This window comes from Dreissena polymorpha, chromosome 14 (genome assembly GCF_020536995.1).
Source record: "Dreissena polymorpha isolate Duluth1 chromosome 14, UMN_Dpol_1.0, whole genome shotgun sequence".
In the NCBI taxonomy this organism is placed as follows: Eukaryota; Metazoa; Mollusca; class Bivalvia; order Myida; family Dreissenidae; genus Dreissena; species Dreissena polymorpha.
Genome location: NC_068368.1, coordinates 3345077 through 3408071, shown reverse-complemented (window position 1 = coordinate 3408071; position 62995 = coordinate 3345077). Strand labels below are relative to the sequence as shown.

The 62995-nt window shown below is 35.0% G+C and overlaps 1 protein-coding gene across 2 annotated transcripts; it reads right to left on the bottom strand.

Annotated features, from left to right (window-relative positions):
* Positions 1 to 3473: 3473 nt before the first annotated feature.
* Positions 3474 to 23988, bottom strand: LOC127858357 (uncharacterized). Of its 2 annotated transcripts, XM_052395420.1 has the most exons (9): positions 23488 to 23988; positions 10177 to 11309; positions 7872 to 8229; positions 5920 to 7330; positions 5392 to 5557; positions 4938 to 5067; positions 4498 to 4533; positions 3870 to 3935; positions 3474 to 3569 (listed from the first exon to the last, which is right to left on the bottom strand). In XM_052395420.1, exons 1-3 carry the CDS (start codon positions 23799 to 23801, stop codon positions 7949 to 7951), a joined length of 1728 nt encoding a protein of 575 aa, XP_052251380.1. In that variant the 5' UTR covers positions 23802 to 23988; the 3' UTR covers positions 3474 to 3569; positions 3870 to 3935; positions 4498 to 4533; positions 4938 to 5067; positions 5392 to 5557; positions 5920 to 7330; positions 7872 to 7948. The 2 variants fall into 2 exon arrangements, with proteins under 2 accessions (XP_052251380.1, XP_052251379.1); XM_052395419.1 differs by having other exon boundaries at positions 5392 to 7330.
* Between the last annotated feature and the right edge of the window lie 39007 nt (positions 23989 to 62995).

Genomic DNA, 62995 nt, shown 5'->3' with positions numbered 1-62995 from the left:
CCGTCTGTCTGTCTGTCCGTCCTGGCCACTATCTCCACCTACACTTTAAGCACTAGAACCTTGAAACTTACACACATGGCAAGCTATGAGCATATGTGCGACCCTGCACTATTCGGATTTTGATCTGACCTGGGTTTAAAAAGTTATTCCCCAACTGTGAGAAAAGGATAAAATACACATGAAGCACAGAGTCACTAAATTTTAGCTCTACTAATCAAATCATTCATTTAACATCAGTATCGCTGCACAATCATTTTTAACTAAATGTACATGCACAACCATTGTCTCAATAACCACTGTTTAATCATATTTATGTTATACCATATTTGATCTCATCTGGAGCCGTATCCACAAAGATCCTGAGAGAGATTTTTGCCTTAGTTAAAATATTTTCCTTTAATTTCGCTAGTTTCCCTTAGTTTTTAAGATATTCCTCAAGTATTATCAATAAAACAAATTGCCCTTATGTTTTGCATTAAGTCGGCATTTTCGTCTTAACTTTTGAGGAACCTCCGGAGGACCCTTAAATATTAAGGAAAAAACGTAGAGTCGATTTTAACGCGGAATCCTGTTTTTAAAGCAGAGAAGTTAGAAAATCATCACAATCGGGTGGGTGGTTCTTATTTCCTTCGATAAATATAGTGCAGTTGATTTAAAAAGTAATTTTTTTACCCGTTTATATTTGCAAGCGAGACAGGAAGTTGCCATGTTTACTTCCGTATGTGAGAAAAATTAAGGAATTGATAACATTTATATTAAGGAAGTTTTCGCACGTTGGTGTCAAGCTGTTATTTCTTTTACAAATTTATACACTGATATAAAAGCATGATGTGAACCCCTGGGTAAAAGTTATGGGGGTTGGGTGGGGGCCAGGTCAGAGATTTCACTTATTTTTATGCCCCCGGTATGGTGCATTGGCCATAACTTTGCAATATTAAAGATAGCAATTTGATATTTGGCATTCATGTGTATCTCATGGAGCTGCACATTTTGAGTGGCTAAAGGTTAAGGTCAAGGTCATCCTTGAAGGTCAAAGGTAAAAAAAACAAATCTAAGGGAAGTAATAAGCTTTAAAGGGAGGTAAGTAAATTACCTGCCAAATGATATAAAAAAAAAATAAATCAAAGTGTGCATAGAGTTACACAGTAGTGGCGCAGAGATGTATATAGTATTCAATTGTTTGTTTTAACTCATCTGTGAAATGTTTTTAGCTCATCCATCTAATGTTATACAAGGGATTATAAAATATTGGCGCAAAGGGACACCTGTATATGACAGAAGAGATAGAATGCAGTCAAGCATAAAAAGCATGATAAACTCATGGGTTAGAGCCTCAAAAATCTATAACAGGGCTGAAACTTCTTTGTTCAATTACAATTTAGACTCATTACTGAAAATCTGTCAAAATGTCAGCGTTATAGATAATTTTTTACCCATGGGGGTAAATACCCCCACTTTTCAAAGCATGGGGTAAATGGTCAATTTTTTCTTGCTTGAAGGGTAATTTGCTAAAAGTAAAACAAGAATATAGCCGCGGTACAAACACACCACTTATATCATGTTAAACACAATAAACCTAACTATGTGTATTCCTTCAAAGTAGTAGTTTTCGTAAAGTGTTTTTTTTTAATTTCCTTTGTTTATAGGCTTCCACCACCGTGAGCTACGGAAATTTTTTTTTCCAACTTTCAACAGTTGTTTATAAGCGTTTAAGTGTGTCCTTTTTTATTTGAAAACAGAGGAAATTAAATCATTCAGTATTGGCAGTACAATGTTTTTAAAACTTTTGCCGTATAAAAAGAATCAATTTTACTTGGAAAGTAATTTCTTTTGGCTTTGAAGAAGCCATGCTGACCTCTTTATGTAATTTAATAAAGACATAGCGCTTGACTGTCTGTTAAAAAATCAATGCTAAATTTACCATGCGTCTAGATGAAACAGAGTATACATACCGACTGGCTAACTATTTCTTCAATCCAGAGCACAAATTAGATCTAATTTTTACGATACCCAGTCTCATAATTTGGCGAAAGACAATCAGCTATTTATATTTTTTGTTTACGCTAGTCGCAGAGAAATTTACATTTCATTTGCGTAAGTCCAGATGGCTTGCTTAAATGTACGCATGGAAATGATAAATTGAGCGTATATTGATATTTCTAATGCGTATATTACGCTGATACGCAGCTTATCTAGAACGCTGAAAATGTTCAAGTGGGGAAAAAATGTGAGAAACAATTTAAAGCAAGATGGACTTTGAACAGGCACATCAAAGACAGACATGAAATTCAACATAAGTGACAGGGTGATCATTGCATGTTCAGTTTTTGCACAACATCTGCCAAGCTGCATGGTGTACCGATGTTGATGATCTGCCAGAAAGATCCTGTTCGCAATGACGGAATTCATGTGGTCCAGAAGATGGACTTCGCTTCCGTAATATTATATGTGAACAGTATTTAGATTGTAAATTACAAATTTAAATGAACAAAAATAAGCCACATCCCCTTCCCATTCTTGTTGACATACCCTTCCATTTTTTGTTAATTACATCTGATACAGATAAGGATAAAACAAGTCCATAAAATGTGTGCTAAATGAGACATAGTTGATTATATAGGCTACAGGGCCGGGGGACATTGACAAAACAAGTCTTAAAAATGTGTGTTCATTTACATCTAAAAAAGACAAAACAAGTCTAAAAAATGTGTGCTGAATGAGACATAGCTGATTATATAGATTTGGTGGCTGGGGTGACATAGCTGATATTATTGGTTTCAGGGCCAGGGAGCATAGCTTATGTTATAGGTTTTGTGGCCAGAAAACATAGCTCCATGAAATACACATGCATTCAAATATCAAGTTGCTATGTTCAATATTGCAAAAGTTATGACCAAGGTCAAAAGTTTGGGACAGAATGACAGAGTGACAGAATGACAGACAGGCCCAAAACAATATATCCCCGATCATTCGATCCGGGGGCATAAAAACTGTTGCAAAAATGTTAATTGAAAAACTAACGAAGAAACACTAACTAATGGGTCATTTACAATTTAAGCTGTCTCTCATAAAATTGTATCTACATATCAAGTTTCCTCTTCTTAAAGGCTCTCATTTCAAAGCCATTACAGCAGCAACAGTGCGCTTGATTTGGGCTGAAAAAAGTTAATGCATACCTTATTCATGTATGCTTTAAATCTCAGGACATTTCGATTTAAAGTTTTCAATTTAATCAAAGTTGTTTGTTTACACAAAGTCATGGAATTTTCTTATTGAGTTACAATATTTTGTCATGCATTTACTGACAGGAATGTGTAATGTAAGGTGTATTGTGTAAATGACTTCAATAGATATTGAAAATGAAAAAGCCGGTCACGTGGACGGATTATACAATCAAAGTGCAGCAGCATTCAAATGAAAGTGACAGAATATGTAATTATAATAATTTAATAAATAATTTAATAAATAGTGATCATTGCTTATGGCTTGAAAACAATATAAATCGATTATTAAGGTTATAATAATACCTTGGCATTGTACTGGTTGTTGTTGTTGAACATGATTGGACTCTGAAATAAAAGTTCTGTCCATAGATTTTGCAACAAAATGTGATAGTTACACAATATGTTGTAAATTGTAAAAATAACTGTATAAACTGTGTAAACGTGTCATTTTATAATGAGATTACTTAAAATAAATAAAATCAGTGAGCTTTAATACAATTATGTGCATGTATCACTGATGCAAACTGTAATGATAGTTTTAATGCATTGATTAACTGTTTATATGTCATTTACCTTCTTTAAAACACTGACGTGATCAGCTTTATGCAATATGTTTTACGTTCTTGTATTGAAATTGTATCATACCTTTGAGAAGGTGCTACTGGCATAAGATCCATTACATTGAAGATTGGACCATCCGAGTTTGATGTTCTGAAGCAACAATCAAATAAAAAATGCATTTGAGTGGTAGATGGGAATTTGTATTGATAAGACATATATGCACTGACGCGAAAATTTTGCAGTATTAGTTACATATTATTTACATTGTTGGTAACTAATTTATACTTAATTAACATGGGCAGTAAATAAACTATTTAATAGCAAATAAATAGGAACAACTACTGTATGGGTTAGGCTTAGCTATTTAATTGGATGTGATTTGCATGTATTGGATGTGATTTGCATGTATTGGGTGTGAATTGTGTGTTTAAAGTAAATGAGCTGTTTGTTGCCACTAACTAACCCACAAGAAAATGATTTTTTATTTGAATTAATTTTAAAAAATTTATAAAAATCTTAATTTTCTATTTAGTTTTTTTAAACTTGGTATTTAATATGTAATAGTCGAGCTATAAAAGGCTTAATGGATACAAATTTTCTTCGGCCTACCTATCCTTATTTAGTTTGGCCATTTTAGCGGAAAAGCATGTTTTTGCCGTTTAATTATAATAAATGAATTTTTAACATAAAAATTCCAAGAAGAAATATCCACCGTTCTTCAGTGTCATACAGGTCGGACTGTTCAGGACTGAAAAAAAAACAGAACATATATCAACACTTACCTAGTACTCTATTTATTCCGTCATTTTCTCTTTTTTGTATAACAATTATAATAAAACACAAACAATCTTTTAAAGCAGGTGTTTGCTTTATTGAAAAATGTGGGTATAAAGAAGTTTTTTTTCCATTGGTGCTAATTCTAGGCTGCTGTGAAGATGGGATAAAGTGTTATTTTTAATTATACAGGTACAATTTTTTATAGGGAAATACTGTCTATATGACCCTTTAAGTGTAGGAGCAAAACATAGCGATATACTTATGCAAACAAATGTTTTGTCTTATATATGAGCATTCGTTTTTAATTGTCCATATTGATCTGTACATTGAGAATCAGGGAAGTGATTTATTTTAAACATTTTTCTTGAATCTTACTGGATAAGCGAGACCATTGTCGAGTCATATGCAGCACCTGCCGCACCGACAACTGCTTCGCTCTGCTTCCCAATGACATCTATTACTGCCTCTGTCAACACTGACAGGGTCTTTCCAATCGGACCACGTCCTATTGATTACAGTTCAGCATATATATGTGTATACATTAATACATTATTTTATGAAAATAAACACATCTTTCAGCTGAAATAATTTCAAAATATTACTGAATGTAAGTACTATAAATGCTCTATGACATTTAATAATTTCATCACTGTAAATGTGCTTAGAACACTTAAATTACACAAGCTTAAAACTGTTTTGCACCAGTCCTGTTACCAGTAAAATAGTTAATATTCATAATCACACAATCAAAATGAATTGTTAAATAAAAAGTTTATATTGTCTGGTTGGAATTAGTAAACAATGAGTTTAACATTTAAGTTATTAGAACCTGTCAATGAGATTTCGCTTTGGTAGTCCATGTATGCATTCCGGCAATCTCGTTGAAGATTTTCCATTTTTTTCCAAAATGGCTGGGTCCCGTTTGAACCGGGCACTGGCATTAAAGAAATCCGCAACTGTCACCCTAAGTGCCCTCTTGGTTGCTTTACTGATTCCTGTTATCATACAAACATGATACATATTCATCTTTTTTATTTATTATATACAATGAATTATGCTCAAGTTGCTGTGATTCACGGATTTATTAATAATATTTGTAAACGATGGTTCTATTCATGACATTTTATTTAACATTAAGCATCAAATGTCAGATAGATCCATTAGAACAATTACTTATTTTTAAACATTCATTTATATGTTTTGTCTTTTTTATTTGATTGTTCATTTCAATTTTGTAACATAATGCAATGGCTCTATTCACATATTATTACCATTCAGCTCTCTGAAATTGTAAAACAAATTATTATGTCGTTTGTGTCTAAAACTACATTAAAAAATTAAATAATTTTACACGTACGGTTGCTAAATCTCGCCTTGTGCACCTTGTGGAATGGCACTCCCAAGTCTATAAAACGGGATGCGTTTCTCCCATAACTTGAGCCAATAACATGGCATCTTGGAGAGAAAAATTAGGTTTTCGCTTCTTTTTCTCTTCCATTTTGACAGTCTTGACAGTTGCCGTCTGCTGTAAACATCCGGTTTCGCGTCAGTGCTATTTTAAGATCCACCAAAAAACCCAATTCGCCGACAGAAGGGAATGACAAATAAAACATTGCATTCATGCTAATTAAATTCACGAGCATTGTATGCATGTTATAAAAGTTACTCCCTTTATTCACTTCATTAAAAATCCGTTTGAAACGCACAGTGTGTTAAAAAGCAAAATATAAATCAACCGATGTTCTGTGGATATCGACAACCGCCATTTTTTTGTGTGCCGTGAAATCTCGTGGTATGTGATATGACGTCATCGTGATGCTATTTATATGTCAGGGAAACCGGGGATGTCCCTGACAACAAACTTGAGTCACTACTTAGGCGATTTATGTTTCACTGAGGAAAAAATAAGCACGAGACAAAAACTTACCTTATCTTTTTCCTAAGGAATTTTGAGGTTGAATATTTAAGGGAAAATCTTGCCTTAGGTGATTTATCGAACTTAAGTAAATAACTTAGTAAATACCTAAGGATCTGTGTGGATACGGCCCCAGAAGTAATAAATACCACTCTTAAACAGACTTAAAGTTAACTTGAGCCTTGCTCTGGGATAACTTGGCTTAATGAATGTGTATAGTGTCATCCCACAATAACCTATGCAGTCCTCACAGGCTAACTTGAGACGACACTTTCCACCAAGACTTGATTTTTGTTAAGAAGAAATTTCCTTTAAACCAAACATTCCTCAAAAGCAGAAAGTATCATCCCTGATTACACTGTGTGCACTCCACACAGGCTAATTTGTGGATGGCACTTTGAATGCATTAAGCCCCCTTTTCCCAGATCGAAACTCACCTTGTATCACGTTCCGAAACAGTGTAACAGAGTGCAGGCGGACTTATTTTGAACCTCATTCTGAAAAAACAGGGCTTTATAAATGTTGCACTACGTGTTGTCCCTGATTAGCCTGTACAGCCATAAAAAAACTTTCACGCACACAACACGGACAACACCTCCCGAATAGACAGATTTTTTTAAAAGAGACTTCCATAGCACAGGCTTATCTGGGAAAACACTTTACACAAACAATTCCATCCCATTTTCCAGAGCAAGGCACATATGTATTTTGAAAAACACTCAATAACAGACTGGAAGCAGACTTACCTTGGGTAGAATGTTGCTGGATGTCTTAGCCTTTGCCTCGTTCTTGTCAACCTCTACTGACTTTGACGACTGAGTTGACGGGACGGCCTCCTGTGTTGGTCGAGCACCTGACAAGAACAAGGGAGAAAAATTGGGCTTACAGGCTTGCGAAATATGAGTGTGTTAACTTTCTGTACACATTACTCAAAACATCAAAATATATTCCTCCAAAGATGACTAAAAGATTACTAAAACTATTTCATATCTGATAAAAAAGGATTCATCAATATACATTTATAACATGCCATGGTATATATAGAAATGAATGTCTAAACTTAGAATTTAATGCTATGTACATGTGCATCTATCTACAAACATTAAATGTGTAGTTGAAATTCTGTGTGTTTGCATGCAAACTTAACAACAACTTCTGAATTAAAAGACAATAATGACACAAATGTTATGACAAAATAACATAATATGTTTTTGATCTAATCTAAAAAATACTTCATATTGTACAAGCAAATTAAAATATATGTAAATAAATTATTTGCATCTTCAAGTTCACATACACTTTTGTATTGTAACATAATACACTACAATTTTCCTATGCTCAACAACAAAATGTCATTGAAATATGAATCACTAATTACAACAACTAATACATACATGAACACCCTGTTCCACTTCGAACACCAGGATGTTGTCCCCAACTTGTCCCAAAAGGATGGAAGATGTTGTGCTGCTTAGCAGACTGACGCTGGTATCCACACTTCATCCATCTCTGTAGCCAGAGTGGCCAGCTTACTCCTCCCCTCCGAGTCCACCTGCACTAAAGTGTTGGACAGCAATCCACAGACCAGCACCTGGCCTGCAGGAGTCACATGAAGACCATATGGGTGCTCTAGTTCTGTGTCTGTGTATGCAGCCAGGGGTGTTCCATCCCTGGCCAGGGTGAGGAGCTTGTCAGGGTTCCAGCTGGTGATGTACAGCTTGTCCCCTGTGGGACTCACAGCACATCTGTGTACTGCAAAACAGAGTAACATCAATATACTGAATTACTGTACATTTTAAATAATCTTATTATAAAACATACTGCAGTGATATTGTATTACGGATATGTTGCTATAAATAGGCATTTACACATCTAAAATATATACATACATTCCAATAATGTAATAGTTAAGTGTGACATTAAACTTCAGTAGCAGTGTTATTATGTAGAAGTTTGACAAGCTGAAATGTGACTGGTGAGTTAGAAATGAAGTGTAGCACAATTAAACAGATTGAAACAATTACACAGTTCAATCAACACGTATATATATATATTATGTTACTATGCAGCATGAATAGATTTCCCACACATGTATACATGTGATATCTATGTACTGACATGAGTGAAATTTACAAAAAAGCAGACATAATTCGTGCATGTGCCGTGTTACGACGTGATTTGTGTTTTTCAAGTGTTTATAACAAAAAAAATATTTTAAACAGCAGTTATTGACAATTTTCTAGCTACATTCTTACCGAACCAATTACAACAGCAAAATGTTTAAATTAATATAATAATTTAATTAATTAATACATACTTTTGAACACTTCATAAAACAATACAACCACAATGGTACATATTTTATGTGGTGTTATGAAATTGTTCAAATTATTAAACATATTGTACATGTACAATAATTTAACAACCACAAAAATGAAGACAAGGTCATAACGTGTGTCTTTCCAATGAACTCAATTTCTATTTTTAGACATGTCATGTAACGACAGTCAAAATACTTCATTACTCATGTTTATAAATCAATATTTCTGAAACTTCGTTTGGCTACTGTAGCAATTAAATTAATGAACAATTACTTTATAAATCATGGGGTTTTCTGCTATGTAAAAAAGGCCTTAAAACGGTACCAATCCCAAACCAATATTGTAAAAATATTCCCAATTTCAAAACAAAAATATGTGTTGAATTAGAAAAGAAGTATCTAATGATTCTTAGTCCCCAACCAGTGAAACCGGAGAGGGACTTATGGTTTGCGCTATGTGTGTCTGTCATTCTGTCACACCTTTCTGGATCCTGCGATAACTTAAAGAGTTAATATTTGTACATGAAACTTGAAACATGGACAGATGGCAATATGGAGATTATGCATGTCATTTTATTTTGTTCCTATGTCAAGAATTATGGTTGCTATGGTAGCAAATAGACTAGAAATATTGCTGAAAATGGTTGATCCTGCGATAACTTAAATAGGTCTTCATATCTTTTCATGAACATTGAAAAATGGATAAATGGCAATATGAAGATTATGCACGTCATTTTATTGTGTTCCTATGTCAAAAATTATGGTTGCTAAGGCAACAAATAAACTACATATATTGCTAAAAATGGTGGATCCTGCGTAGGTAGGGGACTTTCAATGCTTGGCAATAGCCTTGTTATATCTTATTGTATTTAAAAGTCATCTAACAAAGTATATAACTATAATTTATTTGATTTTATTTTCCAAAATGGCAAAGTACTGGCCTAATGTGACAATATTTGTTGATAACAAAAATCCTGTCAGTCCATTTAATTGATAAACAATTCCAAATTTGCCGTTTTATCGATCTAAAAAATCCCGATATCTCAACATTCCTTTTTACAAAATTGCTATGCAAGTATTTATATTGACCTTGCAATCAAGGATAACCCACGAAAGTGCAAGCACTTATTTCCATTGGGGTCCTTTGATTTTGCTGAAGAGACATCAAGCAGAAGAGACCGTATTGAGACACAAGGAATCCGGGTGCGAAACCCTAGCTCTTTGCGAATAGATCCCTTGGTTCTTTTACGTGATCAGTGTATAGCACCGATACACGCGAGAATTACCTAGGTTTCATACCAGTACATCTCTAGTACATCTGCTAGAAAACCCCTGTAATAATAAGAATGTTATCAGGATGAATCCACGGTTATTCTTACCTGTCCATTCATTTGATCTGTCCTCATAGAGTATGCAGACTTGTTTGCCACTCAATGCGTACTTGAACAGTGCAGATCCAGAGCAGATAAACAGTTCACCCTGGTGGTGGGCAATATCACTACATCCATGTTGTAATTGAAACTTCCTGCTCAAAGCAAGCTGGCTCTGGGTGACTGTGATAAACTGGACCTCATGTGTGTTACGTTCATTATCCACAGCCACTGCAACCTCACTGAGTGTGATTAAACACATACTCCATGGTTCAGCCGTCATATCCCAGTGACTCACCACCTGGTACTGGTCGCTCAGAAGCTTGACTTTATTATTACTCCAGTCTGCAACTAGGACCTGTCCACCTGGGAGGACACAGATGGCTGTGATAGTGCATGTGGCATTATCACTTGGTATTGCCACAGTGTGCTCAGACTTCCCCTGGGCAGTGAACACATGGTTATGCCATAAAACTCTCACAAGACTTGACAGTTTATACAAGTATTGTTCAATGTCAGTGTAAGCTGGCATACCCTCTACAAGCCCCCCCAGACAAGACAATTTTAAGAAATAATGCCCGGTTTCTTGTATGGTATGGTTTAATACCGAACATTCAAGTTTTAGACTGTTTTCATCCAGGTATGTTTCTACTTGTTGTATTTTGTCCATGCATTTCCGGCTCGCTATAAAGCAGAGTTTCTTCTTGGTGTATAGTTGACAGCTGTATAGAAGGAGTTCATGGACTGCTTTTAATTCATGATGATAACGAATGCATGTTTCAACACCAGTCTTCAGTGAAGCTTCAATACTTATTAGTTTATTTTTTGCTTCATTCAAAGTAATATTCTCTATATCAAACAATGTGGAATGTATTAATTTGTGGATTTTATTTTGCTCAACTTTAGGCGTTTTCTTTAAAGTGCTCCTCACGATTGTGTCCATAGTGGATTTAATTTTGTTGTTCATTTTCTGTACCATGAGTTCTTGCCCCTTGTATGAACTCTTCAGATCCTGGATTCCAGATTCACAGCAACTCTGCATATTCCTCAGTTTTCTCATATTGATCAGAAGCTTCTCAAACAATTCTTGTACCTCTGCTGGCTGTTTCTTGGATGATCTAAGTTTCATTTTTTGGCATTTTCTGAAAGAAAATATTGACTGCATTATAATTTAACAAGAAGGCACTCACCATAGACTAAACTGTTCTAAGAAGGAAGTGTTCAAAAGGTCTCACAATGGACTGACACGGAAAACTGCCCAACAACTGCCATCCATGTTTAAAAACAAATCACACTCATTTTCAAAATCAACTCAGATATCATAACAAGTTTGAAATGTTCACAACAAGTTGCAAGATACGTGGGTCAAACAGGTGAGTTGTCCTGTTTACAGATTAGTTTATTATAGCCATATAAGTTAAACTGCTTAACCCCATGGCAAGTATGTATTTCAATGGACCTAACTCGTATCTTGACGCTACAGGACCCTGTTTCCAACTTCTCCAAGATATATTTGGGACATATCTACTCACTATCTTACATACAGATTATATCTAGAATGTTCACAAACTGTTTCTTAAATGTGTTATGATTACACATTGTTTAACTACACATGACTCCGTTTTGAACTCACACTAAATTAAAATGGCCTAATTTCTGACAAATTTATTCGAAAAATAGTACAAGGAATGTTTAAGCTTCTTCTTAAATTTGACATTGTAACTAAGTCTTTGATCCCACATAACCCAGTTTTAAATATGGCAAAATATCATTCTAACACACATTCTGACTAATTTTAATGAACATTGAACTGTAATAAATGTGGCATCTTAAGTGTTGACAAGATTTTTTCTTTAATATGATCTAGTGGCCTAGTGTATAAACCCACGTGACCCAGTTTCAAAGTCAGCAAAAATAGTATTTGGACAAAGCGAGGGCTGAACGGAAACAATGTGTAACTCATTTAGTATTGCCATATTCTTTGAATAAATACCTTAAACATGGTTTTTGCAAAAGTTTTGTAACTTAGATGGCCTAATTCAGTGAATGGAAAACTATTGTAACATGAGTTACATACATTAATCCATTATCTTTTTTCCTACGAAGTAGATACTTGTTAATGGAAAACTGTACTCACTTAGCACTGCACATTCATTGTGTTTATGAATTGAATGATGTAATAGCATTATGATGATGTCATTCAACTTAACATTGCTTAACCTTGAAAGGCAGTAAAGCATTTTCCAACCAAATAAATCAGAATCTGATGTGCATAGCTCCTTTAAATATCCAAACAGCTTAGATGCAACCCTTTTAGCTTGGAACATACATTTTATACTCTCCAAAAGGCGTTTAAAAATTTACTTGAAGGGGATCAATCCATGTTATCTTTACTATGGGAAACGGAGAACCATTTTACACTTCTCTTGCAATTAAAGACAGCAGTGGTCTATTTTTATTCGACGCCACAACCGTTTACATGAATGGCATGCCAACATCAAATGAGGCAGGTGTATTGTCATCTCACCACACTATTAAACATTTAAATAAATATATTAAACAATTGCTAGTGACACGGATGATCATGACCATCCTATTAGTGACTCTGATGCTCATATCCATTTTATTAATGGCTTTGATTATCATAACCAAACTGCTAGTGACACTGATGATCATTATCATTATATGTGTGACACTGATGATCATGACCATCCTGCTAGTGACACAGATGATCAGAACAGTCATATTCGTGACACAGATAATCATGATTATCATATTAGTGACACTGATGGGCATGATGATAATCACCATACTGCTTGTGACCCTAATAATCATTGCAATTAACATGATTTTGATAAACACAATACTGATCATTATGATCATGATGATGAAGAATTTGATCTAGATTGTCATCAGCACAATCGGGCTCATTTCCAATATAATGATGAGTGTATGCAGCAGGATGACCTGAAATATGTTTTAAAAAATCATAAATGATAGTGAAGAGTTATTATAATTCATTGATGAAAGTGCATTCAATGAATTTACTGATACAAATGATGAGCAAATTAGTGACAGTACCTGTATTGACACTAAAGTGAATGTAATCAATAATGCAAACACTAATGTTGATAATGCTCTCTTAAAGGATGTTGATGAGGATGATCTTCCATTAAGTCATTTAATTAATAAACATAACACAGTAGTGTCTAACAATGAAGCACTAACTATAAATACATCTGTGCTATCGGCCGCAACTATAGGGGATAATTCATTGGTAGGGAGGGAGGGAAGAAGAAATTGGAATAATTTTCTGAAAAGGAGACGAAATCAGGGGCTTGAATACACTACTGAGATGGAAAAACACGTAAAGGCTAGGGAAATAAAGTCAGGCTGTGATACTAGATGCTGGTATCAATGTCATCAAAACTTTTAAGAGACATAAACAATTTCACGGATTCTAGCAACTTTCTGATGTCAATAAGTAGAGAAATTTTATTTCAAAATTTGCAACCCAAAAATTACACAAAAAATTGCTTCAGAAACCAAAAAGAAAAATATTGTTCATACAATCTTCCACACAAAAATCATGTCAAAGAAAGTGTGAAAATCATTTTTTCTTGCCACCCTTTCAATTTCCGACCATTTCATATAAACAACTCTTAAGAAAAATGAACATGGGTATTGTTGCTGAAGGCAGCAGTGGAAAACATCACAACAGACCACACGTAAGAAGTCGATCACAACTTATATTATTAAGTAAATTTAAAGAATCTTTCCCCAAAGTCGAATGTCATTATTGTCGTAAAGACTCTAAAATATAATACATCAGTCCTGAAGTTAATGTTACAAAAATGTATTCCTTATACAAATAATTTTACCCTGAACACATTGTGACTTCTGTAACTTTGCCAATTTATCGAAATTCCATTATATAGACACAACCATGCAGTTCACACACACGCACGCACGCACGCACACACACACACACACACACACACACACACGCACGCACGCACACGCACGCACGCACACACACACACACACACGCACGCACATACACACGCACACACACACAGATGTATAATCAAATGCCATGTTATGACACAAAAAAGAAAGAAATATGTTTGGACTTCAATTATATACTTAAATAAAACGTTTGAACAATTATAAACATTAATCAAACGGCCATGGTATTAACTATTTTAAGCAAACAACAGTAAGATTATTTTATTTATCTATAAAAAGTTGTACAATTAACCAGTTTAGTATTTTCTTTTCTTGATATTTTGTTTTCGATTGAATTTCCCATGCTACGCAAAGATAATTATTTAGCACCATTATTGAAGGTAATAGACCCTTTCTCTTGCATACAAATATATAATTTTTAATTTCTAGGATAAGAACATTAATATTAGTCATGTTAATACTTGTACACCCAAATAACATTGTTTGACATGTAATCTCAGTAGGTTTTTGCACATAATGTGACCTTAAAAATTCTACAATATAATTTACAATTATCTTTGTAAAAAAGCAGTCCCAGCATCTATGTAATACGGTTTCTTCATGTTCATAACAGAAGGAACATAAATTGTCATGAACAATGTTCAGTTTAAATAACAACGATTTGGTGCCTATTATTTTGTGAACAATTATTGTCTGGAACCACTGCGTGCATGTGTCTCTTAGATATAATACAAGCAGGACATGCACTTTTGTCCATTAAACGTTATTAAAAAGTGTATTTCATTTTGAATGGCAAGTGTGTACATCTGTATTATAGCTAAAACATTTAAAACAAGTTTGTTTTGATTGTACCCAGATACTATGCTATGCAAGTAAAATGATATATATGCACATTGTATTTGAGACTTTTTTATAAATGGATGTCCTGATAATCTGATAACTTCCTTCACAGTTCTGATTAAACTTCAAAAAATAGGTTGTTAATTTTAACACCAATGAGATTTTCTCATACAGATTGTTTAAAAAATTATCCAGAAGTGCACAGTATATCCCTTACATATCTCATTCCCCTATCATAAATATTTTTATTATACATAATATTCATACCTTTCTTACAATTGTGAGTATAAAAAAGGCATATCAAGGATATCTTCACATTCACTGACGTTGTGTTTATTAATATACTCAATGTTACATGTAGGAACATCTTTCCAAAAACAATTTTGTTAACTTATCATATTTTGTCTTTGTATTTTTTTCCTAAATTAAACATTTTTTTCACATCAAACATATAATATACTAGTCGGAAACATTTTCCATTACTTGAAACAATTTTCCTTATCCATGTCATTTTCATAGTTTTTTGAAAAGCATATATCTGTCATGGCAACTCCTCCATCATCATATGATTTACTAGCAATAGTTTGTTTAATTTTAGCATACAAAATTTGAAAACATGCTATTTGTTTGTTTGAAAACTGTTTCTCCTGGACTAGTAAGAGCTATTAACAGGTGTGTTAAAAGGGGAAGTAATAGTGAGTTAATAACAGTTATCTTTCCTAGGGGTGTTAACGTTCTTCTTTTCCAAACAAATATGATAATATGCAGCTTTTCAAGTTTATTCGAGACGTTAAATTCTATCATTTTCTTTAAATCAACATCAAATAATATTCCAAAAACTTATTTAGTTTGTATTGATTGCATGCTAAACTTTTATCCATATAAGATTTGTGTTGTCATTATTGATTTTCAATCCAGAACATAAGGTAAAGTGATTTAATAGATCTAGGGTAGCATGGATGGAAACATCGGTACCATCTAGTAAGAGAGATGCATTGTCAGCATATTCAATATTTTATATCACTACACCTTTAATTGCATTACTATTTGTGATTGTAATTGCCAAACCTTCAGCACTAAGAATACAAATACAGTCAAACTAACTTAACGGCGATCTGAACATAACGGTTGCCTGCAGCCAACGGTCACTCTATTTTATTCTTGAGAATAACGGTCACTTGTCCGTAACGGCCAACGGCCACTATATTCCACTCCGAAATTCATGTTTGAACTGAAAACAACGGTCACGCGTCAGTCGTCTCGAGTTGCGAAAATAAAAAACACAGCACAGGATGCGTCCGTCTATTTTGCGGGTAAATCATCTGATAGCGGTTATTCTTTGTGATAGTTCTATGACCGGAGGTCATGTTTGAACTTAAAACAACGATCACGCGTCAGTGGTTTCGAGTCGCGATAACTATGAACATAAACGAAACAGGTGCACGTGACAATGAAAATGTGTATAAGTAGCAATTATCGGCTGTATTCACAACGACAAAGCATGAGCGCGTGACGAAGTCAATAAATCTCTATAGCTGATTAGGTGTTAAAAACAACACTTAGCTGGCGAGTGGTGTTATAAGGCGATAAAAGTATTAGTGATCGTCTATTCAGGACAAGTGTACACTGAATTGGAACTTTTATAACAAACAAAATATTTTAACATGATATTTGCTTCTAATTCTTTGAATTAGAACGATACGGTTATACCATACTGTCGGTTTATGACAATGAATCAGCTTTTATAATTGTTAGGACGTGACGTTAATGACACGCGACAATCTTTATTTAAAGAAAACACATTCAAATGAATGTTATACGAACTCTCGGATTTACTGAATGAACGTACTATCGGTTTATGACAGCGAATCCGCTTTTTAGACTTGTTTGGTCGTGACGTTACTGGCGTCAAACGAGATGCATGAGTAAACAATTATACTAGCGTTGATAAAGTCATTTATTTAGTTTAACAATATGAAATTAAATCAATTGATAAGATATTATTCTGTATTATTCAATGTAAGTTAATTATGTTATTATGATTCGTTATCGGCAATGAGCTTTTGTTTCACACTGTATGCAAACGACTGGGTGGGGTAACTACGTAGTAATACTACCAACTAATCAACCGTCTAAAAAATTTTATCCGAAATCAACGGTCACCTTTGGACAACGGCAACTTTGGTCATTTCCCTTGACTGACCGCTGTTCTCAGGTTTGATAGTATAGGAACTTATTTGATCTCCTTGTCGGCAGCCTCTTTCAATGGTAATAAACTCTGATAAAATTGATTTGAATTGCCGTCAAGGTTTTATGTAGGAATAGTGCAATCCATTTGTTCAATGTTGTACCAAAATTAAAATAATCTAGTGTTTTTTTCTATAAAATCAAACTCAAGGGTATCGAATGCTTTTTCAAAGTCGATGGTAATCAAGAGTCCAGAGATATTGTTATCTTCTGAATATTGCATAATGTCATATAAAAGTATGGTTTTCTTACTAATATATCTGCCTTTAATAAATCCTGTCTGATCTTTAGAAATAAGACTATCAAGGATTGTTTTTATCTGTAAGCAATAGTCCCAGCTGCAAGCTTGTAAATGACATTTAAAAGTGTTAATGGGTTTTTGGTTTTTCAGAAAATGTCTGGGTTTATTATCTTTAGGTATATATGTAATTACACGTATACTTTGTTTTTGAGTAACTGACATGGTTCCAGAGGTAAAACACTAGTTGAGGCTTCTCACTATAAAGTGGCCTAAATATTTCCAAAAAAAAAATGATGCTGTAAAGCCATCTGATCCTGGGCTTCATATTTTTTTAATAAATTGATATTTCCTTAAGAGTTAGAAAGCCTTCTAAGGATTGAGATTGTGCAGTACTTAATTTAATTGTGTTTATGCCTTTAAGGTCATCATGTACAGTGTACGAGTCGTTGAACATTTTTGTATATAATGTTTTGTGAAATTGGGCAGTTTCTTTTAAATTGCCATTATTGTCAAATAACCGTTGACCTTCAAAGTTTTCAATAAAATGGATGTTTTTACTAGATGCATATTGTGTTTCTAAGTTACAAAAATATTTTGATGTTTTTTCGCCGTCATCAATCCTCTTTGCCTTAGCTCTAATGAAAGCGCCTTTCATTTTCAAATTCCGTATGCCTTAGAGTTTTTGGTGCAAAAGATTGAGCTCTTCAATGTTTTCATTTGTTAATTTGTGTTCAATGTCTTAATTTTTTTTTAAATATAATATTATATTTCTTTTCTGCTTTAAGATTTGAAGCTCGAATATGATATGGTTTTAGCTCTGATTTCCATTAATTTCCATTTATGGTTGCCATAAGTCATTTTCTATAATATTAAGATAGTTAATGTTATACATAATTAAGACATATTGCTGCTTAATTTCTTCATTTTTTGTTTAATGAATTGAATATATGCAAGGTCATAAAGTAACGAAGTATTAACTTTCCACAGGCCATGTCCGTGTTCTATATTGCTAAAATTCAACTCCCAAGTAATAGGGAAGTGATCTGATTTGTATCTTGCGTGTTATTCCGATTTCCTGATATTCTGACTAAAATCATTAGTTATTCAAAAGAAGTCTAATCTGGCTTGTTGGATAGTGTTAGGCTCTCACAAGATGAATTATTTAACATCACCGTTTATTACTCTAAAAGTGTCTATTAGGTTTTTATCATTGATTACAGAAGATAACAATTCCATCGACTTCTTCTTATTATTAATTGTTTTATTCATACATAGTCCTCTTGAATTGGAAGAGCCAAAACTAAAAGCATTCACCATTCTTATGTGAGTAAATTAGTTTTTCCATTAAAGAAGTGAAATGAAAATCCTGTAAGCAATATATATGGGCATTTAGACTTTTTTAATATGTAAAAACATCAGCTCTTTTCGAAACATCATTTAAACCTCGACAGTTGTATGATACAATATTTAACTTGTCCATTCTCAATACACAATATTACATTTAAGTTAACATAACATATACAAATAAAACAATTATCCATTACAGCAGTCCATGCACAATGCACCATTATAGTAAATAAACTTTAGAATGTATGTTCATCCAAACAAACAAAAAGGCAATACAAACACGCTAAAGTTCTCAATACTTTCGTTAACTTAGCACACATCATGGCAAACAAAAACAGATAAACGTAAAAAAGAGACAAGGGGCAAAATAGTCACAAAACCAGGTTTTCAATTTGAAAAAAAAAGTCTGATAAAGGGAGACAATTCAACATGTGCATTGTAACTGTACGTTCCTAGTTACCCCCCTTGTTTTAAATTCAATCTATTTTTAGTCGTGGCGACTTTGATTTCGACCGAATCATAAAATCCCGTCAATATGCGTCAGGGCACTTGGTTACAATCATTTTGTGAAAGTTTCATTGAAATTCTTTGAGAAATGAAGGAGGAGTTGCGCTTGGAAGAATTGTTCCGTCCGCCCGCCCGCCCGCCGACAATCACCAATCTAATTACCAGTTGTTTACTTCGGAAAACCTGGTCAAAAATGACAACACACGTGAGAAATAAAGCATATGCAGTATACAAACTGTGCGCGACAAATTGCCATAATTATAAGACATTAATATTCGGTATCTCAGGTTTTCAACATTTATTTTAGAGATGTATTTATATTCATAAAAGTGGTGCTCCATATAGTTTAAACAAAGAGTATATTATCCATGTGATTATTATGTTTAGTAAATAATTTCACTCCATTAGGACAAGCACAATTCATTTAAATTGGCTTTTGTAGTCCATTATAACTATACCAATTAATCTGAAAGTTTTAAACACCGAATATAACATTGCGTTATAGAGCCCAATTAAAGACCAGTTTGACATACACACAATGTATGCGTGCCATACAAAAGTGTCTTTAGAACAAAGGGAAAGCATTGAGTTAAATTGCAAAAATTATATAGAAAAAAAATATATCTCGTGCTAATTAAAAAAAAGATAGAAAAGGATGCACAATCCAACCAATCACTTGCTTGTGATTCTTTTGACCTTCAGCAAATACTTATAACTCCTACAAGTTTTGAAAGTTGCATATACTACATGCGCAGACTTAATACATTTATATTTTCAATGCATGATTTAGACACCAGAGATGGTTTTTGTTATGTATGAAATGAGATTGTTTCAATAAGGGGGGGGGGGCATGTGAGGTAAGCTCATGTGTGCTTTGTTCAATAATACCATGCTTAATTATATTTTCTTATAAAGTGTCATGTTTTTAAACATTAACACTGATCTAGTTGTGTAAACATTTGAAAACATATACACACAATAAAACAATATGGCTCTACAATAGCATTTAATTTGTATAATTATCATACATAATGTAATAATTTTAAGTATAACTTTGTTGTTATAAGGTATGTATTGGGTTTATACATTAATAACAAATCAGTTATATATATAACTATATATCAATTTTCAGTTTCATATCCAGTAGGGATATGTAGGACTATGAAAGTATATATCAATAACATGAATTTTATGTAGCTGTTTTTTTTGTTTTCTGTATTTTGTATGTTGTAATAGTTGAAGTTAATAAACATACAACATGTTTTCTAGACATTGTTGATAATCCTCCAATAAACAATGTCTCATTATTTAGTTTCAGTGAAACACATTTAAATGTAAAGCTGCACATACAAAAAAAATCATTAATATTTATATTGTAGTTTGAACAGATTACAGCGGAAAAGTGTTGTAAGTTGATTTACAACATTTTACCATTAATTTATATACTGAAATTTGAACAGTTTTCAGTGGAAAACTTCTGTAATTTAAAATCTATCAAATATAATTTCTAATATTATCTTTTAATCATTTGAAATAGTTCCAATAGTAAAACAGTTTTTTTTTACCGATTTGGGAATAGGACCGGGTCCCTATGGATTGGGAAAATTCGCGGCGTTTTAACTAAAGTTGGGAAATTTGTTTTGTTGTTGCTGTTTTGCTAAAACATGCTTCGAAATTGTGGAAATTGTTTGTCCAGTATTATATTTACTTAAATTGAACTTATATGGTTGGGAAATGAAACAAATATTGAGATCTAAAAAAACTATTTGTTTTTGTTTTGAAATCTTCCATTGGGAATTTTTAGCTCCCATTTGTGAAATATATATACTCTTTTCCATTGGGAATTGGTCCGGTTACCGGACCCGATTTTTAAAGAAAAAAAAAACACAAACTGTTAAACAATGCAAAATTACCACTTACTGGATAAACACTTTATTAAAAATAGACTTAACTAGAGCTCTGTCACAGACGTGATGAAAACCCCCACATGCCGCATTGACACAGACTATTTTGCATGTCGTCTACACAAAAGCAGCAGACACCATGCTCAATGTTTAAAACGCACTAATTGACCCCGTGACCTAGTTTTTGACCCGGCATGGCCCATATCCGAACTTGACCTACACATCATCTAGAAACAACTTCTGACCAAGTGTGGTGAAGATCGGATGAAAACTACTTGAATTAGAGAGCGGACACAATGCTTAATGTGTAAAAGGTACTAAGTGACCCCGTTACCTAGTTTTTTATATGGCATGGCCCATGTTTGAACTTGGCCTAAAGATCATCTAGATAAAACTTCTGACCAAGTTTTTTGAAGATCAGATGACAACTACTTTAATTAGAGAGCAGACACCATGCTCAATGTTTAAAACGCACTAATTGACCCCGTGACCAAGTGTTTGAACCGGCATGACCCATATTCCAACTTCAACTAGACATATCTAGATACAACTTCTGACCAAGTTTGGTGAAGATGGGATGAACGCTACCTGAATTAGAGAGCAGGCACCATGCTCAATGTTTAAAACGCACTAAGTGACCCCGTAACCTACTTTTTTACCTGCCATGACCCATGTTTGAACTTGACCTAGACATCATCTAGATACAACTTCTGACCAAGTTTGGTGAAGCTCCGATGAAAACTACTTGAATTAGAGAGCGGACATCATGCTCATTGTTTAAAACGCACTAAGTGACCCCGTGACCTAGTTTTTGACCCGGCATGATCCATATTCCAACTTGACAGAGACAACATCTAGATTTAACATCTGACCAAGTTAAGTGAAGATCGGATGAAAACAACTTAAATTAGAGAGCGGATACTTAATACGGACCGACAGACCGACTGACAATCTCACTCCTATATTACCCCCTAAACTTCGTGTGTGGGTGTATAATAATGTAAAAAACAAGATTTCACACTCTATTGTAAAATTAAAAGTGAGTTACAACAATTTTCCGTTCAGCCCTCAAAACGTCCTGACCATGCTTCAAGAAGACTGGGTTATATATATATATATATATATATATATATATATATATATATATATATATAAGACTGGGCAATACATGTGGCCTATAGAGTGTTCACAAGCTTCTTCTTCAATCTGACTTGATGACCTAGTTTAAGCCCCATATTACCCAGTTCCAAATCTCGGTTGAGTTATAAATGGAACAGGTTCTTAAACAAGTTTTCCTATAGATTTGGCAATACATGAAGTTTCTTGAGTGTTCAAAAGCTTTTCCTTTGATATTACCCTATGACCTATTTTTTTAATTCTGCATGACCCATTTTCAAACTCAGCTGAAATATCATTCAGACAGATGTACTCAACAAGTTGCATGATTATTTGACACTAAATGTAGCCTCTAGATATCACATACTTTTTTGTTTATTTGACCTAGTGGCCTAGTTTATCACCTAATATGAACCAGTTTTGAACATAGCCGAAAAAGTATTTGGATAAATGATCAAAACTAGTTTTATGATGATTACTCAATGAATGTGGACTCTTCAGTGTTCACAAGCTTTATCTTTAATATGAAATGGTCACCTAGTTCTTAACTCCATGTGACCCAGTTTCAAGCTTGCCCGAGATATCATTGGGATAAAATTTCTGAACAAGTTTCACGAAAACTTGGCTATAAATGTGACTTATAAAGTGTTCATCAGCTTTCTCTTTAATTTGACCCCGTGACTGAGTTTTAGATGCCATAAGACGACACACATAAGGCAATCGCAAAAGTTTTAATAAAGGGAGCTATAAATCACCATATTTTGGATTCTCCAGGAATTCAAAACTGTGTTTATTTTAACAATCCTATAGAGTCACCCTACAATGTGTCATACTACCTACGTTGTATGAACTGCTTGCCCTAATTTGAAACCTTACCACAAATCTATTAAACACCATAAGACTGCTGTACATAGCCAATTTTAAACCAGAAGCGTCATAAGCAAAATGTTTGTAAACACAATACAACATAACCTTGCAGTTTAACACACGAGTACATTTTTAGTAATTCGACTATTTACGTCTGTTTAAACCATAGGACCGTTTTAATTCTTGGAAAATTAAATTGACCCGAGCTGAAGATCACTAGTTTGACAAATAAGGAATACCTCAAATTATGTGGTTTTAGAGGATTGTTTAATGTTAACATACCTGTGACTAAAGGAAACACATTTTGAGCAGCACAGCTGACTGTGGTTTTTGCAGAACATTTCAATCTGTTTATGAGTATGTATTTCACACATTATTAAAACAGCCTCCAACTCCTTTGAAACTGGCCAGTTCTTCATATTTCCCCGGTCGTGCTTAATATGTTTTCTTAATAAAAAATCATGTTGCTTACAGCACTCCTTGCAAAAACACTCATCACATTTTTCACAGTAATACACTGCATACTTTTCAATATTCTTGTTATCCTTGCATGATACACAACAAAAGAAGGTAACCCGATCAGAATATGTCGCCATTTTGTTAACAAATTGTCAATAAAGTAATATAAAGCACTTGTATTCGACTGCAATCTAAATCTATACTCCTTTCATAATGTAACAAAGATGTGTTGTCACTTTCATAGCCTAGCGCCCACCGTGCAACAACAGATGTCTTTAAATCTCAATGTAACATGCACAATCTGAAAATGACTTGCTACATTAAACTACCTCTCCATGTAGATTAGCTTTGAAAACTTTATACCTGCTATATCACGTGACACAAAGTTTGGTCGATATCGAGCGTCATCAAGGTTTAAAGGCATTTATTCAGACTTTAATGTGTACCAGATAGACTTTTGATTGAAAGAAAAACATTTCTAAAATTTGTTTTGTAATGATGTGATATTGAATCTTGAAATTTGAATAATGAAGGGACTTCAATAAGATAAGTCGGTCAATTGCATACCATTATGATTCACAGCTCTTGAAGGGACACACTAATAAATCCAGCCTACTTGTAGGAAGTGAACAATACACTTTAAAATTTGAGGACGTTTAAATGTCATCAAACCTATAAGCAATTGTCTGTTCTCTACTTTGACGTAGTAATAATATATTATTATATTATAATATTTTTTCCACCAATGCAACAACTAATAATAATATCTTTTTTTATTGAAAAATAATTTTGGTAGATGATTAAAAAAGTAGACCGTTCTATTGCATGCTATCTAAAGTTATTTAGTGCAACACTGACCTTGGACAAAGGGGCCCAAAAGTAAACCTCATACAAAGAGTTTTTGTGCGTAAACATATTTATGGACCTTGTTTGGTGACCTGAAATGAATTTCAATTTGCGTCTTACTTAACTGAATTTTCTCTAAGTAACACACGGGTTTAATCACATTTCAATGCTCATCAAAGTTATTGCTTTAAAAACAACTGAACCAATATGTAGTTTTATTTTAATATCTGTAGTAGACATACAGATATAATGTTGCACGCAATTTCCGGTCTTGTCTAAGAAGGAAAAGGGAATACATCTGCTAAATTACGGGTCAGAGTTATTTGCCTTTGTCAGAGCCCACAAATGATAACACAAAAGACATGTGCTAAGTTTCAAATTGAGGGTCAGAGTTATATAATTAGTTTTCGATCTGACAAAGTGACCTCAAACACATGTTAAGTTAACTGCATAAAAACCTATTATTAAAACCTAAATCTGAAAACATTATTTTTGATAAAATAAGTGTTTTGCCATTGATCAAAAACCAAAGCAAAAATTGTAAAATCTATGAAGTGTGAATTAAAAAAAAGCTTAACACGTATTTGTTTGGCCTAAAGTTGGTTATCTTTACTGGTTACCGTGCATCAATTTATCACGCAATTTTTAAACAAGATTAGCATTTGCAAACAAAATATTCATGACAAGATAATGACACTCAATATAACAGCAATGTAATCTGCTTTTCAAGAGAACTAACCACACACACTGTTTTATCAATTTAAATCGGAAAATTAATATAATAAATATGTCAATTCAATGCTGGGTGATTTGACACGCACGTCTTTAAACATATAGGTCCTGGTTGATCAAACTTGGGTGGTTTATACTTGTTTAATTAATTTTAATATCGAAACTAACAGCTAGTTGTAATTGCCTACGACTGATTTCCATCGTCATAACTTTCAATGACTTTGAATTCTTGATTATTCAACTGATAATACAAGACATGTTTCTCAAACTTGTGTATGCCTTGGAGTAATTCAGTGGTAATGCTTGCATCCAAACATTTAAAATCTTAACTATTGTGTAATTAGATACGGTCCATCAACATTGTATCTGGTTGCTTTGTTAAAACAAATGCTCATATCTCTTGCATCCTCTTTGAATTGGTGTAATGCAAAATATTTGAATGGTGGAATCTATAAATCTCAATCCTCAAATATTTTCCTAATTCTGAAACAAGAGCGCCATGGTGGCTCTGGGTCGCTCACCTAAGTAACCAATGGTTGTTAACGTTGTTTTGTGAAAAGATATGGTTTGTTGTTTCGGCAGATATCTACATAAGATGCGTTATTAATAGTTGTGTGTGTGTGTGAGTTGTAATTTTGTTTAAAGACATGTGATACCCGTTGCGGCAAAGCTTTATTTTGGATAAAAATAATATGAGGATAGTTATTTAATAATGAGCATCAGCAAAAGAAAATGGAAGTACATTTTTGCACAAATTGTTGTCCACATTGTGTGTACCTAGCAACTTTGGTTTTAAATCTTCGGACACTAATCATGTTATCCTTTTTTAAAATAAATTGTTTATTTTCTATATAACGAGTAATAGAATGCTGAGAAAATTAAGTATTTATGAAAATTACATGCCTAGTGTCTAAAATTCAAATTGTCACATTAAAGGTATTCGTGAAAAGCATAGAAAGCAAAATTACTGACGTGTTTGTATGCATAGTTTTAAATCTTTATTTTATCTTAATGGTATATACAGTGTAATCAAACAGTACCATAATCGACTATAACATTTGTATCGAATGCTTACCATTCTGATCCAAAACACGATTTGCGAAACCGTAATGATGTCGCAGCAAGTTATTGTATTTCTATAGAAGTTTTAATTATGCATGGCAAGAATACAATACAATCGGAAATACGTTTGGATTCTTTTGATGCTTTATAAAAATATTTTACGTTTAAATAAAATAACACATCCGAAGTGTCGTTATTAAAATTCAGAGTTTAAATGAAATTATATTACACGAGATATGTATTTCATACTATAGGAATGCAAAGGAGTCATAAAAAACTAAATTTAGTATTAACGACACGCTTACCTCAATTTTAAGTTAAACAATTATATTTTACTGTTAAATAAAATAACACATCCGACTTTTGGTTATTAAAATCCAGAGTTTAAATGAAATTATGTTACACGAGATATGTATTTCATACTATTCGAGAGCGAATGAGTCATGAAAACTCAATTTAGTATTAACGACACGCTAACCTCAATTTTATGTTAATTCCAATGCTTAAAACAATAAAGTTACAACTATATGAACTTCCATTTTATGTTTTTCCTGCCCTTTCTCAAAATGTATTTAAAACCACACTATTTTGTAATAAAATTTGTATAAAAAGCTTACCAGTCTGTCCCATTATAAAGAAGTGAAACTCCAGCTGCTGGAGCAGTATTGCATTCTCATCATAAATAATTAGTTGGTCCTTTATTTAAGGCAAATGACCAATTGCCAAAACAGTACAACACAGCACAATACAAAAGAGCATAAACACATATAAGAATAAACCTGGAGCATATCTCAAACATGTGAATTCTGCCAACTATTTTGAAAATCTAGCCAGTCTACCCATAGCTTCTCTCCGTCGTGGAGTCTACCTGGCAGAAATGAGTTCTCAAATCATAACACAGTATTTGCCACGCATGGAAAGTGTGCATGTTTTGCCCACGTGCTATAAGAAGTGTCGTCATATTGGAAGCAAACATTTGTATATAGAATGCTAACCATTCTGATCCAAAACATGATTTACGAAACCGTAACCCTGTCGCAGCGAGTTTTTTTAATCCTATTGAAGTTTAAATTATGCATGACAAACACGCAATCTGAAATAATGTTGGATTCTATCGATGCTTTAACAAATATTTTACTGTTGAATAAAATAACACATCTGACTTGTTGTAATTAAAATCCAGAGTTAACGTGAAATTGTGTTACTCGAGATATGTATTTCATACTATACGAGAGCGAAGAAATCGTATTAACGACACACTTACATCAATTGTAACTTTAATCCATTACTTAAAACAATAAAGTTACAAAATATGAACTTCCATTTTCTGTTATTCCTTCCCTTTCTCAAACTTTATTAAAAAACCACAATTTTTTTTAATAACATTTGTATCAAATGCCAACCATTCTTACCAAAACATGACTTAGGGAACCGTAATCCTGTCGCAGCGAACTATTTTATTCCTATGGAAGATAAAATTATGCATGACAAAAATTCAATCGAAAAAACTTTTGGATTCTTTTGATGCTTTAAAAAATATTTTACTGTTAAATAAAATAACACATACGACTTGTTGTCATTACAATCCAGAGTTTAAATTAAATTAAGTTACACAAGATACACATTTCATAACATACAAGTGCAAATGAGACATAAACAACTTAATTAAGCTTACCTAAATTTAAACTTTAATCCAATGCTTAAAACATTAAAGTTACAACGATACGCGCTTCCATTTTCTGTTTTTTTCCTTTCCTTTCTCAAAATTTATTTAAAACCACACTATTTTAAATAATATTAATATTAAATGCTTACCTTAACAAAACCATAATCCTGTCGCAGTGAGTTATTTTATTCCTATGGAAATTTAAATTATGCATGACAAATACACAATCCAAAATACTTCTCGTCTGACGTATCGTCATTTAAATCCAGAGTTTAAATGCAAATACGTCACCAAGGTACTTATTTCATTTTTGTGCTGAACAAAGGGGTAATAAAACACTGGGCTTATACAATCCTCAAACAAAAAGGTTCCAAATTGTTGCAAACAAATAAAATAAAGCATTAATCAATTATAATTACAAGCTATCTGTTTTTGTTCTGACACATATTCAATTATGGTGTGGTCAACTGGGCTGACCTATGCGTGATTCAGGTGAGCCAACCACTGCGCTAATCAGACATTAGTCTGAGATTAATGTTGCTCAGCTGTACATATTCTGTTAATTTTGACAGAACATTGACAATGCTCAGGTTTGAAAACTTTATGATTTATAATCATCGAGGGGGGGGGGGGGGTATTCCATACATTAAACAGTATATCATTAAATAGACAACATCTGCACAACTGTATGCGAAAAGGGTAAATAGTATTTTCTATCTAAAACTAACGTGCATAGCAACGTCCGAAATATGCTAGGTCCGACTTCTATTGCGATATTCAAAATTCAAGATATTATTATATCTGAATTGTTTTATTTAAAGAAAAAACTATTAAACATTTGTTTTAAATAAAAATAAAACAAAGCAAACGAAAAACTTATCCTTTTAACGATTAATTAATCCAATATCAAACATTGCACATTCCCACTAAAATTAGGGTAGCATGCTTTTTCGTCCCTAACCTTTTTTCGAACGGACAAATTCAAGAACACAATGACACTTAGCTAGTTTTCTGTCACGCTGATTATTTAACTTGTAAAAAACCTCTTACGAAGTTTGTAGTAATACTAGTTATCAACGGAATGATATAGAGATTTAAAACAAATAATCTGGGAATTGCCTCGCGCGAGCCATAACATTGTAACGTCACAAAAAATGTGTACACGTCACGAATAGCGCTACTTCCGGCCAAGCCGCCATTTTATTGCTATTGCGCAATAAAAAAAACACTTTTTCGTGATTTTTCCCAGACTAGACTTTATCTACATATGACGAATACGCCATCGTATAGATCGCGTTCTGGTTCATATACATGTCAAATTTGTTGGTCCAGTTTTCAAGACTCCCAAATCGCAGCTATACGCCGGAGCTTAACGAATTTTATCCGCCATTATCATTCGTTCAATTGAACGTCATCAATAGATGACGTCCAATATAGCACTCATTCCATACAGTAAACTTGAAATGCTTGTTAAAACAAAGTTGATTTGTGGATAAAATATAAAGAACCTTACATTATACCTGATTTGACAAGGTATAATAATTTGATTTTTTGCGTAGCTTTTTAACCCAGCTTTTGACCTTAAATTACCTTTAAATAATGCCATCAGACCTGAATGAATAATTGTATTTATTCCATTGGCTGATTTGACATGGACATTTGCAATATAACCGCGTCTTTGTATCATAGGATGTAACACTGTTCAATGTAGGGAGATGCAGACACACATTCGGGCCCAGTTACATTTTTTGATTACCGGTTAGTTCAAATTAAGACTTTCATGGTCAAAGTCGGGTCAGTTAATCTTCAGGGGATGACGGAATGTACAATTAATAAACGCCTTATTTTGATAATAAAGTATTGCTTTCAATATATCAAATAACATGAATTTGAGAGAAAGAAATGAATGAAAACCTTTCGGTAAATGCCATTTGTCTTGTATTGCTAAACACAACTAACGAAATAGTGTCCATGATAGAAGTGAAATCGTTTAATTATCTAGCAACACTTGTGTGACGTATGCAAGCCAGAATAAGCTACCGACATTTGTCAGTTTGCTGTAACTAACACAGTGTGACTTCAACGTTCTATCGCAACATGTAGTTTTTTAATGTTCCATTTACAAGACGCAATAAAAAAATTAAAGACCCACGCCATGCAAAATTGGTTTAATGGAATATGCTGCCAACGTGGATCTATCCCAGCCTGAGCATCCGCACAGTTTTGTCACAATAAGTATATCGGATAGGCTACTCAGGAGATACCATGTAATCTTGCGTTCTTTTAAAAGCGTGCAGCGTAGCGCCTGACCAGACCGCGCAAGTGAATATACCATAAGACCAAGTTTGGCATGATGCGAATGAAACAGTGTTATTCGACTGTGTTGAAAAACTGTGTCTTATTCAAATATCAACATAAAATATGTTTTGAGAAAGAAGAAATAAATTCATAATGACCCATGTTGGGACACATCTGATGTGAACTCACGTAATAAACAGTTTACGTTTTTTTTACGAACACTATAATGTGGACTTTATACAAAACAGTTTATGCGTTGTATAATTATGTGTCTATTAAGTAAAACAATAACGAAATACAAATTAACTATTTTGTTTAATTTCCTAACTTAAAAAACGTAAATTTTCTACCGTCATTTCAAAGTAAGTATGTATTCCGAAGATATTTGTTAAAGAAATATCTTGTTCTCTTTGGTATAATTTAGTTACAATCCCATACAATCTCTGTTATAAACAGTGCACTATTACACATATTTTTAACCGAGTATATTATTTGTATTTTGGGATGCTCTAGAAAACTTATAACAAGTATTTATTTGTTTATTCCAAAAACACCAACAGACAATTACATCATGTAAATAGTCTTCATCTATCAACAATTGTACTTGGTCTGGCTTTAAAAGTTAAAAAATATTTAAGAAAAAACGTTTCCATGAATGCAATATTTATTTTATGTTAAAGAATATAGGGTTTCAACGAATACTTACTGGAAGCTAATATGTCTCTTGATGTGATATTAGTTTATAAACCATGCGAAAGTCACTTTTTGAAATTATTTATATCATGTCAGACCAAGGTAAAAGGAGCAACAGGTTGTTTTTATAATTAGTCTATGCCCACGGATTCTACAATTTTTTAAACACTTCCACCGGATTTATAAGAGATGTTTTGGACATGTAGCAATACAAGCAAACATATTGCTGTATTGCAAACAAATTCCATCTTGCAGAGAACGTTTTTCAATAAGATCGCCTATCCTACTTTAAGCAATTTACTATTAATTAATCGTGTAAAAACAACTCATCGAAACTGTCACAATGATATATTTCCTCAGGAACCTCACTTGTCGTACATGCGCTTTGCATCCAGACCATGTTTGCTATGGCAAGCTTAGGATTGTTTGCTGACACAGACTACAGAAACCAGATATTACGTCAGCTTATTATAATTGCAATGATTGATTGGTTGATTGATTGATTGGTTGATTCATCGCCGCTTCAACCACCATCACCACTACAATCACAACCACCACAACAACAACAAACTTGGTCAGAACATTAAGCATACTGATACCTCTGTTGAGTTTGAAACATGGTTCATTATGTAATAAAAACTAGGTGTTGTTAAAGGCAAGGTTACACTCAGGCTGAATAATTAGTTTTTAATTACTTGTGCGTTTATATTAGCTCATGTTTTTCAGGCACATACGATTATACCAACCATAAAATTTACCTTTGCAATAAAAAAATATCTTATACCGTTATAATTACAAAAACCTTCATTGAAGTTAATCAAATAGCGAGTTGGTATTTACTGTGGCTTTACAAACATATGTGTCTGTTTAGATTGTAATGAGACATTTAAACGGTCATTTAAGACAATATTAAAGGCACATTTTCACATTTTGGAAAACAGTTTTATAAATCATGTCAAAAAGAAACTATACATTAATATAAATACAAAGAAGCAGACTAAATTATTTAATGAGCTTGATCAGGATTCTTCAAAACTAGTTTTGAAAATATAAATTTTTAACATCTTGTCTAGCAGTGAAAAGGGATGCACCTGGCAGTGTTTTTTTTTACCATTTTGGGAATCGATGCGGGTCCATTTGGATTCGCAAATATCGCGATCTTTTGACTAAAATTGGGAAATAAATATTGTTGATTGTATGCTTACAAATACTTTATAATAGATAATAAAAGTGATTTCAATATTATATTTACTAAGGTTCAAGTTCAACTTATATAATTGGATTTTGGGATGAATGGCATGTAACTTATTAAACAAAAAAATATTTTTTGGAAACCTTCAATTAGGATTTGTAAGGTCCCATTTGGAAAACATATATCCTTTGTTTGCTCGTAAATGTTTGGATATCGTAGCTGGAAATTCACATGGAATAAATTGTCGCACACAAAATAAATGCGATCATTTTTTATCTCGTTACATATATGTCACTATAACACATCTAGCATTACAATGTTGGCTATCACTAAAAGAAGCACCGTTTTTTTATAGGTTAACTTGATTTTATGAAATATTTTGGAATTTATCCAGGCGAGCTTTAGGTATTCCAGTATTATAATAATACAAAACACCATTAGATTAACTAAAAATTATGTTATGGGGGCAAAACTACCAAGAGCAACACGACCTAGGGCGAAACTGGTTGAGGGCTTAACAACCTGATACCCATGCGACTACAAACTACTCTAAACATACTCATTGTTTAATTTTGCAAGTAAACAATATTAATAATTATTGCATGTATAAACTCTTGATTTCTATAAACACAACAAAATATGAGATAACTCCCTGTGAATACATACAGGTTACACATATGTAAATAAATTATGTATGTCTATGTACAGCGAGCAAGTTTTATTTCAATTATCGGCATGACCATACGTTATTATATAAAAGCATGCATGTTGGAAAGATGAGGTCATACTCGTTTGCAAAAACAACATTTAAAATCCTGTATGTGTTTTAACTCAAAGTATTTATATTTTGGTCATATTCTGCCTTTTGATGGGGTAAACTCTGTATAAAAGTAGCATTTCAGAGGTCATGCTAGTTGTCATAGGACCCCATAGAATGGCTTGTTTATGTGTTATTTTCTCGACCCCTTAAATGTCGGACACGATTTCTCAGTCTTTGGGCAAATGTGAGCCTGTCGGTGCAAGCGGTGAACTCCTTGTTAGCCAGGGTTTAGCAAGCATCAGTTTGCATCATATACTCTCTCGTTTGTAATCTGTGAATAATTGTTCGTGTGTTCTGCTCACTTCTAAAATCAGTTCTAGGTCACTGGAACTGTTCGCTAACTTTTTTTTCTGCAATATATGATCAACTGCTCCAATGGAGCTGAACATTGTTAGTTTGTAGGGTCGAAATGAAATTAATTATGCTATCAAGACATTTACTTGCCCTTAATTTCACTTGTACTGACGGCATGTACCACAATCATATCAGAGTTTGTAAAATCACAGTACAAAGTATTTGCATACGTAACTAAGCTGATAATTTCAATCCCATATTGCAGTTATCTTAGGTTAAGATAAATGTTTAAAGTCAACACGCTGACCTAAGATGTTTCTTCGATAATGAAAACGATAACCCAAAATGTCATATGGATGTTCTAAAATTTAACCTGTGTTACCATGTCAGGTGATTTTACGACGAGGGCATTCATAAAGGTGAGTTGAATGTAAGATAATTTAAATGGTATCAGACTAAATCAATTGGTTTTTCCATTTATAGAACATGGGGTGATTAAACTATTTGTACTTTGCCTTAACATGTGATATACAGATAAAGGTTGCACAATAGTCGTCAGAGAAGCAGTTAATATTATTGTTGATGTGTATCAAATCTTTGGGTTGATGTCACACTGGGCACATAGACGCGAAGAATAAAATAAAACACACTAAGTAATTCTTACAAATTCAATTATATCGTCCAAATACTGACTGAAACATGGCCGCAATATTTTGTGTTTGACATTCATGTTTACCGGTAAACATAACATTATGTTAGTATTATGTTTTGCTGAATAAAACACACTGCATTAACAATTTGACAAGACTTTGTGGTGAAAATAGTAATGCAATTTCATTGACATGAATTTCTGTGTGAAGTACGTGACAGTTTCCGCAAAACTTGTCAATTTTGTACAGGACTGTAGGTCCAGATAACTTTTAATAGGACCTACCTGCTTCAGAATATAATAATCAGGTTTCCTTGCTGTAATCAAGGTTATGACGGTGCGATTAACAATGATCATAAATGGACATTAGACTTGCAATTACAACCACATAAATTGATATGTTAATCCTTTAATGATAGGACTTATGATTATATCGTTAAGAAACTAGGCAGTCATGGATTTGGACCAGCATGTGTTAGATAATTACGGTGAGATATGGCAAAGTCAAGTAATAATTTACAGAAAATACAGGTCTGCTGGACGCACACATGTTAAGGCCAGTCGTATATTTCACCCGCCTGAATTATACGTGTTACCCAGGAGAGCATAGGTGCATTGAAAAGAACATTCGCAAATTATATTGGAATAAACTCTTAAGTCAAGGAGCGAAAAGAGCGCAAAATACTAATTCGATAAATAAAGTTAAGTTTTAGATTGGGGAATATATTTAAACCTATGCATGTATGAATGTTTGGCCATGTTCCTCAATAAATTAATATAAAACAATATCAGAGGCCGGGTCATATGAAAACAACATGATGCACTATTGTGTTTTTGTAATATTAAGTGTAACAGTCCCTGTCCTAACTGGCTAACGATAATATGTTATACTTTAAAAAATAGTAAGATATTAAGGAACTATAAATTACGTCTTTTTACCACCTTATTATAATTAGATTTAATACAAAAACTAAATTATTAACCGATTATTGGTTCCTCGTTTTTAAACAGGTAACTGTATTCTTGTTTATGTTACAAATATATGACGTAGACGAAATAAAACGTTTTATATGACGTCGCGCCAAAATGGACGCGGGAAAATGAATTACGTTAACATCTTTTACATTAAGTGTATGAGATGCACAAGTGTACCTATAACGTGTACGTTAGTGCAAACCTGTCACGTGTGTATGTGATGAACATACTATCCGTATCAGGAACCAGTGAGACATAGTGTCATCGGAATGTGGAAATGTGCCCTAATCTCTCGCTCAAGATAATTAGAGTTACCCGGTAAGCTAACCGGGCCAGAATGAAATTTCCAAATTTAAGTTTATTCAGTAAAACAAGTATGAAGAGGTCATTGCAATGCACCTTATTATAGGTTTAGTAATATCCTATTACAATATATCGATGTTGCTTATTTGTGAATGTAAAAAACACTTAATTTTCTCATTGGAAAGGAATTTTACTTGACAATCCCTCTATGGAAGGGCATTAGTCCTTGTTCCCAGGAGTGAGAATATGCCGAGTTATAATTTGAGCCGTGCTGTGGAATAACTGGGCTCAATACATGCGCATACGTGTCGCCCTTGATTAGACTGTGCAGACTGCACAGGTTTATCTTTAACGACACTAACGCACATATATTACGCCCATTTATCATGGACGACATTTTCCGTCTTAAACGGATTTTCATTTAGAAGAGACCTCCTTAAATGAAAACTTCCATAAAAAAGGAAAGTATCGTCCCTGATTAGCCGGTACAGACTGCACCGGCCCATTTGGGATAACACGTAACACTTTACGTGTTAAGCTCAGTTTTTCCAAAACGCGGCTAATTTGCATAAGTGTATGCTAATCAAATAATTGTTTTCATATACCGGGATCTAATACTATTTTTTTTACATAAATGTTTTTTATTAATGTTTTTCAAGTTTCATTTGTTTCAGGAACACTAATTTCATAATATTTTTCATATTAAAGATTGGGGTATTGCTTTGGAAGATCGTTGATCTTATTGCTTTTGATCCAGAACTAATAGGACTTACTCAAGAATAAATTATTGCTTTAACTTTATCAGCACATAACTCATGATTCTTAAATTATAGGGCTTACGCAAGAATAAGATGTCGTTTAAAGATTGCGCATAAGACGTTGAAGTTGCGTGACATTTTCCCTTATCGTCTGTGTTCTTTGGAAACTGCGTTAGCCATATTTGGTACTTTTTCGGAGACCGAAACATGTGTTATTAAGGGAAATTGAGGATGATTTATCTTTGATCAGTTTAAATGCGATTGTATTAATTGATTGTATGCGTGTGTGCCATAAATAATTGCTCACGTGCTATTAATACTTTGGAGATCTGTTCCGTGTAAAATACAAAACGGAGCCTCGTACTGGAAAACCTGGGCTTCATGCATGTAGGTTAATTATCGTCCCAGATAAGACTCTTCAGTCCGTTCCTTCTAGTCAGGGATGACACTTTCCGCCTACACAAAATTGTCTTTTAGAATCCACTTTCTGTAAACGCAATATTCCATAAAATGGTCTCTGATAGGCTTGTGACACAGGCTTGCCCGAGCCTGTGCAGTTTTTGATGTTACATCGTGTTCCAACAATTGTCGTCCAGGGATTTCCTCACATACCATAGCTATGCCTTATGATAAGATACTATATATTATATTCTTCCAAAATATGTAACATGCATCCGCCGTTCCAATAAAAAATAAAATAAAAGTCGCTTCAAAAATGACTAAGGCGAATTCCGGAGAACACAGACAGGAATATGTTTTGAGAAGACTGCGTTATTAAACACTTAATACGATGACAGAATATTGAAAATAACTATATTGACATACTTAGTACGAATTTATTAAAACATCATTCTGTTACAACATGGCACAATGCTTGTTCGCGTGCACAGGCAAATCTTGCACGACACTTTCCGCCTTAACTGGATTAATTTAATAAGAGACTTCCTTTAAACGAACAATACCATTACAGCAAAAAGTGTATTTCCTGATAAGCTTGTGCACACTGCACAGGCTTATCTGCGACTGCACTTTACGCACATAATTAAACATTGTTGTCATAGAACGAGGCTAATTTGATGAGTGTATATTGGGAGATTATACACAAAGAACTGTTGCAACATGAGTATGAACTACTTTATCCATGGGTATATTATTATGGATTTAATGTACCGGTATATATATATGAATACATTATTAAAGTCAGTTAACGTGTTCATTAACACTATCGAAACTTACCATACGCTTAAGGTAAAGGGATTCGCATTCCTATGTTCTGAATAACAAACACGCAGCAATCGAATGGTTTGATATCTCGTTTTGAACGCAAATAAATACCCTGAATTTTAATCATATTATAAACCATACAGAGATAAATTCATGTTTATTTTTTTATCCCAGTGCATCTTTATTTTACCTCGAAGAGAATACACGTTTATCTTTATTTGAGTGAGGTCACATGCTGACTATGTGTATAATTTGTCACACGGCTTCTTATTGACTCCGTATGTTGTGATATAGCTCGATTGGTCATTGTAGGCTCAGGTATTACTTACAAGTACCACGGGTATAATCTAAAGTATATTACAAAGTACCAGCGTTACGTTACGGGAGATATACTAAAATACCCCGGGGTTTAGTCAAGTGCCTTTAAAGGGGCCTTTTCACGTTTGGGTAAATTGACAAAATGGAAAAAGGTTGTTTCCGATTCGCAAATTTTCTTTCTAGTAATGATAATTTTTAGGAAACAGTAATACTGAACATTTACCATGCTCTAAAATAGCCATTATATGCATTTTTTTGACGATTTAAAAACCTGAAAATAATACAGCGTTGCAACGCGAAACGAATTAATAATTTGGAGAGTTCTGTTGTTGCCGTTATATTTTGTAATACTGCGAGGATTGCTTATATCGAGTAATACATACATTTGACAATATATCTGGAAGTATGGCCGATTGGTCTAAGTGATAGACATTTTACTCCAGGACTCTAGGGGTAAGTGGTTCGAACCCTGCTGTGAATAACGTTTTTTTTCTGTTTTTTTTTATTTCATAGTATGAATGTTTTTATATCCAATGTTTACATTTATCAATATAAAGCATTTAATGATAAACTTCAAAACATGTCAAAATCTGTGAAAAGGCTCCATTAAGCGAATTTTTCGTACCCGGGGTACGTTTAGTATTCTTAACTGCGTTTAAGTAATACCTTAGTCGATAACGACCTATTGAGCTTTAATATAGAGTTAGTGAATATATATACGTGTGCTGTCCTCAATCGCATCGTTCGAGGTCAGGAAGAAGCCGTATAACGAATTTATCTTACCGAGTACCATTTATTCTCCAGATAAATCTTCACATGACAGATAATACTGTATCTAATGACGTCATTTGGACGTTTTCATTACTTCCAAGAGGTCATTTAATGCTACTGACATATAAAAATCAATTTGCCTAATATAGAAAAGCAACATGTACATTTGACCGGGCTTTGCCAATTAAAATAACGTGTATACTGACAGTTAAGATACTTTTCAAAGTTAAATCATATATAAAACAGGCGACTTTTGATATACTAATCAGGAACGTTGAATGACGTAACGGAAGTTAACACAATCACGTAATAAAATAGGGTATAACTAACGTTTGTCATGTTGTTTCTTATTGTGTTACTTCACATGCTGACTTAAATATGTTTTCTGACTTTGAAGTTAAATTGACAACAGATATGATTAATTTATGCGACAACATTGCTCATATTGCACCTACTAGTATTACAGATCATTCATTATTGTCATGGAACATTGGCACTAGTTTTGATTGTTATGTTCATGATACTGTTAAGCATGAACCAAATACTAGTTCTAGTTATGTTAAATTTGACTTGAAAAAAGTTCCTGGCTATTTTTTTTCATCACCTGCAGTTTTATAGCAACTTAACAATGTTATTATTAAACTGGAAAACGATGTGATTAACTATTAGTAATATTGATCATATATATGGTGATTTTTGCGATATTTTAAACAATGATATGTATGAAAATATACCACACAGGACTGTTTTAATTAATAATTCCATGCATAGAAATGTTAGAAAACATAGGCCTGGTAAGCCATGGTGGAATAATACACTCACTGAACTGGGGTTTACACTGTGTCATGCTGAAAAAAAGATGGCTTAAGTGTTTTCCCGGAAATTTGAAGAATTTTTTTAAGTCTGAATATGTTAAAATACGTAAAAAACTTGATCGCCAAGTTCAGCGAGCCAAAATAGTATATTGCTTTAATATGCAGAGTAATCTCTTAGAAGAATGTGATGTAGATCAAAATAACTTCTGGAAATCGATTGGTAAAATTGGTATTAATAATTATAAGAAAAATTGTATCCCAGAGCAAATAGTTTTAGAAGACGGATCTATAATCTCGTCCATTACACAAGTATTAGACATATTGCGTCATGACTTTAGCTCCTTATTTGTTAATAGAAGTGTACATGTACTTGTCAATGATATTTATGTTGACCCTAATGGTAAACATGTTGAGGGTGATCAGACATAATAATAGTATATCTGTTGTTGAGGTAAAGAGAGCAATATGGAAAGCCAAGCAAGGCAAAGCATTTGGTATTGATGGTATTCCTTCAGAGGTTCTATGTAATGATACTGCTGTATACTTTTTACATGTCTTGTTTGATTTATGTTTTAGCAATCGCATTGTTCCTTCCACATGGGGTAAATGTAGCATTAACCCTATTCCAAAATCGCCTGCGCTAGATCCGAGGGACCCACTCTCTTATCGGGGTATTTCACTTGCATCAGCTATATATAAAGTTTACTGTAGAGTTCTTAATAATAGATTGACCTCGTATGTGGAAAGAAACAATTTACTTGTTGATGAACAGAACGGTTTCAGAAAGAATCGAGGTACTATAGATCAAATATCATCTTGAACAAGTATAATTCAAACGCGTAAAAAAATGTAAATTGTCAACATACACAGCTTGTATTGATTTTAGAAAAGCATATGATTTAATAAACCGCGATAAACTTTGGTGCCGATTGCAAGAAAATGGAATATCTGGTAAAATGTTAATAGCTATTAAATCTATATATAAGTCTGTTTCATCATGTGTTAGAGTTAACACACATTTTTTATAATCTTATATAAGGCACCCAATTAAGAATAATTAGGATAACGGCGATTAGCACTCCTCGTGGAACATCCAACAACCTCTTATTAGCGGTAGATTTTCACTCGCCCGTATAAATAACAGTTCATAAAACAAAGCACTGCTCCGGATATCAAATTAGCAAAAAGAGTAATAACATAAGGCGTTGTACTATCTAATCAGCTTCTTACTCGTAAATATATTAAAACCTTCATCTTCAAAACGAAACGTGCAACGAAGAACATTAGAAAGACCTTCGCCAATGCGGCCGCCTCATTCTCGGAAACTCCGAGAAAGAAGCGTTCAACGTTCCGCGTTGTAGATCTATCAATAAACTCAGAGCCGAGCTCCCCTTACTATACCGCGACCTTAATCCCTAACGACGGTCCGCTAACAGAAATCTCTCCTCCTGTGACATACAATTCTACAAGTCCAGAAATTGTGGACGAGCCAATCCCATTGTCTCCTTGCACCAAACTAAGTTCCAGTCTAACAGGCCATCTTCCTCCCAGGATATTGGACCTGCCCAGGCAACGTAGCTTCCCCTGTTTTGATTTCAAACTCATCGCACAAGCCCACTTTGCTAAGGGAGTTATTCACGTCCCCATACACGCGGACATAGCCACATAAACAAATAAACTTAACTCAAAATACAACGTGGAAGCCGTTCATAGTGTTCTAAAAACAACGTCTTAACAGTCACCTTTAAATCTGAAAAAGCCCTAACTAAAATAATAGGCCACAACGTTTAACCCGCACTTCTAGCCAATCTCCGATGATTTAAATGTCAAATGTTCGGCCATGCGTCCAACGTGTGTAAAAATAATCCGAGGTTCCCACATTGCGCGGGTAATCATTTACACGCGTCTTGCAAAACAAGGAGCGTAAAGGGGAGCGCGTACTGGGGCGGTGGTCACGATTAGGAGATTATACACAAAAAAAACGTGCAACTGGAGTATGAACTGATGCTTATATGATGTGTGTAGATTGGGTGATTATACACAAAGAGCAGTTGCAACTGGAGTATGAACTGAGGCTAATATGATGTGGTTAGATTGGGAGATTTAACACAAAGAACAGTTGCAACTGGAGTATGAACTGAGGCTAATATGATGTGTGTAGATTGGGAGATAATACAAAAAGAACAGTTGCAACTGGAGTATGAACTAAGGCTTATATGATGTGAGTAGATTGGGAGATTATACACAAAGAACAGTTGCAACTGGAGTATGATCTGAGGCTAATATGATGTATGAATATGGTGAGAATATACATAAAGAACAGCTGCAACTGGAGTATAAACTAAGGCTAATATGATGTGTGTAGATTGGGAGATTATACACAAAGAACAGTTGCAACTGGAGTATGAACTGAGGCTAATATGATGTGAGTAGATTGGGAGATTATAGAAAAAGAACAGTTGCAACTGGAGTATGAACTGAGGCTAATATGATGTGGGTAGATTGGGAGATTATACACAAAGATCAGTTGCAACTGGAGTATGAACTGACGCAATTATGATGTGTGTAGATTGGGAGATTATACACAAATAACAGTTGCAACTGGAGTATGAACTGTGGCTAATATGATGTGAGTAGATTGGGAGACTATACACAAAGAACAGTTGCAACTGGAGTATGAACTGAGGCTAATACGAGGTGAGTAGATTGGGAGATTGTAGAAAAAGAACAGTTGCAACTGGAGAATGAACTGAGGCCAATATGATGTGGGTAGATTGGGAGATTATACACAAAGATCAGTTGCAACTGGAGTATGAACTGAGGCTATTATGATGTGTGTAGATTGAGAGTTTATACACAAATAACAGTTGCAACTGGAGTATGAACTGAGGCTAATATGATGTGAGTAGATTGGGAGATTATAGAAAAAAAACAGTTGCAACTGGAGTATGAACTGAGGCTAATATGATGTGGGTAGATTGGGAGATTATACACAAATAACAGTTGCGACTGGAGTATGAACTGTGGCATATATGATGTGAGTAGATTGGGAGATTATACACAAAGAACACTTGCAACTGAGGTATGAACTGAGGCTAATATGATGTGTGTAGATTTGGAGATTATACACAAAAAAACGTTACAACTGGAGTATGAACTGAGGCTAATATGATGTGAGTAGATTGGGAGATTATAGAAAAAGAACAGTTGCAACTGGAGTATGAACTCAGGCTAATATGATGTGGGTAGATTGGGAGATAATACACAAATAACAGTTGCGACTGGAGTATGAACTGTGGCATATATGATGTGAGTAGATTGGGAGATTATACACAAAGAACAGTTGCAACTGGAGTATGAACTGAGGCTAATATGATGTGTGTAGATTTGGAGATTATACACAAAAAACGTTGCAACTGGATTATGAACTAAGGCTAATATGATTTGTGTAGATTGGGAGATTATACACACAGAACAGTCGCAACTGGAGTATGAACTGAGGCTAATATGATGTGGGTAGATTGGGAGATTATACACAAAAAGCAGTTGCAACTGGAGTATGAACTGATGCTAATGTGATTTGTGTAGATTGTGAGATTATACAAAAAGAACAGTTGCAACTGGAGTATGAACTAAGGCTAATATGATGTGGGTTGATTGGGAGATAATACACAAAAAGCAGTTGCACTGGAGTATGAAATGAGGCTAATATGATGTGGGTAGATTGTTTGTTTGATTTATGTTTTAGCAATCGTATTGTTCCTTCCACATGGGGTAAATGTATCATTAACCCTATTCCAAAATCGCCTGCGCTAGATCCGAGGGACCCACTCTCTTATCGGGGTATTTCACTTGCATCAGCTATATATAAAGTTTACTGTAGAGTTCTTAATAATAGATTGACCTCGTATGTGGAAAGAAACAATTTACTTGTTGATGAACAGAACGGTTTCAGAAAGAATCGAGGTACTATAGATCAAATATCATCTTGAACAAGTATAATTCAAACGCGTAAAAAAATGTAAATTGTCAACATACACAGCTTGTATTGATTTTAGAAAAGCATATGATTTAATAAACCGCGATAAACTTTGGTGCCGATTGCAAGAAAATGGAATATCTTGTAAAATGTTAATAGCTATTAAATCTATATATAAGTCTGTTTCATCATGTGTTAGAGTTAACACACATTTTTTATAATCTTATATAAGGCGCCCAATTAAGAATAATTAGGATAACGGCGATTAGCACTCCTCGTGGAACATCCAACAACCTCTTATTAGCGGTAGATTTTCACTCGCCCGTATAAATAACAGTTCATAAAACAAAGCACTGCTCCGGATATCAAATTAGCAAAAAGAGTAATAACATAAGGCGTTGTACTATCTAATCAGCTTCTTACTCGTAAATATATTAAAACCTTCATCTTCAAAACGAAACGTGCAACGAAGAACACTGAAAAGACCTTCGCCAATGCGGCCGCCTCATTCTCGGAAACTCCGAGAAAGAAGCGTTCAACGTTCCGCGTTGTAGATCTATCAATAAACTCAGAGCCGAGCTCCCCTTACTATACCGCGACCTTAATCCCTAACGACGGTCCGCTAACAGAAATCTCTCCTCCTGTGACATACAATTCTACAAGTCCAGAAATTGTGGACGAGCCAATCCCATTTTCTCCTTGCACCAAACTAAGTTCCAGTCTAACAGGCCATCTTCCTCCCAGGATATTGGACCTGCCCAGGCAACGTGGGTAGATTGGGAGATAATAAACAAATAACAGTTGCGACTGGAGTATGAACTGTGGCATATATGATGTGAGTAGATTGGGAGATTATACACAAAGAACAGTTGCAACTGGAGTATGAACTGAGGCTAATATGATGTTTGTAGATTTGGAGATTATACACAAAAAAACGTTGCAACTGGATTATGAACTAAGGCTTATATGATTTGTGTAGATTGGGAGATTATACACACAGAACAGTCGCAACTGGAGTATGAACTGAGGCTAATATGATGTGTGTAGATTGGGAGATTATACACAAAAAGCAGTTGCAACTGGAGTATGAACTGATGCTAATGTGATGTGTGTAGATTGGGAGATTATACAAAAAGAACAGATGCAACTGGAGTATGAACTAAGGCTAATATGATGTGGGTTGATTGGGAGATTATACACAAAAAGCAGTTGCACTGGAGTATGAAATGAGGCTAATATGATGTGGGTAGATTGGGAGATTATACACAAAGAACAGTTGCAACTCATGTATGAACTGAGGCTAATATGATGTGAGTCGATTGGGAGATTATACACAAAGAACAGTTGCAACTGGAGAATGAACTGAGGCTAATATGATGTGAGTCGATTGGGAGATTATACACAAAGAACAGTTGCAACTGGAGTATAAACTGAGGCTAATATGATATGGGTAGATTGGGAGATTATACACAAAGAATGGTTGCAACTGGAGAATGAACTGATGCTAATACGATGTGGGTAGATTGGTCGACTGTATACAAAGACTGGTTGCAACTGCAGTACCGATTGAGGCTAATATGATGTGGGTAGATTGGGAAATTATACACAAAGAACAGTTGCAAGTGGGGTATGAGCTGAGGCTAATATGATGTGTGTCGATTGGGAGATTATACATAAAGAACAGGAGTATGCACTGAGGCTAATATGATGTGTGTAGATTGGGAGATTATACACAAAGAACAGTTGCAACTGGAGTATGAACTGAGGCTAATCTGATGCGGGTAGATTGGGAGATTATACACAAAGAACAGTTGCAACTGGGGTATAAACTGAGGCTAATATGAAGTGTGTAGATTGGGAGATTATACATAAAGAACTGGAGTATGAACTGAGGCTAATATGATGTGGGTAGATTGGGAGATTATACACAAAGAACAGTTGCAACTGGAGTATGAACTGAGGCTAATCTGATGCGGGTAGATTGGGAGATTATACACAAAGAACAGTTGCAACTGGGGTATAAACTGAGGCTAATATGAAGTGTGTAGATTGGGAGATTATACATAAAGAACTGGAGTATGAACTGAGGCTAATATGATGTGGGTAGATTGGGAGATCATACACAAAGAACAGTTGCAACTGGAGTATGAACTGAGGCTTATATGATGTGGGTAGATTGGGAGATTATACACAAAGAATAGTTGCAACTGGAGCATGAACTAATGCTAATATGATGTGGGTATATTGGGAGATTATATACAAAGACCAGTTGCAACTGGAGCATGGACTGAGGTTAATCTGATATGGGAAGATTGGGAGTTCATAAACAAAGAACAGTTGCAACTGGCGTATGAACTGAGGCTAAAATGATGTGGGTAGTTTGGAAGATTATACGCAAAGAACAGTTGCAACTAGGGTATGAACTGAGGCTAATATGATCTGTGTAGATTGGGAGATTATATACAAAGAACAGTTGCAACTGGAGTATGAACTTTGGCTAATATGATGTTGGCAGATTGTGAAATAATACACAAAGAACAGTTGCAACTGAAGCATGAACTGAGGCTAATATGATGTAGGCAGATTGTGAGATTATACACAAAGAACAGTTGCAACTGGAGTTTGAATTGAGGCTACTATGATGTGGGTAGATTGGGAAATTATACACAAAGAACTGGAGTATGAACTGAGGCTAATATGATGTGGGTTGATTGGGAGATAATACACAAGGAACAGTTGCAACTGGAGTATGAACTGAGGCTAATATGATGTGGGTAGATTGGGAGATAATACATAAAGAACAAATGCGACTGGAGTATGAACTGGGGCTAATATGATGTGTGTAGATTGGGAGATTATATACAAAGAATAGTTGCAACTGGAATATGAACTGAGGCTAATATGATGTGTGTAGATTGGGAGATTTAACACAAAGAACAGTTACAACTGGAGTATGAACTGAGGCTAATATAATGTGTGTAGATTGGGAGATAATACACAAAGAACAGTTGCAACAACTGGAGTATGAACTGAGGCTAATATGATGAATGTATATTGTGAGATTGTACATAAAGAATAGTTGCAGCTGGGGTATGAACAGAGGCTAATATGATGTGTGTAGATTGGTAGATTATACACAAAGAACAGTTGCAACTGGAGTATGGGCTGGGTATAATACGATGTATGTAGATTGGGAGATTATACACAAAGAACACTTGCAGCTGGAGCATGAACTGAGGCTAATTTGATGTATGTAGATTGGGGGATTATACACAAAGAGCACTTGCAGCTGGAGTATGAACTGAGGCTAATTTGATGTGTGTATATAGGGAAATTATTCACAACGAACTGTGGTATGAACTGAGGCTAATATGATTTATGTAGGTTGGGATATAATACACAAAGAACAGTTGCAATTGAAGCATGAACTGAGGCTTATATGATGTGTGTAGATTGGGAGAATATACACGAAGAACAGTTGCAACTGGAGTATGAACTGATGCTAATATGATGTGAAGAGATTGGGAGATTATATAAAAAGACCAGTTGCAACTGGAGTATGAACTGAGGCTAATATGATGTGGGTAGATTGGGAGATTATACACAAAGATCAGATGCAACTGGAGTATGAACTGAGGCTAATATGATGTGTGTAGATTGGGAGATTATACAAAAAAAAACAGTTACAACCGGAGTATGAACTGAGGCCAATATGATGTGTGTATATTGGGAGATTATACACTAAGATCAGTTGCATCTGGAGTATGTACTGAGGCTAATATGACGTTGGTAGATTGGGAGATTTTACCCAAAGAACAGTTGCAACTGGAGTATGTACTGAGGCTAATATGATGTGTGTAGATTGTGGGATTATAGACAAAGAATAGTTGCAACTGGAGTATGAACGTTTTTATTCACGGACAGTATATTTTATGCAACTTATATACAGGTATATAAAAAAATACATTAGTACAGTCAAGTAACTTGTTAATTAATAATGTAGACACTAGCCATGCTCATATAATGTAAATGGATTAGTATTTCTATGTTCTAAAAAATAAGCAGCAGTTTTATTTCTTGTTTAAACAACTAATGTATACTATGATTGCAAATCATATTATATACCCTCAGATATGAATCCATGCTTATTGTTGTTCTCATATGCATTTTATGTTACTTCTAACCGAATACATGTTTTTTACTATGCAATATGAGATCATAAGCTGACCGTGTATTAATAGTTTCCCGGCTCCTTACTGACTGCCTTCCGTGTAATAGGGCTAGTAAATTCACACACGTTTTCTTTCCTGCATCACAGCGTGCGGGGTAAGTAAATGGGCGTGAACTGAATTTATCTTATCGAGTCAACTGCATTCTCCCGGAAATCTTTGAAACAGGACAAAAGTTAGTGACCGGTATAGTATTTTTGAAGGCGTCATTCAATGCTAATGACTGCGTTTGAAAGGCTACGGACCTTATATAAAAAATATATGATCAACATGTGATCTTGCTTTGCAAATTAAAAAAAAGAGAGCATTCTTTAAGGTAAGATAATTTTCCATATAAGCAGTCGGCAACGTTAAAACAGTAAGGCTAACGTGTGTCATGTTATTGCGTTGAATGCTTGAGAAAAAAAGGTACTCGATTAAATAAATTCATTGCACGGCTTCTTATAGACCTCGCTCGATGTAAAACAGCTTTACATGTATGATGGGCTGATTAAGAAGCCATACAACTAATCATCTTGTCGACAATACATTATTAATATCTTAAATTAACAATAACAGTAAGTATGTGCATACTGTTCGTCGCCAGAGACGTAGCCATTAAAGCTGCTTTCCATTCCTCAGATACGTTTTCTAATGGCAGTGAGTATAGGTGTCGTATCACATTGGTACCAATGATAACTGGTACATTGATATTGTACTCCGTTTTGGGCACTACCAAAACAGGTACGTCAAATGTTTCTTCACTTATGTTTGGAACTGATATGGCTGCTTCGATGTATCCCATATACACAAGTTCGGTTCCGTTAGCTCTTGTAATTGACAGCTGTAAATCTTCTAAGCTATAAAGAAATGGCTTTGGGTCCATTTGTTCATAACAGTTTTGACGTATAGTCGAAACCATGGCTCCACTGTCAATCAAAGCCCGTGTACGTAAGCCATTAATACAAATATCGGATTCGTTGGAACAACCGATAAGCCTATTAAATAAATTGCATTTTCGTGGTTTGGGGTCAGAACCGGAAACGTCGTCTATTCGACCCTCAATGGCGACGTTTGTTAGTTTAAATGTTCCTTTGATGCTGGTTGATTCGTCATCAATTTATCGGGGTTTGCAGTATGATCATTATTTCGGTTATTCTGATACTAATTGGGGCGTCTCCTGTATCCACCTCTCTGAAACCCTCTCTGTCGGTATTCACCTGTGGTATTCGCAGCCATATCATTGCCAATCTGCCAACCTGTATGTCCTTCCATTTTTAAGTCTTAAAACTTTCGATCGAGACTCTCAATTTTCTTCATTAGCTGTTGCAGTAATTCGTTACTTTAACACGCATCTGTCTCAACAGCAAGCTGACTCACTTTCCCCATCTTATGTTTGTTATCCTTGTCCTTTAGTAGCTTCATCTCGAATTCCTCTTCGCGTACCTTATTTCGTAGTTCCTCATATGTTACATTATTTTCGAAGTGAACCCTGGTGGCATTTCTCAATTCTTCGCTCTTGAGGCCTCTCCAAAACCTAAATTTTAGCATGGACCGCCTCTCTTCGTCATCAATTTTGGTCTTTCTGGTTACTTGAAGGAGCATTTCTTCGAGTCGTAAACCCCACTGAGTAACGGACTCGCCAGTTTCCTGTTCTGCACTGATAGTAATGTGTCGGTACTGGCGACATTTCCGAAATTGTCTTCAAGTTCTGTCATGATTTCATCAACCGTCGCATCAGCACGCGTATGAAGCATCTTTTTCTTGGCTTGCCCTTTAAGTGCTCTGCGAAGGCCTTGTTTGACAACGTGTTCAGCATATATAATTTTCACACTGTCAACCTCTAGTTTGAAATCCTCGAAAGAAGATTCACTTCTTGGTACTGGTACCTCTCCGGAGAATGACGAAATGTTCAATTTTATTTCTGATGAATCTCTTATACCGTCTTGTCTTATAAGCGTTTTGCGGTAGCTTAAAACGTCAGCATCTGGTAATCTGGGTTCTAATGATGCTTTTTCTTTTTGAAGAGCTTCGATCTTCCGCTGAAGCTGGTCAATTTTCTCTTTACTGCACTTTTCAATCTTCCAAAAGCCCTCCGTTATACGATTCTCTCGCATCTCCAGTTTGCATTCCAACTTCTGCATCCTCTCTGATAATGAGATTTCCATATCTCTTAACTTCATTTCTTGAGATAATAGTCGATCTTCTCTGCTATCAAATCTATGTGTCATCTCTCGTGTCTTTTGCTGTAAGTCAAACTCTTTCCGTTTCCAATATTCATACATATGCTCTTCTCTTTCCCGATGTTTGCTTTCGCGGTCCTCTAGCTCCAGAAGCCGCCGTCCTAACTCTAACTCCCTTTCTGTGCGTTCATTTTCTTCTCTGTTACGGATAATGTGCGCTTGTCGTCAGTATCTGCTGTCTGTTTCCGTCTCCTGTTGTTGTGCAGACTTTTGATGTTCAAACGTCTTGGTTTGCGTTTGTTCGGTGTCACCAACGTACTCATCAACTGTAACGAGGTCCCCGACATTTGATCCAAGGCTATTGATTCTTTCTCGTAGTTCCATACGTGATTCTTCTAGAAATCTGTCCAAATATTCAAGATTTTCTCCCTCATGTAATGGGCCATAAGACGAAACACGTTGTTGTCTGGAACTACTCGTAATTCGCTCCTGTGTTCGTAATGGGGACTCACATGCATTGACCGATTCATTCAAGCGAGTAGGATTCCTCTCCTGGATATATTGTCTACCGTGCCTTATTTCTTCCATCTCTTTTTCTATATTTCTCCTCTGCATTTTCTCCTCTCTTTCACTCACATTTCTAAACTGTTTTAAATCCATCGTGCGAGCCTAACCTGTCAACTATCTATACTCACTACGTATATCTACGTACTTGTGTAGAGGCCTCTTTATACTAATCAACAACTAGCACTAATATCAATAATTACTATTCTTTTAAGATAACACTATCTCCTTAAAGCACTATATTCTCACAGCAACCTCACCTCACGTTTCGTATGGAGTTGTTTGCAACATGAAAAAATACTTATTTCAAACATTCAATCGATGCAGTATAATTAATGTACTGCCCTTGCTCGTAATCTAAACACATTATCTCCCCTGAGTTGCACTTCCGTTTGCCAGCTTTGAGAAACACTGATTTATTTAATTTTATTTTCAAACGCACTCAGTTTGCTAATTTTCTTTCCATTTATTTGTAATGTGGTCCATTTATTTCAATTTAAGTGGAAATTTCCAAAGTTGATTTAACGTGCCGGTATCCTGAATCGAACTCAGTTCTCCCGCGTGATTGTCTAAAACGCAATCAACCGCGCTAATTCCGCTACCAATATCATCAAGCGAAATTAACGGTTTTATAGTGCGATACGCGCGTCACTCTCGCGTGCAAAATGCGGAAAATCACGACGAATTACCAATGTGTATAATACAAATACAGTGTATTATACACGTTATGCATTACAATGCATGGTTTCATGTACAATTTTGGTATAAGAATATTTGGTAAATATTTCTGTCGATGCTATGACGTCCACAGAAATATGAAATACTTGTTTACAATACTTAAAATCAAACCCGATACTGTGACTATCTGGACAGATGTAAATGATATAAATCTGAATGATTATTAATTAGGGATAACACAATAATACTAGTCTGTCTACTGGTAGAATTTGAACGTATGCTCTACTGGATTATACCGATTGTACTGATTATTGCGTGTTTAAGTAAAACGGTGTTAATACATCGGTTAGTGAACGAGACAAGTTAGATATTCGTTTTGTTCCAACTTTGCTTAAAATGTTAACAATGAAGCAAGTAAATCAAATACGTCTAAATAAACAGTTTCGCATTTGCGTCTTAAATTAACACCAAGATAACCCGTGACCAATATGCCAAATTTCGTAAATTTAAAATCGAAGGTTACTATATAATTTCGATGGTCAACTTAGTAATAATTTGTACGCAATATTGCAAATAATATATACAAATTGATGCAAACAAATATTAACAGAAAAATACACTCCCCAAAATCCGTCGGATCAGCAAAGAATAAACAAAACAATATACTTAATCCTATACACTATGTAATAAGTCCAATTACAGTGTCAATGCACTATCCAGACTGAACGGCGAGTCCAATCCTGGTAACGTAGAATGAAGAATCCTGACGTTAACGTACGTACGTAATAGTTAATGTGTGCACCGTGATTTTCCCGGGAACGATTTCTCCGTAAAAAAAACAACCGACCATGGAACGTTCAGTAACCTCGTGTTGTCACGAAACCTTCCAAGTTCATTCGATCGTGACTTCGGGAATTACTCCCGAACTTGTCTGTGCTATGTCAAATAGCAAAGTCGTAGTTTGGCCAATTTGAGCAAAATGCTGTGCTCGACGATTCAACGTTGAACGAACACTTCAAACGTTGTTTTCCTGTTTTCCACGACGACTTGTTGGGCGCCAATGTTGCCGGAAGGTTTCCGTGTGGTTCTATTGTGGAGGATAAACTCGTTTGGCTGTAATATATTTATTAATGGTAATAAATATCATTAATATACAACAAAGAGATGTATACTCTTTGATTGTAAAGAATCGAATGACTTTAGCAATCATACGATTCACAAGATCGACATTAAACATATCAGTGCACGGGAAAAGGGATGAGTGATCTGAGTATTAGACAAATTGTAAACGTGCAACTGTATGGATTAGATGAGCTAAACCTATCTAACCTAGAGCAAAACGACCTTAACGAATAAATCGAGTACTAGTAAACAACTAATCAACGAGTACAATAAGTATTAAAATAACTACCGTTATAAACTCATAGATAAGTCGTGATTTACATTTAAATTTTACGATATTTAGAAATTGGTACAACAATAAAACAACACAACACAATATAGTTTTATATTTAATAATAAATACGATCTGTAACATTAGTAAAACCTACCACATAATTCACTGATAATTAATCCACTATTTTCACACAATGACCTAGAATTTATTCTAGGTCTTTGATTCACAGATACAAATCATTGAAGCGTCTTTGCCATTCGTTCATCATGTACAACTACAGTAAATTATCGATCCTGATGTAGCATTTTATCGCATAGTGAGGAGGAAACTAATCACAAGATATATCTTATATTAAATGTTTACCATTTGATAAGAATTATCATTCCTTATAATTCTTAAAAAACAATAATAGCCATATGTGGGCTTGACACTAAATTCTACAGGTTGGTGTCCAGAGGGAACCCTGCCTATTAAAATTGGAGCAAAATCCTGGGAAAAACTGGTGTCCCTCACCAAAATTTGGGGGTCTCGGTTTCCCCGGACACTGTTTGTGTCGAGGCCTGCAAGTAAATTTAGGCTAGGAAGTAACCTGTACATGTTATATTGACTCTGGTCCATTTTTAAATGGTAATGATACTATGAACAATAAAACCACTATCAATTGCAAAACACGTTTTGTTTTTAAATTGTAATCGGAATTATGTGATTAAAAAAGGAATTAAAGTGTTCATGACAGTATTCAAATCGTATTGATGCGATACCTTTCTTATGTCTTTTCCCAGAAAATGGCTTTATATTTTGCCGCTATTTCGTTGCTAAATTTTAGGTTGATCTTCCGGCCAGTTTCGCTGGTGCACTGTTCTATTAAAATCTCTCTTTCTTCTTCTGTCCAGTTGATTTTCCTTTTCTTTTCTGCCATTGTCAACTATGTTCGTCTGGTTGTTATGACAGTTACTCGCGTAATCACAGGCAGCAGTATCATAAATTTGCCCCCCCCCCCTCCGGAACCCTACCCCCCCCCCCTCCCCGAGCTTAGCTATTCTTTGTTGAAAAGTCAAACCATACACAATAGGTGTACATTTAACAATCTGGAACCCCTGGGGTAAGCTCGGGGGGGGTTAGGGTCCCGGGGGGGGCAAAATTATGATACTGCTGCCTGTACGCGTTATACCTTCATCGTGAAGAGTTTAGCGATGACTTAGTGCGCATGCGTGATTTCCTTACGATTCGTAACTTGTCAAGTTCGTACGATGTGTTTGATGACACAGTCGTACGGGATATCTTAAAGTGGTCGTACGCTCTTTTTTTTCACTGCGATTTTAGAAATCTTAAGATCGATGATAAGACGGGCTCCCGGACCGTATCGGCAAATATCTTGTCGTAACTTAGTCAGGTGATCGATTAGCGTATATCGAAGCGCCGAGGTTATACATCTTGATGTACCCACTAACGTCTTTTTTGAAATAATACTTTTATTTCTCTGCCGATTTTGACAACTTACATATCATTAAAAAGCCTACGTTATGTAGTTGCAGATATATAAATTTATACAAAGTTTTTCTTCTGATTTGGGCAGCCCGGCGAGTGATAACTTTAAGATTTGCAAATATCACGCAGTTTTTAGATCTAGATTTACGGTTGACATGTTCGTACTTTATACCAATTTGTAGCGTTTATATTTGGAGTTCAGTTTAAAAAATTACATTTAGTTAAGGAAAATAGAATTTTGTATATGATAGGAAAAAAATGTAATAAAAATGAACGTAAGTAAGGAATGAAGGCGTACGACAGTATCGCGCGGTCCTAACGCAGATAACTGATGTTACGGTCTTGGCGATTATGCTTTTGTTTAGAAACAGGCCATTTAATTTCCTTTCTCATGCGTATTGTATTTTTTATGGAATATATTTAAATATTTTGTTCACGAAACATATCAATAAAGCTAATTATTAATGAAGCGTAATAAATTAACGATTTCAGCTCTTGTTTATTTATGACGAGGCAGCGTATATCAAACGATACATGTTTTGACACCCATTTTATTTGAAGTATGCAAAGCCGAAGAATATCAAGAGGGTCCGCTATATACGCTGTCTCATCATAAAATTAACACCCTGTCTGTGTTATAAACAAGAGCTGTAATCGTTAATTAATTAAGCTTAAATAATAATTTCCTTAATTGATATGTTTCTAGAACAAAACATTTCAATTTATTCCATAAAAATATAATTATCATGTCAAAGAAAATAAAATTGCCGGTATCTAAACAAAAGCATAAACGCCATACGGTCGTAGCATCAGTTCGGTGCGTTAAGACCGCGTACTACTTTCTTCCGTGTTTAAACCTTACTTACTTTCATTTTTAAACATATTGTTTTCTATAGTATACGTAATTCTACTCTCCTTAGCAAGATGTTATTTTTAAAACTGAACTCCAAATATAAACGCTAAAAATCGGTATAAAGTACGAACATGTCAACCTAGATTATAAACCTCCAAACATTCGGAGCGTTAGAATCGCGCGCTACTTTCTTACAAATTCATTCCGTAGTTAATTTCATGTTTAAACCCTTTTTGTTTCTATCGTATTCCGAATTCTATTCTCCTAAGCAAGATGTAGTTTTAAAAACTGAACTCCAACTATAAACGCTACAAATCCGTATATAGTACGACCATGTTACTCGTAAATAACGATTCTAAAACGGTATGATATTTGCAAAAGTTAAAGTTATAACTCGACGGGCTGCCCAAAAGAAAAACTTGTTTTACGACGTTCAAGCATTATCTGCGCATGAAGCGTGAGGAAAACACGCAATCAGATTTAAATATTCTTAATTTGTGACTTTAAACTTATAAACTCATACAGTTGGGTTACAATACAGATTAGTAAAACAATTTGACGTGTTAATTTCACTTTATATTGGCTACACGCATACTTGACAATAACTGTTACTATAACTTTATAAAAGGCTGTAATTTGGATTGTGGTATAAAGCATCTTCATGTAAACTCTAACCTGACAATTAAGACCACTCAAGGGATATGGCCGTTGTGGTCTTTGTTCACATGTGGTCTTTAATCGCAGGATCGATTAAAACTTTGCAAAATATTATAGAAGATCTAGTAGGCTTTTAACAGTCACCTTATTTATTTACGTGCCCTTCGCCTAACATACTTATCAACTTAACTCGTTCTTCCAACGTTTGGAAGCCATAATGGTTAACTTACGTTTGGAAGCCATAATGGTTAACTTTAATTGACAATTTACTTAGATATAAAATATGAACGTCTTATCACGGAGAAATTTAAGAAGGAATGAATCTCAACAAGTATGTGTGTAATTAGCATCGTAATTGTAAAAATTTCCTTTATGAGCTTATGTTAGCCTAAACTGTGCTTGTTTAGCCTCTCTCTGAAATACTACACTGGATAAACAGATGTAGAGGTAGACACTGGCCGCTTGTTCACCTAGTTGAGGCTGCACGCGTAGCTCCGTGTTTCCGGTAACAGCCGGACGTCCAGACGGTGATGACAAGCACGAAGAATGGCGCCTATCTCCAAACCATTAAAAATATCCAATCTCTCTAAAATGCGATTAACTTTAATAAGTAATAATTCAGTAAAAACATCAAGTCTTTCGAGCATATGGTAAGCTATCAGTTAAGCATTATTTTATTGAATTTTATGTAATGGTGGGTATACATGAAAAAAAGTTAACATATTGAACTATGTAAAACACGTAACAGCAATAACAACAATATAATATTCCTGAGTTAGATACAAACGAAACGACTTGAAATGTGCATGATAATTCAACAAAAAAGTAACGATATTTTGTATTGTGATAATTAAACTAACGGCAAAGCGTGTTCTATATGAAGATTGCTTATGTAGTAACTGTGATACTTCGAGGTTTTTAGGGACAGACACATAATCCTATCATGTGCAGGAAACCGTTTGTCAAATTTTAACAGCTTTATATAAATTGTACCAATTTCCTTTTCGAAAATACATTAAACGGTTCGGAATGTATATTTAATCTATAAACCATCGTTGATCTTTATGTACTTTGCCATACATCAATAATCAAAATTAAATAAAAGCCTATTTTTTCTTTTAAAATTTCTTAAAAGAGAAAGTTAATTAGTATTTGTAAAACTAATGTTTCTGTTTTTTATGTTTATATGTTAAGGCAAGCAAACAATATTGCTGGTGCACATCTAAAACTTCGACGAATATCTTGTGTTATTTGCAAATAATTTGCTGCCTGGTCTATGTTTTTACAAAAGCATGAACTAAAAACGCATGCAAGACAAACAGTTTCGAATGTTATTTTTCTCTTATTCGCTTTTTTAATTAATCTCTTTTTTGAAGTTCTGATTAAACTGCAGAACTGTTTTTTTTTAATGAAAACCAAAATTCACTTCTGAAACATATCTGTGTATTCCAAATCTTCAGCCGAATATTTCCTCAATGGTTAGTTCCTGTTCTTTGTGACTCCTGAGATAACGACATGATCCTGGCTGCTGAACTTCCGGTTTCTCCTTCACCGGTCGTCTGCTGCGGCCGTATTCGTTCAACGATGTAACAGGCCTCTTTTTTAATTCCCGTATCGATTTTGCCTTGCGCGCTTCGTGGGCTTTCATGTAAACAACCGCCGACAACATGCACAGTTTAAAATCATGCGATTGACCCGAATTTCTATGACCGGAAGTGCCTTATCGTTGATACTTCTTTCACGTCCGCGGTCCCGTTTGCGCTCTCGATTTTGTGTGGTTTCAACGAACGGAAATGACGTCACTTTGGGATTGGCTGTTTGAACTTTAACAGCGAGTTCATATGTTTCGCCGAGACCTACCGGCTTAGGAGTACTTGGTTCTTCGTCAATGACTGTTAAGATATTTGAGTGTATATCAGTCATCAGACGTTCTATCTGCATTCGTTTATACTCAAGCCGAGTACCTACGCCAGATCGTTAAGTCTGTATCAATTCCTTCGTGAAGTCCATTTTGGAGCTTAATATATCCTGGTTGGTGTGCAAGGCCGTTTAAATCCTGAAATGAAGAAGAGTTTTTCAAAGAAGTGAGGAAAAAATTCCCCTCCACCGAACACCTTCACCACCTAACACTAAATACAACTACGAAGAGAAAAATATATATATAAAATTTCGACGAACATTTTATGCGAAATCGTGTTATAAAATAATGATGATGATAGTGGAAATAGTATCAGAAGTAGTAGTAGTTGTTTAACAAGTAGTAGAAGTAGTAGTAGTAGTTTTTGAAAGTAAAAGAACTCTCGCTTGGGAGCCCTGTATATATTCGTAAGACTATAATATCGTGATGATGGGATAACGGTGTGGACTTTGAAATTGGCGTCGCTGAAACAGCCATGCGCACAGCTTCCGAAGTTCAAAAGTGCCAAATGGGCACACCGATCACAACCTAGTGATGGGAAACTTAAGACAAAAATTCAATGTCCAGAAATGATTGCTCACACGTAGGATTGAGGTTGAGTGACTTAAGATACCTGAGGTAAGAGAAAGGTTGAGATTCAACTAAAAAACCGTTTCAAAGCTCTCGGCGATGTGGTCGATAAAGCAAACTTAGATGAAGAACTAGAGGTCGTTAAGGACACGATAAAAAGGACAGCTGAGGAAGTAATTTGCTTCAAGAGGTACAGGAAGTATCCGTGGATCGGTGACGCAGTACTCGACCTAGCTGACCAACGACGAGCGGTAAAGGTAAGGAAGGGAAATAGCCCACATAATGAGAGCTTGAAGCAATTTTATCTTGAAGACGTCATAGAGAACAAGGTCGAGAGAACGTATGGTTTAAAAGACAGTGCTGTGAGGCAGAAGAAGCAAGCTAAACAAATGACATGCGCGCTCTCTTAAAGAACATAAAACCGCTCAAGTAAGACGTCAAATTGCATAAAAGGTGCATCAATATCAGAGAATATTACGCAAACCTGTTGACCAATGATGCCGACATTCGCATGCGATGACACGAATACGGCAAAGGTCTCTATAATTCACAGATTGAAACGGATAAAGAGGTTCTTGGTCACTTATGGATTGAAACGGATAAAGAGGTTCTTGATCATTTATGGCCGAACTGTAAGTGAGTTGAGCAAGAACCAACCCTTCTCGAAACGAAATCCGAGCAGCTTTTGCAAAACAATCAAGAGGTAGAAAGCCCTTGGAATCGATGGCATAGAAGGTGAGCTAATCAATGTCGGCGGAAGAACGGTTGTGCAGATAATGAACAAGATCTGCAGCAAGATATGGACTACCGGTGAATTCCGACGCCTTTGACAAAGTCTCTTGCAGTAAAAATCCCAAATGCGAGAACTACCGAACGATTAGCCTCATCTTATTATCAGTTGGCGGATGAAAAACTCGATCGAAACGAAAATGGCGGAAGAACAATTCGGACTCAGGTCAAAACGAGGCATTATTGAAAAGATCTTCTCACTCAGACTTATAGCAGAAAGGTACCTCCATCTATATAACCGGGAGATTTCCTTGATTTTTATTGATTTGAAGAAAACCTTTGACCGAGTGTGGCCTATGCCTCAGGAGAGTGTTACATCACTACGGTATTCATCCAAAGCTTATCGATCTGATGGAGAACCTGTACAAAAGAACGCATATCGCCATAAGAGTCGGAAGAGATGCGACGAATTGATTTTAACAAGCAATCGGTGTACGACAGTGCTGCATCGTCGCCAGATCTATTCAACATCTATCTATATATTTGCGGGATAAACTCGAATGACTGGCAGACAAAGGAACTTTTGTGAATAATAGCACAATTAACAACCTATTTTTTTTGCTGACGAGATTGGCATCATGACTGAACTACACAGTCACGCACATCTCCTCCAGGATAGAGGGGACAGGGTCGGCTCAAGGAACGGACAAGAGATAAGCTGCACCAAGACCGAGTGAATGCAACGGAGCTCGAAATCTGAGCAAACCGTGAAAAAGATAGTGGAAGAGGGGATGCTGCTCAAAGGAACAAAACTACAACATGCAGACAGCTTCAAGTATCTCGGATCGACTTTGACCAAAACATGTGACAGCGCGCAATACATCAGAGTGAGAACAGCCATAGCATTGAGTTCAATGGGAAGCCTGGACAACATCTGGAAGAACAAAACATCAACGACAAAACCATGATTACACTGATTAGACTGTACAAGTCCCTAATAGTCCCGATCGCTCTATACAGATGCGAAACCTTGGACTCTTAGAAAAGCTGAAGAAAGGTAACTGTTAGTTGTCGAGAGGGCAGCACTCAGAAAGAAACTTGGTGTTCGCACCAATGACAAGATGACAAAAGAGTAGTAGTAGTAGTAGCAAAAGTAGCAGTAGTAGCAGTTGTAGTAGAATAAGTAGCAGAAGTAGTAGTAGTAGCAGTAGCAGCAGTAGTAGTAGTAGTAGTAGTGGTGGTAGTAGTGGTAGTAGTGGTAGTAGTGGTAGTGGTAGTAGCGGTAGTAGCGGAAGTACAAGTAGTAGTAGTAGTAGTAGTAGTAGTAGTAGTAGTAGTAGTAGTAGTAGAAGAAGTAGTAGTAGTAGTAGTAGTAATAGTAGTAGTAGTAGCAGTTGTAGTAGTAGTAGTAGTAGTAGTAGTAGTAATAGTAGTAGTAGAAGTAGTAGTAGTAGCAGTAATAGTAGTACTAGTAGTAGTAGTACTAGTAGTAGTAGTAGTAGTAGTAGTAGTAGTAGTAGTAGTAGTAGTAGTAGTAGTAGTAGTAGTAGTAGTAGACGTAGTAGTAGTAGTAGTAGTAGTAGAAGTAGTAGTAGTAGTAGTAGTAGTAGTAGTAGTAGTAGTAGTAGTAGTAGTAGTAGTAGTAATAGTAGTAGTAGTAGTAGTAGTAGTAGTGAAAGTAGTAGTAGTAGTAGTAGTAGTAGTAGTAGTAGTAGTAGTATAAGTAGTAGTAGCAGTAGCAGTAGCAGTAGTTGTTGTTGTAGCAATATTAGTAGCAGTAGCAGTAGCAGTATCAGTAGTAGTAGTAGTAGAAGTAGTAGTAGTAGTAGTAGCAGTAGTAGTAGAAGTAGTAGTAGTAGTAGTAATAGTAGTAGTAGTAGGAGTAGTAGTAGTAGAAGTAGTAGAAGTAGTAGTAGTAGTAGCAGTAGTAGCAGTAGCAGTAGAATGAGCAGTAGCAGTACAAGTAGCAGAAGTAGTAGCAGTAGCAGCAGCAGTAGCAGTAGCAGTAGTAGAAGTAGTTGTTGTTGTTGTAGCAATAGCAGTAGCAGTATCAGTAGCAGTAGCAGCAGTAGTAGTAGTAGTAGTAGTAGTAGTAGTAGTAGTACTAGTAGTAGTAGTAGTAGTAGTAGTAGTTGCAGTTGCAGTAACTGTAGCAGTAGCAGCAGCAGTAGCAGACGCAGTAGCAGAAGCAGTAGCAGCAGCAGCATCAGCAGCAGCAGCAGCAGTAGCAGTAGCAGTAGTAGAAAAAGCAGTTGTATCAGTGACAGTAGCAGTAGCATTTGAAGAAGCAGTAGCAGCAGCAGCAGTAGCAGAAATAGTAGCAGTAACAGTAGCAGTAGCAGTAGCAGAAGCAGAAGCAGAAGCAGTAGCAGTAGCAGAATCATTAGCAGTAGCAGTAGCAGCAGCAGTAGCAGAAGCAGTAGCAGTAGTAGTAGTTGTTGTTCTAGCAATAGCAGTAGCAGTAGCATAAGCATTAGCAGTAGCAGTAGCAGTAGTAGTAGTAGTAGTAGTAGTAGTAGTAGTAGAAGTAGCAGTATTAGTAGTAGTAGTGGTAGTAGTAGTAGTAGTAGTAGTAGTAGTAGTTGTAGTAGTAGTAGTATTAGTAGTAGTAGTAGTAGTAGTAGCAGTAGGAGTAGCAGTTGCAGAAGTAGTAGCAGTAGCAGTAGCAGTAGCAGTAGCAGAAACAGTAGCAGCAGCAGTAGCAGTAGCAGTAGAAGTAGCAGTAGCAGTAGCAGTAGCAGCAGCAGCAGTTTAAGTAGCAGTAGCAGTAGCAGCAGCAGCAGCAGCAGTAGTAGTAGCAGTAACAGTTCCAGTTGCAGTAGCAGTAGCAGTAGCAGAAGCAGTCGCAGTATCAGTAGCAGTAGCAGTAACAGTAACAGTAGCAGAAGCAGAAGCAGTAGCAGAAGCAGTAGCAGTAGCAGTAGCAGCAACAGTAGCAGTAGCAGTAGCAGTAGAAGTAGTTGTTTCAGCAATAGCATTAGCAGTAGCAGTAGCAGTAGCAGCAGCATCAGCAGCAGTAGTAGTAGCAGTAGCAGTAGTAGCAGCAGTAGCAGTAGTATTAGCAGTAGCAGAAGCAGTAGCAGTAGCAGTAGCAGGTGTAGTAGCAGCAGCAGCAGCTGCAGTAGTAGTAGTAGCAGTAGCAGTAGCAGTAGCAGTAGCAGTAGTAGTAGTAGTAGTAGTAGTAGTAGTAGTAGTAGTAGTAGTAGTAGTAGTAGTAGTAGTAGTAGTAGTAGTAGTACTAGTACTGGTACTAGTACTGGTACTAGTACTAGTACTAGTACTACTACTAGTAGTAGTAGTAATAGTAGAAGTAGTAGTAGTAGTAGTAGTAGTTAAAACAGTATCCAGATTAAGTTTGCAAATCCAGATTATTTGCAAACTTATTTTTTTTATTTATTGAACAATTGTTATGAAATTTTGCATATTTGTAGGGGACAATTAGTACATACATATATTTGAAAAAAAAGAGTTAAAATGTTTTTGGAAAAAAAGAGTTATTAGATGATAAAGTTGCCATCCCCCGTGGAATTTCAACGGGGTTTTGGCTCCCCCGGTAAGAATTGCAATTTACCCACGGGTGATTTTTCAAGACGGGAGAATTTTACCTATATTTTACAAAAAAAATAATTTAAATATAATGCTTTGTTTTCTGGTCCAATGTTTACAAGTACACCTGCTCAAGTCATAATTGTAAGAAATATGTACTTAAATAAGAAAATAAAGTGTTTGTAGATTTTCTTCTCCCGTGGGTTTTTACGGGAGCTCCCGCCAAACTTCCATTTCCATTAAACTCCCGTGGGAGGTTAAACGGGTCCCCCGTGGGAGGTTTGACGGGGGACCCAGTCAAACTCCCATTTTCAATGAACCCCAACGGGGGTTTAACGGGGACCCCCGCCCATTAACAAAGAACATCCCGTGGATGTTTAATGGGGCTTTCCATATAACTTTAATACAAAAACACACCTTTTTGAGTAATCATATATGTATGTTAAATTCAAAATACAGTAAACATCAGTGTAATCAATCAAATACAATATCAATTTAAGACATTTTCCAGCCTCCTTTATTCAAGATTTTACTGTCTAGCACTACTGTGTGTAAGTTATTAAGTTCGCCTATTACATTGTATATGTTTTCAAATAATTGATTTTCAATAATAATCTTCTATATAATATACAATATTATGTATATTGACTCATTTCATGGCCGTCAAACCAGAAATAAAACAAAAATTTGTCCATATAGAATTACATTGTTGTTCAACAATATTTTTGAGCTAATGCTATATAGTAGCCATATGCCTTCTGTAATTAACAGTAACAAGTTTATGTTAAAATATGTTTATCTAGAGAAATCATAGGCTTGCAATATATTGAATATTTTAAGGACACGAAAATATGTGACAACCAGATTGATTTTTAACAAGATCGTTGCACCACCCTCATGCGACTACCAGTAATTGCTGCTCTGACAAATGTTTGTCCAAGATTCATGTTAAAATTCACCATGTCTGTGGACGAACATGTTGTCATAGTTCATAAATATCCACACATAACACTGATAATTACACTGTAAATTACAGGAAACAGTTTGGATTGAATGGCAATAATCCACTTGTATAATCGATTATTTTTTTGTATTTTATGTATGTAGTAAAATAAACATTTTGTTGGTCAAGTGTTTAAAAAAAAA

Coding starts and splice junctions, on each gene's coding strand:
- LOC127858357 (XM_052395419.1), bottom strand. CDS start 23,801: ATGGCGACATATTCTGATCGGGTTACCTTCTTTTGTTGTGTATCATGC. Junction 11,310..23,487: donor TGTGTTTCCTTTAGTCACAG/GTATGTTAACAT, acceptor ATTTTCTTTCAG/AAAATGCCAAAAAATGAAAC. Junction 8,230..10,176: donor CAGATCAAATGAATGGACAG/GTAAGAATAACC, acceptor TCTGTTTTGCAG/TACACAGATGTGCTGTGAGT.